This window comes from Nicotiana tomentosiformis, chromosome 5 (genome assembly GCF_000390325.3).
Source record: "Nicotiana tomentosiformis chromosome 5, ASM39032v3, whole genome shotgun sequence".
NCBI classification, from domain to species: domain Eukaryota; kingdom Viridiplantae; phylum Streptophyta; class Magnoliopsida; order Solanales; family Solanaceae; genus Nicotiana; species Nicotiana tomentosiformis.
This window is the reverse complement of record NC_090816.1, coordinates 2,802,275-2,873,729: the sequence shown is the minus strand read 5'-3', so window position 1 is coordinate 2,873,729 and position 71,455 is coordinate 2,802,275. Positions and strand designations below refer to the sequence as shown.

General features: G+C 36.2%; 6 protein-coding genes and 1 pseudogene across 10 annotated transcripts; all 7 read left to right on the top strand.

Annotated features, from left to right (window-relative positions):
* Positions 1–2,461, top strand: part of LOC138891725 (uncharacterized) — a 5,679-nt pseudogene extending 3,218 nt beyond the window's left edge.
* Positions 2,462–12,961: 10,500 nt separating this feature from the next.
* On the top strand, positions 12,962–14,365 carry LOC104092680 (protein GRAVITROPIC IN THE LIGHT 1). Its single transcript, XM_033655229.2, has one exon. It carries the CDS (start codon positions 12,962–12,964, stop codon positions 14,363–14,365), a length of 1,404 nt encoding a protein of 467 aa, XP_033511120.2.
* A 6,314-nt stretch (positions 14,366–20,679) lies between these two features.
* Positions 20,680–27,008, top strand: LOC104092679 (probable tRNA N6-adenosine threonylcarbamoyltransferase, mitochondrial). 2 transcript variants are annotated; one of them, XM_009598335.4, is made up of 13 exons: positions 20,680–21,012; positions 21,451–21,495; positions 22,531–22,605; positions 23,013–23,109; positions 23,433–23,523; positions 23,878–23,927; positions 24,453–24,643; positions 24,762–24,847; positions 25,475–25,550; positions 25,677–25,760; positions 25,888–26,002; positions 26,111–26,199; positions 26,487–27,008. In XM_009598335.4, exons 1-13 carry the CDS (start codon positions 20,731–20,733, stop codon positions 26,631–26,633), a joined length of 1,428 nt encoding a protein of 475 aa, XP_009596630.1. In that variant the 5' UTR covers positions 20,680–20,730; the 3' UTR covers positions 26,634–27,008. The 2 variants fall into 2 exon arrangements, with proteins under 2 accessions (XP_009596630.1, XP_033511119.1); XM_033655228.2 differs by having other exon boundaries at positions 20,925–21,012; positions 22,535–22,605.
* A 1,134-nt stretch (positions 27,009–28,142) lies between these two features.
* On the top strand, positions 28,143–31,359 carry LOC104092678 (DNA repair protein RAD51 homolog 3). 4 transcript variants are annotated; one of them, XM_033655231.2, is made up of 9 exons: positions 28,143–28,351; positions 29,349–29,447; positions 29,659–29,814; positions 29,954–29,987; positions 30,070–30,140; positions 30,242–30,468; positions 30,555–30,680; positions 30,782–30,848; positions 31,039–31,359. In XM_033655231.2, exons 1-9 carry the CDS (start codon positions 28,240–28,242, stop codon positions 31,212–31,214), a joined length of 1,068 nt encoding a protein of 355 aa, XP_033511122.1. In that variant the 5' UTR covers positions 28,143–28,239; the 3' UTR covers positions 31,215–31,359. The 4 variants fall into 4 exon arrangements, with proteins under 4 accessions (XP_033511122.1, XP_033511121.1, XP_009596627.1 ...); XM_033655230.2 differs by having other exon boundaries at positions 28,151–28,351; positions 30,549–30,680; XM_009598332.4 differs by having other exon boundaries at positions 28,161–28,351; positions 29,692–29,814; positions 30,549–30,680.
* Positions 31,360–34,687: 3,328 nt separating this feature from the next.
* On the top strand, positions 34,688–39,491 carry LOC104092676 (transketolase, chloroplastic). Its single transcript, XM_009598331.3, has 7 exons — positions 34,688–35,294; positions 36,496–36,586; positions 36,722–36,827; positions 36,941–37,223; positions 37,471–37,619; positions 37,708–37,861; positions 38,200–39,491. Exons 1-7 carry the CDS (start codon positions 34,806–34,808, stop codon positions 39,157–39,159), a joined length of 2,232 nt encoding a protein of 743 aa, XP_009596626.1. The 5' UTR covers positions 34,688–34,805; the 3' UTR covers positions 39,160–39,491.
* Positions 39,492–45,203: 5,712 nt separating this feature from the next.
* On the top strand, positions 45,204–50,680 carry LOC104092675 (3-phosphoshikimate 1-carboxyvinyltransferase 2). The gene is made up of 8 exons (XM_009598330.4): positions 45,204–45,699; positions 46,843–47,087; positions 47,233–47,386; positions 48,418–48,632; positions 48,714–48,831; positions 49,306–49,516; positions 49,952–50,013; positions 50,131–50,680. The coding sequence occupies exons 1-8, from the start codon at positions 45,385–45,387 to the stop codon at positions 50,347–50,349; spliced, it is 1,539 nt and encodes a 512-aa protein (XP_009596625.1). The 5' UTR covers positions 45,204–45,384; the 3' UTR covers positions 50,350–50,680.
* Positions 50,681–54,419: 3,739 nt separating this feature from the next.
* LOC104092674 (UDP-glucuronate 4-epimerase 3) lies at positions 54,420–56,910 on the top strand. The gene has a single exon (XM_009598329.4). It carries the CDS (start codon positions 55,221–55,223, stop codon positions 56,526–56,528), a length of 1,308 nt encoding a protein of 435 aa, XP_009596624.1. The 5' UTR covers positions 54,420–55,220; the 3' UTR covers positions 56,529–56,910.
* Positions 56,911–71,455: the final 14,545 nt, after the last annotated feature.

Genomic DNA, 71,455 nt, shown 5'->3' with positions numbered 1-71,455 from the left:
CCGGAGGGGTATTGAGTTGGATCCGACAAAGATAAAGTCTATTCGGGATTTGCCACCTCCGAGAACTAAGAAAGAGGTCATGAGTCTGCTAGGGAGATTGAATTACATCAGCAGGTTCATTGCTTAGCTTACTACCACGTGTGAACCCATATTTAAGTTGCTGAAGAAAGATGCAGTGATCAAATGGACAGATGAATGTCAAGAGGCTTTTGATAAGATCAAAGAATATCTGTCAAATCCGCCAGTGTTGGTTCCACCCGAGCCAGGAAGACCTTTGTTCTTGTATCTGACAATCTTGGAAAATTCCTTTGGTTGTGTCCTGGGGCAACATGATGTGACCGGGAAGAGAGAGAAGGCCATATACTACTTGAGCAAGAAGTTTACCATTTATGAAGCCAAGTATACTTTGTTGGAAAGAACTTGTTGCGCCCTAACTTGGGTCGCCCAGAAGCTCAGACATTATCTTTTGGCCTACATCACATATCTCATAACTAGAATGGATCCTCTAAAGTACATATTCCAGAAACCAATGCCCACGGGAAGGTTAGCAAAATGGCAAATCCTGCTCACTGAGTTCGACATTGTCTATGTAACCCGTACAGCGATGAAAGCTCAAGCCTTGGCGGATCATCTAGCTGAGAACCCGGTTGATGATGAATACCAACCCCTAAGTACTTACTTTCCGTACAAGGAAGTAAATTCAGTTGAAGTAATTCCAGAAGACACCTATTCTTGGAAAATGTTCTTTGATGGAGCTGTAAATGCAAAAGGTGTCGGGATTGGGGCAATTTTGGTTTCACCTACCGGTCAGCACTACCCGGCCACAACCCGGCTTCGGTTCTTCTGTACCAACAACACCGCTGAGTATGAAGCCTGCATTATGGGCATGAATATGGTAGTTGATCTGGATGTGGAAGAATTGTTAATCATGGGAGATTCAGATTTGATCATTCGGCAAGCCCAAGGTGAATGGGAAACTCGAGATATCAAGCTTATCCCATATAGGCAACATGTGGAAGATCTTAGCAAATGATTCAAGTCCGTCAAGTTCAGGTATATTCCTCGATTCCACAACGAGTTAGCTGATGCATTAGCTACTTTGGCCTCAATGCTGCCGTATCCGGGCAATGTCCATATTGACCCGCTGGAAATCCAAATTCGAGAGAGGCATAGTTATTGTAATACAATTGAAATAGAACCAGATGTTCAGCCATGGTATCATGATATCAAAAGGTTTATGAAAATAAAGAAATATCCCGAACAGGCTAGTGGAGACCAAAAGAGAACCATTAGAAGGCTTGCCAGCGGTTTCTTCTTGAGCGGAGAAATCTTGTACAAAAGAACTCCAGATCTGAATCTCTTGAGGTGTGTAGATACCCTAGAAGCTGAAAAGATCATGAAAGAAGTGCATTCGGGAGTATGTGGACCTCACATGAAAGGATATGTCCTTGCAAAGAAAATCCTTCGGGCAAGTTATTACTGGATGACCATGGAAAATGATTGCTTCAGTTTTGTCCGGAAGTGTCATCAGTGTCAGATACACGGTGACCGGATTCATGCACCGCCTTCAGAGTTACATCCTATGTCAGCACCTTGGCCGTTCGTTGCTTGGGGTATGGATGTCATTGGGCCAATCGAGCCGAAAGCTTCAAATGGGCACATATTCATCTTGGTTGCCATTGATTATTTCACAAAGTGGGTTGAAGCAGTCACTTTCAAAGCCGTCACCAAGAAAGCGGTGGTGGACTTCGTCCATTCCAACATTATTTGTCGTTTTGGTATTCCTAAAACTATCATTACAGACAATGCTACAAATCTGAACAGCCACTTGATGAGGGAGGTATGCGAACAATTTAAGATTACGCATCGTAATTCTACCCCTTATCGGCCCAAAGCTAATGGCGCTGTTGAAGCTGCAAACAAGAATATCAAGAAGATCCTCAAGAAAATGATTCAAAGTTCTAGACATTGGCATGAAAAGCTGCCTTTCGCATTATTGGGATATCGCACAACCGTGCACACATCAGTTGGGACTACGCCTTACTTATTGGTTTATGGCACTGAAGCCGTAATACCTGCAGATGTTGAAATTCCTTCTCTTCGAATCATTGTTGAAGCCGAGATCGAGGATGATGAATGGATCAAGGCCCGATTGGAAAAATTAACTATGATTGATGAAAAGCGAATGGCCGCAGTTTGCCACGGGCAGTTGTACCAACAAAGAATGGCCCGTGCCTACAACAAGAAAGTGCGACCCAGGAAATTCGAATTGGGGCAACTCGTTCTGAGACGTATTCTCCCGCATCATGAGGAAGCAAAAGGAAAATTTGCTCCAAATTGGAAAGGTCCGTACATTATAAGAAAACTGTTGTCGAAAGGAGCGTTGTACTTGGGAGACATTGAAGGAAATGACCCCGAAACAGCTGTCAATGCAGATGCGGTCAAGAGGTATTATGTTTGACCCTTTTTTTGTTTCTTTGATCACCCTCTTTGGAACCTGGAAGTTACTACGAAAAAAAAACAAAAAAAGAAAAATATAAAAAAAAAAAGGTTCCTGAACTACGTTTGACTTGATTCCGAAAGGATACGTAGGCAGCCTCTCTCTGGGGTTCAGTCACACCAAAACAAAAACCCAAATTCCCTCAAAAGTGAAACCGGGGCAGATGTTATAATGGTTTGGCGATGGTTTTTGTCTGAAAGGTTCCAAAGTTATAATTCAATCCAAATCCTTTTCAAGTCCTTCCGATCAATCGGCAAAGATATTCAAAATGGGAGGATACAGTTACTCGGATCAGATACAACAAAATAAGAGAAATAAAATGAGAGAGTCTTATTGGTGAAAACCTCACAGGCATCATAAGGCGATGGTAAGCAGAGAAATTCGAAAATGAGAGAGTCTTGTTAGTGAAAACTCACAAAGAGCACTATAAGGCGATGGTGAGAAGAGAAATGAGAGAGGCCAGCTGGTGAAAACCCGCAAAGGGCGCCACTGATCGAAAAGAGAATCCTCACAGTCACTGGCATCGACACAGTCCTGGGCAAAGTTTCTCAGTCTCAAAGCAAGAGTTGTGATGAATTTCTGAGAGTTGGATGGTTTACACAGATCGGGCATCTAGTACAAGAGGCATGTCATGTTCATTGAAGTCTGTATACACTCTAGATAAGTCCTTCTTTCTTTTCCCCGAAAAGGATACCTCTTGTCTAAATTCATTTGTCTATTCCATTGTTTGCTTTTCTTTGAATCCTTTTCGGTTTAACTCTGTTCTGAAACTAAGATAAAGAAGGAAAGGCAGGACTAATTTACAGGGTTCTCACTTGATACAAGCCAATATGCAAAAGAAAAGGCACCCAATCTCAGCAAGGGCATCAAGTTGACTCCAACTGGCCATGTTGGCCGATGTTTCGAAATCAAAAACTGTTGAAAGAGAAAATTCAAAGTCAAATGCCCACAAGGGCAAAATAAAAGTTGAAAAGGTTAAGTCCCACGTGACTAACCATCATGGCAAAATCCGGAAAAGCCAGAGGTTCTCCGAGGTTAGAAATGCAATCCATATTCAGGAAACAACCAGTTGCAACTGAAAAGACCGAGACCAAGTGACTGAAACAATCAAGGCCACAAAACCAACCACCATTTCAAACTGACAAATTGTTCTTTGTTTGAAAAAAAAATAGGGAAACAGGTGCAATCCAAAAGCAACCTTGCAAGAAGCAGGTGCAACCAAAACGAAATTACGCAAAGGCTAGAAATAGTTTTGCAACAACTACTACAAAAGGGAAGTCTTCTCCAAACTCTTTCCCGCATTTTACTCATTATCTTAAAAATATATATGAAATTAAAAAGAAAGAAAGAAAAAATCATAGTAGTATAGGGTCTCCAATCCCTAGCTGTGTTTTCCAACATAGGGTCTCCACTTCCTAATTGATAATTTTTAGACATAGGGTCTCCACTCCCTAGTCTCTTTTCCAACATAGGGTCCTCACTCCCTAGTTGATGTTTTTAGACATAGGGTCTCCATTCCCTAGTCTGCTTTTCCAACATAGGGTATCCACTCCCTAGTTGATGTTTTTAGATATAGGGTCTCCACTCCCTAGTCGTTTTTCCAACATAGGGTCTCCACTCCCTAGTTGATGATTTTTAGATATAGGGTCTCCACTCCCTAGTCGCTTTTCCAACATAGGGTCTCCACTCCCTAGTTGATTTTATTTTAGACAGGGTCTCCACTCCCTACTCGCCTTTTCCAACATAGGGTCTCCACTTCCTAGTTGATTTTATTTTAGACATAGGGTCTCCACTCCCTAGTCTCTTTTCCAACATAGGGTCTCCACTCCCTAGTTGATGTTTTTAGACATAGGGTCTCCATTCCCTAGTTTGCTTTTCCAACATAGGCTCTCCACTCCCTAGTTGATGTTTTTAGATATAGGGTCTCCACTCCCTAGTCTGCTTTTCCAACATAGGGTCTCCACTCCCTAGTTGATGTTTTTAGACATAGGGTCTTCACTCCCTAGTCGCTTTTCCAATATAGGCTCTCCACTCCCTAGTTGAAGTTATTTTGGACATAGGGTCTCCACTCCCTAGTCGTTTTTCCAACATAGGGTCTTCACTCCCTAGTTGATGATTTTTAGATATAGGGTCTCCACTCCCTAGTCGTTTTTCCAACATAGGGTCTCCACTCCTTAGTTGATAATTTTTAGGCATAGGGTCTCCACTCCCTAGTCGCTTTTCCAACATAGGGTCTCCACTCCCTAGTTGATTTTATTTTTAGACATAGGGTCTCCACTCCCTAGTCGCCTTTTCCAACATAGGGTCTCCACTCCCTAGTTGATTTTATTTTAGACATAGGGTCTCCACTCCCTAGTCGCTTTTCCAACATAGGGTATCCACTCCCTAGTTGATTGATATTTTAGACATAGGGTCTCAACTCCCTAGTCTCTTTTCCAACATAGGGTCTCCACTTCCTAGTTGATGATTTTCCAACATAGGGTATCCACTCCCTAGTTGATTGATATTTTAGACATAGGGTCTCCACTCCCTAGTTTATGATTTTTCAACATAGGGTATTCACTACCTAGTTGATGATATTTTAGACATATGGTCTCCACTCCCTAGTCTTTTTTCAAACATAGGGTCTCCATTCCCTAGTTGATGATTTTCCAACATAGGGTCCCCACTCCCTAGTTGATGATTTTTAGACATAGGGTCTCCACTCCCTAGTTTATTTTCCAACATAGGGTCTCCACTCCCTAGTTGATGTTTTTAGACATAGGGTCTCCACTCCTTAGTTGATGTTATGGTAGACATAGGGGCTCTACTCCCTAGTCGTCTTTTCCAACATAGGGTTTCCACTCCCTAGTTAATTTTATTTTCTACATAGGGTCTCCACTACCTAGTCGCTTTTTTCCAACATAGGGTCTCCACTCCCTAGTTGATTTGATCTTAAATGCAGGGTACACCATTCCCCGATATCTTTGCCAATATAGGGTATCCCATTCCCTGGCTACATTTTTTCAACATAAGGTACATCAATCCTTAGTTGAGACATCCTTTTGACAATAAAAGAACACAATCCAAAAAAAAAAACATGACATTTTCAGGGTACACCACTCCCGACCTTTTATTGCTTTCAATAAAGAAGTAGTTTAGAATTTTGTTACAATAACTCACGAAATTTTCCTAGTGCAAACTGGGGCAGAAAAATTTTGTTCGATTATTTGTTTTGGTGTCTGAGTAGGTTTTACCCCGAGGCACAGGGTTCGAGATGACCAAAAGAAGAAGTCTCAATTCAGAATAAAAGAAAAGAAAAAAAAATAAGTGAATCCAAAATGCAAAAGCAATTGAAAAGATGTGGAATGCTAAGACATGACTGAAGCCACGAGCATTGGAGTTCCGGTTTGATTAGAAGAAGCTATAGAACAATGAACTAGAACCTACAGCTAGTGAGCATTAAGGTTTAGATCAGAGTCTGCATGAAGAACCAGTCAAGACTCAAGATCAAGTTTATGAAGACTCATAGATAGGAATCTTGTAACTCATAATTGGTAGGCTTGTTTAGTTTCTTTTTTTTTATTTTGATATAATAGCAGGACCGCGGACCGGAGCCTCGATGGAACCTCACTCGACTCCTCAACTCATCATTCCACCATTCTCCTTGAACTACACGCGACCTGATTCCCCTATAACCCGGGATATGTAGGCTGTCCAAAATCAAGACTCGGTTGCACCCTATCTTTTATTTCTTTTCCTTCTGAATAATGGTTTGGTCAAAAATTAGTCACGTGGCTCACCTAGTCTTTGCCTGAAAACTCTTCATGTTTCCAAGCAAAGAGGGCCAGCTGTGAGCACCTAATTTTTTACTATATTTGAATTTTTATCACCTTCTACTATGTAAATATTTTTAGAATTTAATATATATATTTTTAGCTTTGTTATACTTATATATATAGAAAAAATTATTAATAATTTAAAAGATAAATTATTACTATTAGTATTATTTTTATTATTTTTTTATATTTTTATTTATTTTTTTAAAATAAAATGAATTAAAAACCGAAAATAAATAAAAATTAATTAATTATTTTTTTATTTTTTAAAACAAATTTCGGATGGGAAGTAAAAAATAGAAAAAGTAGAAATATAAAATTAAAAAGTAAAAGTAAAAGTACGTAGAAATTGTTTAATAAAAAAAGTAAAAGAAAGTGAAAAATTAAAAAAAAATAAAAGTAAAAGAATGTGGAAATTTAAAAAATAAAAAATAAAATAAAGTTGGAATTAAAAAATAAAAGTAAAGGTATCTGATTTTTATTTTTTTAAAAAAGTAAAAGTAAGTGGAAAATAAAAAAAGAAAAGTAAAATAAGTGGGAAATAAAAAAAAAGTAAAAAGTGGGATTTTAAATATATTAAAAGTTAAAAAAGTGAGAAATTAAAAAATAAAATTAAAGGAAAGTGGGGAATTATTTTTTTAAAAAAAATAAGAAAAATGGGAAGTGAAAATTCTTTTTAATTAAAAATAAAAAAATAAAAAATTGAAAATTTCGAAAATTTTTTCCTATAAATAGAAGAGAAATGTGATGAAAAAAAGGAGAGAGAGAAAGGAAAAATAGGGAGAAAGGAATTGAGAAAATTTTATTTTTCTTCTTCTAGGATAAAGAAATTTCTACTCGTTTCATTCTTTCTTCGGCTTTCTTTCAAAAAATCAAGCAGCTTCACCACCCCAAAACCACCAGCCCTTGACCACTTTTGAGCCATCATTAACCCCTCTCCCCTCCTTCCCCCCCCCCCCCCCCAAAAAAAAAAAAAAAAAAAGCTCCTAAAATAGCCACTAAATCGTCAGTTTTGCAAGGTCGATTGAGGTTGCAAGTTGAGATTTACCGCTCGAGTTTTTCGTGGTCCGAAGGGTCCAGTTGAGAGCTATCCGATCATTGAGTGGTTGTAATTTAAATCCACAATCATCAATACAAAGGTTCACTTCTCTTTCTATTTTGTTTTTCTCATTAATGTTTTGGGTCACTCTGTTTTAATTTAACTTTGAGTATGATATGATCGAGTTCGCATCTGAGTGTATTAAGATTAATTTGTTCTCATGTTGAGTATTTGTTACGATTAATTTATTTTCCTTTTTAGTAGTTCATAAGTTTAATTTTATTGATGAATATGTATTAATTTGTTACTTTTCTTGTTTATTCAATGAAGTAATGACTTTCCATTTTTAGCATGCTTTAGTTTCATTTTGATCTCCTATCTTAGTGACTAAATTGGTCCTGCCTGTATCTATCTATTCCAGCCATAAATTTAGTCTAGTTTCAAATATTGGTTAGCAGTAAAATTATAAGAGATTAGGTTGGGCCATGATTGGTGTAAGACTTTAATTAGACTTCCCTAACGTATTTATGGACTAATTGTTGCACATGACCAAAAACAAATAAACATTCACAAGTTAGCCAATTTTTTTTTCGTAATTAATTTACTTCATTTCCTCCATAACAATATACATACCTCATGACCTTACAATAATGTCAAAAAAAATAATAATTAGTAATTGAACAATATTCGAACATCGTAGCTTGATTTAGGAGCGATTAATAATAAATTATCGTGACTATGGGTACGGTTCTCGTGGCATAGTCATGATACGTAAACCCCAATTCAAGTGTGCGTTTCACGCGACTTGACTTCAACTTCGAATAATAATAAAAATAAACATGTTGTAAATCGCGGGTGCATTTCACGTGACGCGATTCGCAATATGTACAAAAATAAAATGAGTGTGCGACATCGCGACTTGTTCAAATAAGTTCCATAAATAATTAAAAGCGGTTAAAAGTTAAAAATACACAATAGGTTTTAAGCATGTATTAAATCAGATAATTAGGCCAATCATTAATAGTTGAGCGACCATGCTAAAATCACGGAACTCGGGAGTGCCTCACACCTTCTCCCGGCTTAACAGAATTTCTTACCCGGTCTTCTGTATTCGCGGACCATAAATAGAGTCAATTTCCTTGATTTGGGATTTTAAAATAAATCGGTGACTTGGGACACCATAACTTATTCCAAGTGGCGACTCTGAATTAAATAAATAATCTCATTTCGAATAATGTCACTTAAATTGGAAAAACTCTCATATCCCTTATCCCCTCGGGAAAAAAGAGGTGTGACAACACATTGTGTTTCGGATGGCCTTCTTTGTTAGTTATAAAGAATGCCGATTATTTGAGAAATTTTAACTATTGTCAATTTCTATTTTAGTGAATAAGGAATGGAATGGGAGAATAGGTATCCATTCTAAATCTACCAATCTAAAAACCATGGTAAATTTTTAAACAATGAGTACAGATAAATTTTTTAAACTAGCTCTGTTTTAAAATACTACTTATTGATTGAGAAAAGAGTTGTTAGCACTTTTTTAAAATTTACATTTCTGAAAATCAGGCCCACAGCTTTAGAAGTTGACTTGAATTAGAACATATATAACTAACCTCTCCCAATGATGCCATCCAATAACCAATTATAAGTTTTGGAGTTTGACTTAATTGGGACAATTTTAACTAAACTCTCCTAATTATGTTATCCCTGTGGTTTGCAGTTTCACTTAAATTAAAATATCTCTAACTAATCTCCCCCAATAATGCCAAATTTGCGTGAAAAAGCATTGAATATTCATCTATACGTGATGTTTAGATCAACCAATGCAAAGCATACATTTTTCATATATACCTTTCTTACTTAATTATGTTTAAATGATATGTATTACTATTAATTTATTATGTAATTGTTAAGATTACATTTATTGGTTTGGTGTAAATATAAGAGAGTAAACATATATAAAAAATGAGTAAAAAGAGTCTGACTCTCTTTTGAAGTAGATCACTTACTCGTATCGAATATTTTTACCAAACTAAGGAATTTAGTTTAAGTAGTCGTGGAAGCATCTATTAATGCTTACATTCGGGTAGTTTATCTATATTACATCCTTTGGGTGCGACTTTTCTTACCCTGAATGAGCGCGGAATATGTTATACACGAACTGTCTATTTTAGTTTAAAAAAAATTGATGTGAAAATACATATCACTTAACTATAGTCAAAACCATGACTGTGTGTATGCAAAACACATATCTCTCTTCAAGCTGGGGCAGATTCAATGTTCCACCGACGGGTTCAATTAAATAACTTTTGATGCGGAATAAAAATTTATTAAAATTATAAAAATAGTAGATATGAACCCATAACTTTAAAAATATAATAGGTTCAATACTAAAAATCTTAAAAGTTGAACTCATAAAGTTTAGATTCTGAATCCACGTCCGTCCTCGAGAGATATTGGGATATCGCATTCAACTGGTCCAACTCCCTACCTTCCAACTTTACCAAACACCAGGATTTGCTTACACCTACCAAATCCAAAATTATCGAGTTATTTTACTACAAATGAAAATTTCACTTTTTCAGTAAGATTTACTCATTGATTGAAAAATATAACTAAAACCAATTGCTCGTTATATCCCATTTTACGTGATACTATTATCGTTCGAATAAAAAAAAATATTGGCTACGATATCTTTTAAATATTTTATCCAAATATGATAAATTGTGTTTCTAGTAATTTATGCACTGTCGCTAAATATGTAACTCATTACATATAATAGAAACGGAGAATAAACTTTAGAACGCAGGAAATGATTAAATTATGTTGAGTCTGTATACCAAATCGAATCGATACAGTAGAGAAGTACTTTATATTTTTTACCAACAAAAAAAAGATAGAAGTGTTTCCGTGGTATCAACTTTTCAATAATAATTTAATATTACCGAATATCTCAAACATATAATATAATTAAATTAAAGCAAGGGAAGAAGTTGAAACTTGTAGAAATTTGCATGATATAAGGCGATTGTTTGGGAAAAGAGAAGAAACATAGATAGTGAAGAATTGACAAAGAAACATCATTAATAAAGTTGCATAATTGTTTTAAGCAGTACTGATGTGAAGCCCACTACTACTCCCATTTTCTGTAGAGGAAGAAAAGACCCTTTCAAAAGTGGGCATTAAACCCTTCCAACTTTACCTGAAACAACAAAAATAACAACAACAACAACAATAATAATAATAATAATAATAATAATAATAATAATATGCTCTTTGCGTGTCTTTGTACACATGGACGGATGTAGGATTTCTCATACATGAGTGCACCGCTAATAAAAGGAGAAAAGAATAGTATTAAGAGAGAATTGATCTCTATCTCCTCTAGGTGAATAACTCAACATTTAACCAAGTGCATCATTCAATCTCTTTGACAGCTGCGGAACTAGGATTTTCATCAAGAGAATCCAAAATATAAAGAAACGAACATTCAGAGAAGCTAATGAGATTCAACCTCTAAAATATATACGCAAAAAGTATTTTTGACTTTGTATATATAGTGTATTTTCCGGATCAGGGGGTTCGAATAAACCCTCATTCGCCACCCTATAGTTCCGCCCATGCTCTTTGGAGTAGCTAGGTTAGACTGTCTACATCACCTCGTTGCATTGTGGCCCTTTCCCGAACCCTACGTGATTGCGGAATATCCGTGCACGGGGTTGGCCAAAAAAAAGATTCCTTTTTTCGAAATTTTTTCCCCTTTTTTTTCGAAATCAGTGTTTGGCCATGAAATTTTCGATTTTCACTTGAAAATGAATTTTAAAATTTTTCGAAAATTTGAAAAACTTTAAAAAGCTGTTTTTAAAATATTTCACTTCAGATCGCTCACAAAAATTCAAAAATAACTCAAAGTTATATTCATATCCAAACACGAGTCTGATTTTCAAATACTATTTTTATTTCAATATTATTTTTTTTACTTTTTTGAAATTTTACAATTGTTATGTCCAAACGGCCCCTTAGTGTTGTATGCGAAGTTCAGCAAAAGTAACTATTTTAGAAGTTTCGAAAAAACTATGCATTAAACACTAGATGATGATTAGAAAACGAATTTCACTCAAACATGCATGTTATATTTAAACCGATTTTTAATATCGTACAAAACCAGATTATGTGCACAATCAAAACAATGTTCAGTTGTCAGATAAAGAAGGGGAAAAAAAGTAGAAAAATAATAATTTAGGAAAAATAACAATATGGAATCCTAATGATTAATTTTCAGTCAATTTCTTATTAGAAATATTTTTAAGTGGTCATTCGGTCGGCCACTGAGCAGTGAGCTTTCCAAGTATGAAAGACCATAACCTCCTTGTCACTCTAGCCATCCCTCTTTATTACCGTTAATCATACTCCCTCCTCGGGACCCAAAAGTCCACTTGCTACTTCCACAAAGACACAAAAGAAAACAATTTACTACTATAATGTTTGTTCAAACACTAATATCTAGACAAATACTTTTGAATTTTGTCAAAGGTTAAACTCATTTTGCATATTGATTTTGAAGTAGAAGGAGGACTCTTTTTACCATTATAATGTTGAAGGTTATTGTTTTGTCGAGCAAAAGATTAAAAAAGACGAACGATATAATTTTTGAAATATTATATATGTATCATACGATGATACATTAAATATATGCAAGGATGAATAGTTAAATAGGTCTTTGTAATTTTAGCTTGAGCTATTAGAAAAGATAATTTGGTGAGTATTAATCTAATTCAATTGGAAATCATTGTTTTTTCTTTTGGATTTTAACCTTATGATATTTGGAACTAATCTAACTAATTTTAAATTAGCATGGCGTAGAACTTGTTTAGGAAGAAACACTTCAGAAAAAAAATTCATTTTCAAAGTTCAAACCCAAAATATTTAAGGACAGTTTGGTACACTAAACTCTAGTTATGCGCGGGATTCGCGGAAGGGTTAGACCACGAGAATCTATTGTATGCAGTCTTACCCTACATTTCTGCGAGAGTCTGTTGTCATGGTTCGAACCCGTGACCTTCTGGTCACATGGCAACACCATTACCGATTACGCCAATGCTCCCCTTCAAACCTAAAATATTTGATTAAAGAAAAAAAAAATCACGCATTCCACCACATTTCTTGGTGATCAGTTGAGAAAAGCATAATTTGATCAATATATATCTTGCTCCAAATTAGGAAAAAAGAAAAATATGAATAACTTATGTGAGGTAAAAATACTATTTCTAATAAAAATACTATTTATACCAACTCACATGTACTCTTATAAATCATACACTAGTTAATTAAACTATATTTTTATCCATTAAAGTAATTTAAATATGACAAATTAATATGATTTGCCATAAACGCCATAGCACACCATCACAAACATAGAAGAGAAAGAAGGTTTCACACACATACCTTCCTTCTAAGTCTTCCCAAAGCAAAGCATCCTCTCTCTATTCACACTCACCCCATCTCTCTCTTCTTCAATTTTCTCCTCTCAATTCACAAGCCAAGTATTTGATTCTGTGTAACAACACTCTATGTTTTCATAGGAGGAGAATGCCAGTAGAAATGGAAGGAACAACAAAACCTCCACAAATTTCTGATATGTTTCACAAATTCGCCCATGTTGTCCGTACCAAAACCTTCGAACTCTTCGCCGATGAAACCGGCGAGGAAAACACCTCCAACTCCACTGATGTCTTCACTCTGTTCAACTCCGCTGAGGAATTCATCCCTAATCAAAAAGTCGTCGTTATAAAACCCGATTTCTGCAAATTCCCAGAAAATGAAAATACCCATTTTACTAAATCCCTAATTTCTTCACTTTTTGCTACAATTTCGTCCTTTGAAGCTTCTTATCTTCAGTTGCAAACAGCTCACGTGCCGTTCGACGAAAAAGCGATCGAATCAGCTGATAAAGTTTTGGTATCAGTTCTTCAGAAATTAACTGAAATGAAGAATTTGTATAAGGATTTTAGGAAAAACCCAAGTTGTAATTTTGATGAATTTGTAGGGTCGGAATTGGAATTTCAGGTTCAAGAAAATCAGAGCAAGCTCAGAGTTTTGGAGACTATGGTAAATCAGTTAATGTCTTTTATGGATTCTAAGGATGATGAAGTTTTGATTTTGAGGAAAAAAATGGAAAAATTGGAACTTTTTAATTTCAATTTGTCAAAAAAATTAGGGGTCAAAAATGAAAATTTGGAGAATACCGGTACGAAGGTATTGTGTACAGTTACTGTTTTTGAATCTATGTTGCGCGATTCGATTAAGTTAGTGAATAAATTTTGTAAGTTGTTAATGGAGTTGATGAAAAGAGCAGGTTGGGATTTGGAGAAAGCAGCAAATTCTGTGTATTCTGATGTTAATTATGCTGAAAAAGGACAGTTTAAGTATGCGTTTATTTCGTATATTTGTTTGGGCATGTTTAAGGGCTTTGATCTTGAAGATTTTGGTTTGTGTGATGAAGAAATGCTGTGTAATAGTGATGGTTTAATGTCTGGTGAAAATGATTATTTGAAACAATTACTTGAGCATGTTTCATGTAATCCGATGGAGGTTTTAAGTAAGAATCCTAATTGTGCGTTTTCAAGATTTTGCGAGAAGAAGTATGAGCAGATAATTCATCCTACAATAGAGTCGTCGATTTTTAGAAATTTGGATGGGAAAGAAGTCATAGTGGATTCTTGGAAGTCGTTAAGTGTGTTTTACGAGTTGTTTGTAAGGATAGCAAGTGCGATATGGTTGCTTCATAAGTTGGCCTATTCCTTTAATCCTGTAGTCGAGATATTCCAAGTCGAGAGAGGGGTTGACTTTTCGATGGTGTACATGGAAGATGTTTCGAGGAAAAGTCAATTCCCTTTGAGCAAGACGAGGCCAAAGGTGGGATTTACCGTCGTACCTGGATTTAAAATTGGGAGGACGATCATTCAGACACAGGTTTATCTTACTGGCTTAAAATGCACGGAATAGTGTGAACAAAGAGATCTGTACAGTGGTTTGCAAGTTTCTTTGCTTTGTTGTGCTTTAGTTCATCTAACTTACACCAAAAGATTCAGATTGCTCCATTTGACAGCTAACTCCCTTTGGTAATGACTTCAAAGAATTCTTGTCAAAGTGATAGATGCTGCTGTTGCCAAGGGATAAGCCATCTTGTCTCGCAGCAGAAGTTGGTGGCCTTGCTGGCCAGGGCTGGTATGGATGCTCTTTGTTATTATCGCTAGTAAGTAGTCACTGCCTCACTGGTTAGTCTAATTTGTGTATTTGCTTGCTTAGAATTCCTGTTTCTAGGGGGTTCTGTTAGTCCTATGAAATGTATGTAAAGCACTGATTTTATGGTTTTCTTTTTGTTGTTTTTCTTTGTATTCTGGTTCTTTTTAAATTAGGAAGGTGAGATGAGGTAGTGGGAGTACAGCATATTACACAATCAAAATGTAACTCTTTTAATGTCAATATGACAGTAATTTCAATAGTTAATGAATTCTTTCATTAGTTAGTGTAGTTACTAGTTTTAAAAGTATTGATTTGCTTTAAAGAATTGTTCCTTGTTCTCTAGCCACGTCAATGTATTCCCAACCTTGGTCGTTGATAGTTTGTGGGCTTGATCAACTATTTCTGCACTGCTTTATTTCTACGTGTAGATTACTTATTTAAAAAAAAGTTTATTTTTCCTTCATGTAGATTGGAGATTCTTATCTTGTATGATTATATGTTTTCAGATTCACGAATTGCCTGTAGTTATTACATTGCTATTACTATCTTTCTTGAAAGAAAAGTGTAGTGTTTGTCTCCACTTTTCTGCATGTGTATGAAGGAGGATTAGCTGAAATAGGATGGTCTTTCTTTTTCCATCAGTAATTCATTCTTAATAAGCATGAGCTTTACTTTGAATGTCAATTTATGTAAAGGAAGATAAGCAGAACTAAAACTATCGTGTGTTGCTAAATTTGAGTGAAGGAAATTACCATACAGTTAAGTACTCGCATTTTTGCTTCTCTGATAATTTTAAATGCTACCCAAGAGAAAGGATATTAACTCTCTGATTAAATTCATTTCAAGTGATGAATTGTGTGCATATAATGCCAGAGCAAAAGCATGCATTATGTGCAATTCTATGTCATCCACTGTGAGGGCTCACTTATCAGCAAAAAAATTAATTTTTAGGACTGACTAATTTCATAATACTGTTGTACTTTTGAGTGTCTTCCCATAAGTATGCAATTTTATCATTTGCTGCACATGTCTAAGGGCTTTGATCCGGATGGCATTGGTTTGTATGTAATGGTAATGGTTCAATATCTGGCGAAAATGGTTGTTTGAAACAATTAATTGAGCATGCTTATGTAATTCAATGGAGCCTTTGAGTAGGAAATCTAGCTTTGTGCTATTCCAAGTATTATGAGGATCCATCATGAGTTTTATGCTGGTTACCATCCTACCGCAACCCTCCAAGCCCCGGCAATGTGAGCAAGCGCACACTAGCGGAGTTTGTGTGCTATTCCAGGTACGAGTGAATATTCATCTTACATCAGAATCTTCTAATTTCACCCCCATCTGGATGAGAAAAAAGTCAAACTAGATTCATGGAAGTCGCTCAGTGTGTTCTACGAGTTGTTTCTAAGGATGGCATATTGGCATGTACAATTGGTTGCCTCATAAGTTGGCATGTTCGTTTAATCCTGTAGTTGAGATTTCAAGTTGAGAAAAAGTTGGACTTTTGGATTGTTTACATGGAAGATGTTACAAGGAAAAGTCAATTCCTTCTGAGCAAGATGAGGCCAAAGGTGGAAATTAATATTATACCTGTGTTTTTGTAGTTGGGAGGAGGATCATTCAGCCTCAGGTTTATATAACTGGCTTTATAGTGCTGTAAACTAAGAGAGTACAGTGGTGTGCAAGATCTTTGCTTGATTCCTCCAACTTAAACGGAGAAATTCAGTGCGCTCCATTTGTCAACAACTCCTTTTGGTACCATAGGACGGTGAAGTGATTTGGCAAGCCGAATATGATCCTTGATAGGAGGGTGTGGAGGTCGAGGATTAGGGTAGTTGGTTATTAAGTAATCAGAGTGTATTTCGCTTTTATGGGTGTATTGCTTTTCCACACATGTACTAGTGTAGTCTAGTATTTTTTATTCTTAGAAAATTATTACAACTTGTTGTTTCTTTTGTATCGGTTATCTTGTTTTCTGGTTGTGATTAATGCTTCTCTTTCCCATGGCTTCTTCACCGTATTTCTTTTCCAAAACTGTTGTGTTCATGCTTTCGAGGTTCTATCGGAAATAGCTTCTCTACCTTTACAAGGTAGGGTAAGGTTTGTATACACACTACCCTCTCCATATCCTGCTTGTGGGATTATACTGGGTATGTTGTTGTTTTACCCTTTGGTACTGGTACTATAATTCAAAGAGTTCATGTCAAAGTGATACCTTTTGTTGTACCCTCTCGTTACTTTTTCTTTTTGTTCATTTTTTGGTTCTTTAGCTACGAAATCCCACTTTTCTTAGGAACAGTTTTTTTGTTCAAGTGTATTCTTCTTATCCCTTTTGGAGAGTATCATGATGTAATTATAAAATTACCACTTCAAAGTAAGGTTTTCTTTCTGGTTTATGTGCAAATTAGATTAGTCTTCACATCAACATGTTACTAGTTTAATCAAATTATAATAGTGTTTAAAAGAATTTTTTATATCAAGATTAATCTCAACTCTACGACAAGGTTTCATTTTTAAAAAAAAAATTGAATTGTGGAAGAGACATAACTCAACGTCCTATGTTCCCCTCTCATTGCTTGAAATGTTATTTGCCTGATCATCTTTAACTTGCTTCTTTGGCCAAACCTATATATATATAAACTAGGGCTGTCAAATTTGGCACAAGCTCAAATGATCCGTCCAACCTGCCCAAAGTTAGGTTGGTTATTGACCCACACATTTATTGAACTCATTTAATCTTGACCCAACTCATCTCAACCTATTTAAAGTTGGGCTGATATTTAGCCCAAATTGATCCATGAGTAACTTTGCTAAAATATATTAGAAATAATTTTTTGTGTATAAGATGTCATATATGACCATAACAAAAAAAAGTCTAATTTAGTAATTATACTATTCATAAGAAAATAACACATATTAATTAAAGGAGAAATTTTCATAGTTACTTAAGGATTTGTAAAATATTCAATAATCTACGACTTGGTTTTGAATTACAAATTGTACAATATATATATATATATATATATATATATATATATATATATATATATATATATACACTCTAAAAATATGGTAAATTTCCTATTTAAGGGGAATGAAAATCTGAAACGTATAGTTATTCCCTAAAAATACTCCAATTTGTTAATCATTGATTATCACTATAAACATATTAGGTTACCACTACAACACTACCTCATAACCAACGCTCCATATTCCCTAAAAATAGGTACTACACAGCAGTAGTTCGTATGAAAAGTATCGATTCTTCCATTGTCTCTTTCTGATTCTCCATCTTGGTATACTTAAAGTAAGATCTCTAAGAAACAATGGTGAATATACCAACTCTGATTCAATACAATAGAGTATGGCAAGACGATCGCAGATATGTTAAATTTGATGCCGAAGGAATTTTGATCAATTCTGATGATGGATCATTCTTGTATTTATTTGTAGCTATTTATGCATCGATCAAAGGGTGGGAGTATTGCAAACCAATCGTCGTTGTTGATGACAGTTATCTAAAATCTACACGTAGAGGAACAATAGTCACTGCTTCCAAAGTAGGAGAAATATTCTTCAAATGAAACTACCCAAAAAAAGAATTTTATATATATATATATATCATAATTAACACATAGCATGTAACATTTAATATAAAAAACTCAACGTGAAATAACGTAATATTATGCAATAAAGGTGACGTATTATATATTATATACCAATTTCATAAAAGTTTATATTATATAATATATTGTATACTATATTTATTAGTAGTATACATCAGATAAACTAAAGTAATATTATAAGATGAAGGCATGTTGTATTGTATACTATACCAATATTATATGAGTTTATTATATATAATATATTGTATACGATATTTATTAGTAGTATATATCATATTTTTTTTCAATGTATATATTAGATTTTTTTTCTCTCAATGTATACATCAGATAACTAAAAGTGATATTATACAATAAAGGTATGTTATATTGTATACTTATATACCAAATTCATATTAGTTTGTACTATATAATATATTGTGTACTATCCATACATCATATACATATTAATAATAGGAGAAGAGGCTTGGGATATACGAATCCTTTTAATGGAGAAACTGAAGAATGATTAATACGGATAGATACATTTTAGATGATAGAGAATCTCAAAAGAGAGATATAAGGATATTTTTAGGTGAGAGAATCTCAAGAGAGATATAATAGGGATATTAAAAGTTGTATAATTTAAATAAGTTGTACCTTATGTAATTTTCTAAAAGAAATTATAACATACTTAAATAAGTATTAAATGAGTTGTATTCTATATAATTTATCCACCTTGTTAGGAGATTGATGGAGCAGTATAAGGAGAGAAAGAAGAACTTGCATATGGTGTTCATCAACTTAGAAAAGACATACGATAAAGTTCCGGGGAGATTTTGTGGAGATGTTTGGAGGCTAGAGGTGTATCAGTTGCCTACATTAGGTTGATTAAGGATATGTATGATGGAGTAAAGACCCGAGTGAGGATGGTGGGTGGGGACTCAGATCATTTTTCGATTATGATGGGGTTGCATCAGGGGTCGACACTCAGCCCTTTTTTGTTTGCTCTGGTGATGGACGTACTGACGTGCCACATCCAAGGGGAGGTGCTGAGGTGCATGCTATTTGCAGATGATATTGTATTGATTGACGAGAAGCGAGATGGGGTGAACGCAATTAGAGGTATGGAGGTAGATCCTAGAATCTAATGGTTTCAAGTTGAGCAGGACCAAGACAAAAAACTTGGAGTGTAAGTTTAGTGGAAAGACTCAAGGAGGGGAAAGGGAGGTGAGGCTGGACTCGCAGGTCATCCCTAAGAGAGGGAGTTTTAAGTACCTTAGGTCTATTATTCAGGGGATGGGGAGATTGATGAAGATGTCACCCATCGTATTGGGGAGGGATGGATGAAATAAAGACTCGCTTCCGGTATTTTGTGTGCCAAAAAAGTGTCACCGAAACTTAAGGGTAAGTTCTATAGAATGGTGGTCAGACCAACGATACTGTATGGGGCTGAGTGTTGGCCAGTCTAGATCGCTCAAGTCCAAAAGATGAAGGTAGAAGAGGTGAGGATGTTGAGATGAATGTGCAGTCACACCAGGTTAGATAGGATCATAAATGAGGTTATTCGCGACAATGCGGGCGTGGCCCTTATTGAGGACAAGATGCAGGAAGTGCGACTTATGTGGTTTGGTCATATGAGTAGGAGGAGCACAGACGCCCCGGTGAGGAGGTGTGAGAGGTTGACATTGGAGGGCCTACGGAGAGGTAGAGGTAGGCCAAAGAAGAAGTGGGGAGAGGTGATTAGGCAAGACATGGCACAACTTCAGCTGACCGAGGACATGACCCTTGATAGGAAGGTATGAAGGTCGAGGATTAGGGTAGTAGAGTAGGTAGTCTAGAGTGTTCATAGCGGTAATATTAGCACGCAGTCTCGCTTTCTGTTGGTAGTAGATTTTTATGACTAACCGTTGTTTTCTTTCATTGTTGATCACCTTACTATCTTGTTGTCTTTATTCTGCTTTTATATGGCTTTATGGTACTGTCCCTACTTGTCTATATTTTCATTGATGAGGTGCTTATACTTTCATGAGTCGGGAGTCTATTGGAACAACCTCTCTATCCTAACAAGGTAGGGGTAAGGTCTGCGTACACACTACCCTCCCCAGACCCCACAGTGTGGGATAATATTGAGCATGTTGTTGTTGTTGTTGTATTCTATGTAAATTCCTCCGACTAAAGCTTAGTAAGAGTTGAGCGGGTTGGGCTATGACCCACATTTTAGTCTATCTTGACCCAACACATCTTAGCCCAAATAAAAATAACCCGACCACTTATTAATTCAATCCATTTTGATCCGCCGAAAATCGGTCCAACCCGCCTATTTAACACCCCTAATATAAACCAATTTGATAGCTTAAGACTAAATTTTAGCCTTTTGTTTGTATATATGGCTCTATCGTGGCAAATATCAAACTTTAGGGGTTAATTTAAACTTTTGCAAAGTTGAAATGATATTGGAAAGGATTAACTAACCCTTCATCCATCTTCCGTTTTCTACTCTCTTTTTTTCATCCATCAAAAATGGCGTCTTTATTACCAAGCTTGTCATCCCCAATTTCCCGTCTAAGCTTTCTACTATATCGACCCTCATTTCAGCTTACAATCAAAGTTACAAATAAATTACAATTTCACAACAAATCAGTAAAAGAACCCCAGTTGTTCAAAAAATTTCCAGCTCATTGTTTTTCTACTTCAGCTTCTAATTTACAAATGGTCCAAAACCAGAAACAAAAAGTGGTTGAAAATGAGAATTTAGTTATTCTGGGCATTGAAACTAGCTGTGATGATACTGCTGCTGCTGTGGTAAGTTCTTGGTCATGTCTCGGTAATTAGCACTTTTTAATCCCACAAATATCGACAAAATCTGATTTTGGTATTTGTGATTTCTGGTTAAACACATCTAACCTTCAATTAATCTGTATGTGCACTTTTGATCCCTCCATTTGTGAATAATATTAAAGCACTCATATTAATTTTGTGTTATTACTCCATATTTAAAGGTAATATAATTCTAAAAATAGTCTAAACATCACATATTTCCTATTTAAAGGTACCAAAAATACACATTTTAGTTAATTGAAGGTTAGATGTGCTTAACCAGAAATCACAAGGATCAAAACTAGTATTTACAAATTACTGAGGGACCAAAAGTGCAATTATCCCCTTTTTTGGGGGGTGGGTGGGGGTGAAGCAGCTGTGAAGTTTGTTATGTTTGTTTCAGCTTTGTATCTCTTGTTGTAGGTAAATAGCAATGGTGAAATTCTCAGCCAAGTTATCTCATCTCAGGTACTCTATGTATTTATATAAATACAGAAAGTCTGGAAATTTACCATTTACTTTATGGTGTTATCTTGTTCTGTTAAATTAATGGCTATTCCATGGTAATTTATTGGACACTTATTCTCTTATTTGTATTATACATTGTTTTAGTCCATGTTCCACATTGGTTGCTGGTGTGCAACGTTTCTCTTCGCTGTCCTATTTATATCTATACATATAACAAAGGGCTTAAAGAATTCTCTATAAGTATCTGGTGTAGTGTGGGAAAATCTTGCAGCGCATTATACATAAAAGGCAAATCAATAGAAAGAAGTTCTCCGTATATTGAAGATTAAAATATTTAAGCAAGGGAATGTGCCAAAATGCCAATGTTACATCTAGTTGAAAAGTTAGGGGGTGAGGGGCGGGGAGGACCGCATAAAGTAAATAAAAGATATTCCAATATGTTTTGGTTGATAATATAGCTGAAAGGTCAATAATTCGGCCAATGTGCCAAATGCCAATGCTATCTAGGATCACGTGTTTAGTGGAACTGCCATGATATCACATAAGACGTCACAGACACATTGTAGTATCAGCTAATTCTTTGAAGTCAAATTTTTGGAATCCGAAAGGGTGATTAATATTTAAGCAAGAATGTTCTGCAGGTAGTTGGTGTTTCTTGGCGATGCAGCCAGGCTAACCCTGGGCTTCACACATTACTACTGTAATACAAGCATAGTTTGATCTGCACACTTCCTTTTGGTTGGAGGGTGATCTACAAATCAACACATAAAATATTAGTTGGAGAGTGCTAGAGGTTAATGCCTTCCTATGCATTGCAGAGTAGTCAAGATAATATCTGGAGTGACACCATGTAGCTTCCTTTATATTCTTATACCGTATAATTTAATATCTGTTCACACCACTGTTCTTTCTTCATGTCAATTGCTCAGTGCTCTAAAGAATTTTAACTACGAGAAGTTATCCAAATATTATTGTCTTGTGTTTGCCACAGTACATGATCTTTTTTCTAATCTTGTGGTTCTGTATTTCGTCAAGGCAGAACTGCTTGCTCGATATGGAGGAGTTGCTCCTAAAATGGCAGAGGAAGCTCATGCACTGGTGATTGATCAGGTATATGCTTTCAACCCTGAAGTACTTTGTTTCCAGAACTTGTAAACAGTTGATTAGAACGAATCCAACTGATTGATGGTCTACATCTTTTAGGCTATAGTTAATGGATACTCTTAAATCATAATTCTGATTCTATAGACTATGATTCCATGCTAGAAAAAAATTCAAATTTCGTTTCGGTGTTGGAGTTCTGAGGCATGCCAATGATTGTCGTGTTAGGAGCACGGTGGATGTTGTTCCGAAGGACCCACCGTCCCACCCCAAAATTCCCTTCTTTTTACAATTCTGACTTATATTATTTACCACAGCTCTCGCACTTCTAAGTTTGATAGCTTCTTAATCTGAATTGACACATCATATTTCTGGCACATGTTTCCTGCAAACAATGTGATACGTAACTCCTTCAGGTGGTACAAGAAGCACTAGATAAAGCTAATCTGACTGAAAAGGATCTAACTGCGGTTGCTGTCACCATTGGTCCTGGTTTAAGCCTTTGTCTGCGAGGTAAGTGTTTATTCAATCTTTTTCTTTAGTAGCCTTTCTTTCTTTCTCTCTTTTTTTAATTTTTTTTGGGGAGGATTGATCATTGCTTTTTATTTTTATTTTTTTCCTTTTCCTTCCTTCCCACAACAATTAATGTGCCTATTTTGTTTAGCATAAAGTATTGTTCTTAATTCTTTATTGTTTGTCAAAATTAACTTCCACTACTTATGAGTCTGAAAATTAAACATTGGGGGATATTCATATGGAGATACATAGATGCATTTTGTGACGACTAGTGAACATTGCATAAGTCCTTGTATCTTATTTGTGCAATTTCTGTGTAGTTGGTGTGCAGAAAGCAAGAAAGGTTGCTGGTTCTCATAATTTACCTCTTGTCGGGGTCCATCACATGGAAGCTCATACTCTTGTTGCCAGGTAACAATATGGAACAAAGGTTAAGTTATTCATGCTAGTAGCAAGCAGTAGAGTAGGATCAGTTCGTATGGCTAAATTTGTTGGGAATTTGTCCAATTCCAGGGTTGGTTACTGGACTGTGAATATCCTAGCTTTCGATTTACTTTGTCCGCAATATTGCTAAAAAATAATAACAATAAAATTAAGAAAAAAACTTTGGCTGGAATACTCTTGTAAGATGAATTTTGTTCTCTGTGGTAATGTTTTTCCTTCTTACTTATGCTTGATTGTCTTGGAAGGCTGCCTGTTTTATGCTTCAAGACATTTGCATGTAAACCACCTGGAAAGCTGGAACTCATGTTTTCTCTGTTTTAGACTAGTGGAGAAAGAGCTGCAGTTTCCTTTCATGGCCCTACTTGTCTCAGGTTAGATAACCTTCTACAATTTTATAGGTCTGTTTTATTTACTCTAAGTGATAATATACTGGGTTAATTTTTCCCTGTATTTAGAGATATATGATCAAGTTAAATACAGTATCACCCTAGTTCTAGTTGCACGGCCATCATATGGGGTTATCTATAATCAGTTCTTCCCTTGGAACATCATATGCTTGTCCTGATTCTCATGATATTTAGTGTTATGTTTATGAGCCCTTCGATTGTATCCTGTAAGATGAAAATCTCTCATAATCATATAAATGTCTTGTCAATGATTTAATTTTAACATATTATTCATAATCTTCGTGTGTGCTTCTCCTTTCATGTTTTTCCCTAGGGAACCCAACTTATCTTAAGTTTAAGAAAAATGTTATGCTAAATATTGGATACATTTCTCTATCAACAGCATAGAAATGTAGTTTTCCTAGTGGAAAAACAATTTGACCAGTTGTATTTTTCTGTGAATTAGATATCAATAACTAATGAATTTTCTTTTGTTCATATGCTCTTTAGGAGGGCATAACCTTCTAATCCTTGCACGTGATCTTGGCCATTATATACAACTTGGGACAACAATTGATGATGCAATTGGCGAGGCATATGACAAGACAGCAAAATGGCTTGGTCTTGATTTGAGGAGGAGTGGGGGCCCCGCTGTGGAGGAGCTAGCTCGAGAAGGAGATGCCAGATCTGTCAAATTTAAAGTAAGTTACTTTAGGGAGATTTGCACTTATATGCATTATGTCTCCAGAATTACTCTGTAAAAGAGGTTTAGTAGTGATATTGTTTGCTCAACTAACTAAAAGTTTGAATAAATTTTAGGTCCCTATGAAACAACACAAGGATTGCAACTTCTCGTATGCTGGTCTGAAGACGCAAGTGAGGTTGGCAATTGAAGCAAAAAGAATGTATGTGATTCATTAGGGAAATAAGTTATTGATCAGCTTCCAGAAGTATTTTTCCTTTTCATTTCATCTTAAAAACTTTAGCACCATTGGCACTGCATTTGTTTGCTCTTTTCCTATTATAGAATTTGATTTTTCCGTTTTCAATGAGGTAAACAATGAATTGTCCAATATATGGATAAACTATCTGCCTCAGAGCAGAAAATGGTTTTGATAACCGAGAAATCCCCGAGGGCCAATGGCACACCATTTGAAACTCGGTGACTAATGAGCCCGCACCTTTACCCTTCTCCACTTAAATATTAAGCTTTTGTCTGCAACATGGTTCAGACCCTTGACGTGTGCCTAACCCAAACATCACTTGCCGCGCTCTTACCACTAGACCAAACCCCGGGGCCAATCAAAGCAGAAATTCTTGAAAAGATTAAAGAAACTTCCCTTGTTTCTTCCTCTTTCTACAATATCTCCTTAGTTTAGTCTTCATGTAAATCATTGTCTAGAAAGTACAGTAGCTTTTAGCTCTGTCTTGTGATTTTAAGGTATAATGAGTCACTCAGATAACAATGTACATCAGTTGGTTGTCATTGTGCTTGTCTTCCTAGCTATTCACATTTTATAGGTTGTATGCAGTAATGCTGAAGTCTCTCTTGCTTCAGCTTCTAATGAAGATAGACAGGCTCGGGCCGATATTGCTGCCTCCTTCCAGGTATATAGCTTTTACATCTGTCGTGATTTCATTGTAATTAAGAATTGTTGGCTAACAAATCAATCTGTCTCCTATACCTCCTTTAAATTCTGAATCTCATTGCATTTGCAATGTCGTTTCACGCAGCGAGTTGCGGTATTACATTTGGAGGAAAAGTGTGAACGGGCAATTGATTGGGCTTTGAACATTGAGCCTTCAATAAATCATTTGGTCAGTGTTCTCTGTTTACTGCAATTTCTTATGACTAATTTCTTCCTCTCGTTACTCTAATGTATTAATTCCATGCTCCTGTAAGATTAATGTCAACTATGCTAATCGTTCAGTTTACCTTTCACAGGTAGTGTCTGGAGGTGTTGCTTCTAATAAGTATGTCAGAGCTCGTCTTGATGAGGTTGTGAAACGGAAAGGGCTGAAACTTGTATGCCCCCCTCCTAGCCTTTGTACTGACAATGGTTAGACAATTCTCTTTTTAAAATTGCCTCATTTTCATAGAGGAAAGGTTTTGTCTCTCGTGGTTAGACAATGGTATTGCACTCTAATTCGTTTGCCTGTTCTAATAGGTGTAATGGTTGCATGGACTGGCATTGAACATTTCCGTCTTGGCAGATTTGATCCTCCGCCTCCTGCAAATGAACCAGAAGATGTTGTGGTTTGTCTTTTTCTTGCCTTGCCTTTTCCCCTTACCTCTGCTCAAACTGGCCATATTGTCCTATAGTTTAAGTTGATCTGCGTATTCAGCCAATAAATTTGCACCTTGGAAGTTACGCTTGTCAAATATCATCCAGAATATTCAGTCAAAATTTGAAACTCCTCAGATCTGCTTTATGGAGTTTCTATTGTTCTAATTCCTGTTCCCTGAACCCCCCCCCCCCCCACAACAAACACACACCCTTCTCCTTACAATGTTTAATTTTGACCAATGCCTCCTTTGATCAGCTTGATTTGCGCCCAAGGTGGCCACTTGGCGAGGAATATGCTGAAGGAAAAAGTGAAGCTCGTTCGCTGAGAACAGCACGGATTCATCCATCACTTACCTCTCTCATTAAGGCATCTGTTAAGCAAGAGTCACAATCTACAATTTAAAATTACTCGAGACTTCTCTGCAACGGGTATCCAAAAACATGGAGATATTCTCTCTGAGGATCTTGAGACCTCTATAAAGTTAGCTCACATTGGATCGGGATTTGAATACGTAATCATCACAAGCTGTTGAGATGGCTCAGTTCTGAGGAAATTTTTTGTATTATGGGAGATTAATAAGTCTCACCTCAGTGTCATTTGGTGGTAGATGTGGTTGTTAGTATTTTGCACTTGTGTTAGAAGAATGGCATGAGATTTATTGTATAAACTTTTGCTATGCTATATAGTTATGGTTTAGGATATATTATGTTGTGAATTATTCCTAATGAGACAAAAATTAATTTCTTCTGATTAATATAGAAAGTGTATTATGTTTTACTGCACCTGTATTTAGCGATAGTGTTCTAACTTGTACTTAGGAATCACAAGTCAGCAAAGTTTAGAAATTCTAATACTGAGAAGTGTAGATGAGATAGTTTACAATTCTCTCTTCTTGATTATATTTATTTTCTTATCTTTAAAAACAGAATATAATTGTCAACAAGAAATAAAAAGGAGTAATATTGGTAAATCAAACATAAGTATACATTTCTATTAGCCTTTGGGTTAGTTGACTCAAAGTAGTTGATAAGCATAAAACGCTAAATTTGATAATAAACTTTTTGACATGCTATAGAAAAGTGTTTATGTTAAATTGATTTAAATGTCTTTAAATTTTTTTAAAAAAGTGCATTAAAATTATCTTTATACGGAGAAAGCGATTAATAAAAATTGTACTAAGTGGAAGTTTGAGTTTTTTTTTATGCATATTTTTTTTAAACTATAAGAGTATAAACCTTGGTCAAATCAAAAGTACTTATAAAGTTTTGGCTTATAAATACACCTTGTATAACAAAAAATTTAACAATAAAAAATGTAACAAAACAATCAAAGTAACAACAACAGTAACAACAAATCCAGTTTAATCTCACAAGTGAGATATGAGAAAGGATAGTATGTATGTATATTTTACCCCTACCTTATGCAGGTAGAGAGGTAATAAAATAATTAAAAGAAAAAAGAAAAAAAAGAAGAAGGATGATATACACTAACCCTCCTTTTTTTTTTTGTTTGTGAAATGAGGATACTAGTGTCATTAAGAAGAAAAGACAAAAAAAATCGAAAAATTTATATTTTTAGCCGCTCTAAAAAATAATAGTCTATAAAAATATATTATTATTATTATATTTATGTGTATTTTTAGCTAGCAAATATAATTAGTATCCATCAACCGAGGAGCGTATCTATAGCCTATAATACGGGGCACGTGAACCCATGGTCCCTCCGCCAAATTAGATATTTTATGTACATATTTTTTAGAATTTGTCCAGTATTATGTATTAGACACCCATACTCTGTAAATATTGAATGATACACTTTGTTCAATACTTAATTATTTTTTCTCCTTTTTAGTGGTGCACCCATTTCTCGAAATCCTAAATCGCCAATGCAACCAACCATTTGTAATTTGCCAAAATAAATTCATTTAGAAGAAGAGTGGAGGATATATAAATAGCAATTGGCATGTACTAATTTTGAGCGCGAAAACCCTTAGAGGTAAAGGGAAGAAATGGAAGTTTCAAGTCTTCCGATATCGGCATCGCAGAGAGCAAAGCTGATCTCCGCCGGCTACTCTTCTCTTTCTTCTCTCTTTTCCGTCTCCTACTCCGACCTTGCTCGCGGTATCTTTTATTTATGCAAATTAATTGAAAAGCTAAATCCTTTACTTGTTTAGTTTGTCATTTCTGAAGTTCTAAATTTCTCATTGAATTTATTATTAGCAATCAGTTAAAAATGGCTAGTTTGTTTTATGTGCCCATATTTATGGAACAACACATCTGCTTTTATGTGTAGTGAAAGAGAGGCTCCTTGAATTGGATTTTTTTTACAAGTGGAATTGGGAGAAATTAGTTTTCATTTATGGGAATCCTTTTCCCCAAGTTGAATTAAGTTATAACAACAACGACAACGACAACAACACAGTGAATTCCCACAAGTTGGGTCTTGAGAGGGTATTGTGTACGCAGACCTTATCCCTATCATGGGAGGAGGGCAAGGGCAGAGAGGCAAGTTGAATTAAGTTATAATTTACATAATTGCTGGTTTCAAGGCGCCAAATTCTGATTTTGAGCTCAAAGTTGTATGATGCTTGAATGACTTAAAGGAGAAATATTTTGTTGGAAATATGCAATTCTATTTCAGTGGGAGAGGTTAACTCAGATTGAACTTTGTGGGTTCGGGTTTAGGAATTCTACTACAGTGCATTTGATTTACTGATTTCAAAATCTATTATTTGTACTAAATGTTATTTGTAATTATTTAGTGTTAATTTTAACTCATATATAGGGTTTGAACAGAAGTTGATGGGGTTCAGAAGAACGCATAACGTTAACACTACATACGCCCCTGGGTTAACTGAACGATGGACGTAAGGGAAACTAATATTTTGAAGATTTAGAATCTGCGGAGTTTTGGGAAAAGAATAAACTTGGTGCTATAAATAAAATGCTTAATTTTGTGTGGCTTCCCATTTTGTCTCAGTTCTAGTTTATGATCAAGTTTGATGATGAGTTGTAACAGTTTTAAGTTTTATTTAACAAGTGACACTAATGTTATTCCTACATAATGTTCTTTTGCATATGCAAAAATTTCATATCTTTTAACTTTTTTGTGTTATAGATCTAAATATTTCAGAAAATGAGGCGATTGGAATTTTGAGAGTTGCATCACAAAGGAGGGGATCTGAAAGATCTAATGGAACTAGCTCCATTGTCAATGGTATATTATTATTAACACTATTCTATGAAAAGTGAAAACTTGATGGTTTGTCTGTCAGCAGTCATGTAGATTATATTTTGAGTATTTTTTACAAAGATTATGGAGTCATTATTTCAAATGATTAAGTTTGTTTTAGCGTGATAGTTATTTAGTATTGGCTTGTTAACAGTAGCGTGCATTTCATTGTTCTGCTTTGGTTATTTTTGCAAAGAGGAAGGAAGTTATTCATGGAATTTTTCATTAGGAGCACAGACTGCATGGGATATGCTAAACGAGGAGAAATCACTTGGACGTATCACAACATCCTGTTCCGAGCTGGATGACGTTTTGGGTGGGGGAATAAGTTGCAAAGAGGTTACTGAAATTGGTTAGTGTTTTAACCTTTAGATATCTTGTCTATTACCAACAATATCATACAGGTGTTCCTCTTGCTTATCACCATTTCTAAAACGACATGTTTGCAGTTTTCATCAAGTTTAAGATAACATTTCCTTTGATTGTTTCAGGTGGGGTGCCAGGAATTGGTAAAACGCAACTTGGGTAATTGTTATCACATCTACCTCCTATGTATTAGGAATAGCTTCCTTTTTGTTTCTAGTGATTGAAACACTTGAAAATGCAGTATACAACTTGCAGTGAACGTCCAAATTCCTATGGATTATGGTGGTCTGCAAGGCAAGGCAATATATATAGGTAGATGCTGATAGAGTTGTTTGTTATTTGCGTGTTACATCAACTACTGCTATTCTCTTTCTAAAATCAGGCAAGCAGTTAGCAATATATGCATTTTTCAGATACAGAAGGCAGCTTTATGGTGGAGCGCGCTTTACAAATTGCTGAAGCTTGTCTAGAAGACATGCAAGAATATCATGGATTTTTAAAGAAGGATTTACAAGCTTGTCAACTTAACATGAAGCCAACGGATTTCCTTGAGAACATATTCTATTTTCGTGTTTGTAGTTACACAGAGCAAATTGCTGTTGTAAATTACTTGGATAAGTTCATCTCAGAGCATAAAGATGTATGTAGAGGAATTCTTTCTTTTTAAATATCCTTCTTCACAACTAAAACATATAATTTCTGAAACTTATTTTTTGTTAGGTTAAGGTTGTAATTATTGATAGCATTACATTCCATTTCCGACAAGATTTTGATGACATGGCCCTTAGAACCCGACTACTTGGTGGAATGGCCTTAAAGTTGATGAAGCTCACAAAGAAATTTACTTTGGCAGTAAGGATAACTTCCTTTCTCAATTGATTATCTTTCTGCTCGCAATCTGTTAGATTTATTTGCGATTGTATCAAGTCATTAACGTTGATTTCTTTGTGTAGGTTGTCCTCTTGAATCAAGTAACCACCAAGTATATCGAAGGGTCATATCAGTTAACTCTTGCATTAGGTAAATACCAAGCTTTCGTAAGATATATCTTGGTACCAAACATGTCGCCTCCTGCTAATTTTCGCCCCCGTCCCACCAAATTCCCAGAGAACAATTGTTCTCTTTTTCAAAAGTTTGGGAAAACAAAGATGGTGAACTTATTGTATTGATCATTGTCTGTTTTTGCTTCTTAATATGTTTTGCCAAACAGGAGATAGCTGGTCACACGCTTGCACTAACCGGGTGATTTTATACTGGAATGGTAATGAAAGGTATGCATACATTGACAAGTCGCCTTCTGTTCGATCAGCATCTGCTCAATATTCCGTGACGGGCAGAGGGATTCGGAGCTCTGTTTCAAACTGTAAACGAGTCAAGATGATGTAAGTTTTCAGTTAACATTTGAAAGAGCAATGACGGAACTCTTATTTTTCTTCCGCTTGGATGAGAGTGAGTTTTGCTTGACGTGCTATGGACTTGTAAATTCTATGCCTAGCCGTGAATCTTTACAAATTCTCCTTAAACATTTGAACATACATAGCTTCGACTGGATACGGAACTTAAACACCCTAAAGTAGGTTAAAATTTTCCTTTGGTTTGCACATAACTGTTTAAGATAACTGCAAAATAATCAACTTTTAACACTTGCTTTATATGCATTAAAGATGGTGAAACAGTCATTAAATTTTAGAGATACTATAGGATTGTTAATACGAAGAAGAGCTTGAAGCAACGGTAAAGTTGTTTCCGTGTGACTTATAGATCACGGGTTTTAGATGTATGTCTATATCACACTCTCAGATGCAACCTTTCCTCGGACCCGCATAAACTTGGGATGCATTGTGTACCTAGTTGCCATTTTCTTTTAGGATTGTTTATAAGTTCATCATTTTAGTTGTGAGAAACTCTCATAGAGAAACTCACCAACCCACCATAAATAAAAATATTATTAATAGTACTTTCCTTTCATGTTATAAGTAATTTTTTTTTTTATTTCAACAAATAAGTATTTTATTTTCATGACATAATTTTTTTTTTTTTCATTTTAACAAAAAAAATATTTTCTTTTCACGATGTAAAAGAAGTATTTTATTTTCATGTAGAAAAAATATTTTTTTCATTTCAACAAAATGAGTATTTTCTTTTCATGATGTAGAAAATATATTTTTCATTTCAACAAAATGAGTCTTTTTATTTATGATGTAGAAAATGTATTTTCTTTTATTTCAATAAAATGATTACTTTATTTTCATGTCGTAGAAAGAATACTTTTTTTTTTTGTTATAGTTATGGAGTATTTGTGTTAATTTTTAGAAGAATAATTAAATTGTTGAAGAAAATAGAGTCCTTAAAACGTTGATTATTTGGGAAGGGGGTGGGAGGCAAGGAAACATGGGAACTTGGGAAGGGGGTGAGGAGAATAGAATAAAAAAATATTTTCTTAAAGTAAATAAGTAATAAAATAAGTTTTTCACTAACCAATCAAACAAGATAAAATAAGTAATAAAATCACTTATTTTTCATGAAAATATTTTCCTTCTTACCAAACACACCCAACCCAATAATTAATAAGGGGGATTAACACGGCCATAATACCAATTTTAACTTTTAAGTGCCAAATGGGCGTTTCACCTTGTAATTGCCGCCTCGTATCATCCTCTCTGTTGCGCCTATGACGACACCTCCAAAGCTTCAACAAATATTTTTTTTCTTTCTTTCGGTGTTCGATATTTGTTTTTGGTTCAACAAATTTGAATTCACATTGCGTAGCGTTTATTAAAGCGAAAATATTTTTCTACCAAAAAATTTTCCTTTTAAAACTTGAACCGAGACCTTTTTTTTTTTTTTTTTTTTCGAGACTTTGGGTTAAGTGAAAGAATCATATCCATTTTACTACAACTTTCGTTGATAACTAGGGGTGTACAAACCGAACTGGAAAATCGTACTAATCCGAAAAGTCAAATCAAACCGATTAAAAAACCCGATTTGATTTGGTATTGAGTAAAAAAATCCGAACCAAACCGACATATAAATATATATAATTTTTATGTATACTTTTAAAACCTTTTATAGAATTTTCTTTAAATCATATCTAAAAATATTTGCAATTCTCTTATGGGATGTAATATGTAGTTAAATATGAAATGTTCCATATTTAGTAACTTTAAATAATGGATTGTATGATCACTTTCTTATCAAGTGTTAGTGAAATTCGTCAATCTCTTTATTTTTCTATATTCATATGTCAAGATTTATTAAATTCTTATATCTTTTTCGAATTTGAAATGGTATTTCGATAATTTAAAATTAAATAGAACATATCATTATATAAGTTCATATTTATTTTTATGTTTAATTATTAAATTCGGTTAATTTGAAAGTGTATATCAACGTAAAATTATTGCCAGACAACTAAAAAATAAGTATCATGTGTTACTAAGAAAATTCTTCGATAATAATATTTTAATAGATCATATAATTATCACATTTTTTAATTTTTACTAAACATATATTTACTTATAAAAAGTTTAACAAAGTAAGATTGAAATAATATTCATATAACAAAAAATTCGAAAAACCCGACAAAACTGAACTAATCCAAACCGATATAGTTGATTTGATTTTGATAAAAACCGAACCAACTCGGTTCATGTACACCCCTAGTGATAACAACTACCCTTATTCCAACTCTTTTTACTGATGAACTTTTAGAAAGAAAAAATAATGTAAACGTTTAGCATATTTTTTAGAATTTTATGAACTAAAAGTACTTAAATGTAAAATATATGAATCCTTTAATAGATAGATAAGGTATTAAATCCTTTGTCTTTTTCAATTTAAAGCAGGATTTATTTTCTATCAGAACTAAAGTTGATAACTGTATGACATTATACAGAATCTGTTTCTTAAGCCTGACGTAAAATTCCACATCAAAATCTAGCAGTTGTATTTTAAATTATTTATTGGTTTTTGAAAGAAACGCTATATGGTTAGGTGAGATGAATTTTTTGACCAAAAAGTACCTCAACCAACCAAACAAAAAAATTACCATTTTTTATTTTTTTGTTGAGGGGCATCGAAAAGATAACAACCTAATTTGGTTGTTGGTTCTTGAATTCAATCCCTTACCTAATATTTCTCCAAGTTCTGTATTTTGCATTTTTTTCCTTTTCTTTTTCGTTTCCACTTTGGCATTCATAATTAGATTCGTTCCTCAATTTTTCGTTGAGAGAATATGCTATTCTATATTAACCTTAATATGAAAAGAAAAAAAAGAAAAAAAAACAGCTGCACAAAAATTCAAGGTAGATTTAGCTCGACATTGATTTAGAAGTATCTGCTAAAGATCATCGTCCACAAATTTCATATATTAGATTAATTTAAAGATCCAAAAGAGAATAAAAAGTTGCCCTTCATCAAACAATCACAAGCAAGTTGACCATACAAGTTATAGTAATTTATAGATCCAAAAGTACATAAATGAGTCATTTTTATATTGTTATTAAAAATATTCTCAATTTATATTATATATTAAATAAGTCGCCCTTTGGGTTTTGATTTAGTACTAGTAGCGCAGCAACACATAATATATGGACTAGATGTAAGTCACAGACTTTAAATACCATACAAAAGGGTTAATATTCAAGTGAAAAATGATAGAAAAATGGATCCATTATTTACCGAGTTTTGAACCATGAACCATATATTTTCCTTTTCTTTTATTGCCTCAAATTTTTTGACAAAATTTATTTTCTTTCTATAATTTATAAGATAGCATTTTTAAATTAAAAAGTAGTAAATGTTAATATATGACACCTACCCACATATCTCTTAGAGCCACAAGGAGCCAATCCCTAAATAAATCCTCAAAAGTCATTTTAAGGCCACTCTTTCCTCATTTTCTCCTCCCATATATCACCTCCTCTTCGCTCTCTTTTCTCTTTGAGACAAAACATCAAACACCTTACTGGTAAAGCCATGGCGTCTTCTTCTTCTCTCACTCTATCTCAAGCTATCCTCTCTCGTTCTGTCCCTCGCCATGGCTCTGCCTCTTCTTCTCAACTTTCCCCTTCTTCTCTCACTTTTTCCGGCCTTAAATCCAATCCCAATATCACCACCTCCCGCCGCCGTACTCCTCCCTCCTCCGCCGCCGCCGTCGTAAGGTCACCGGCGATTCGTGCCTCAGCTGCAACCGAAACTATAGAGAAAACTGAGACTGCCCTTGTTGACAAATCTGTAAACACGATTCGATTTTTGGCTATTGATGCTGTCGAAAAGGCGAATTCGGGTCATCCGGGTTTGCCCATGGGTTGTGCTCCGATGGGTCATATATTGTACGATGAGGTTATGAGGTATAACCCGAAAAACCCGTATTGGTTTAATCGGGATCGGTTTGTTCTATCAGCTGGACATGGTTGTATGCTTCAGTATGCTTTGCTTCATCTAGCTGGCTATGATGCTGTCAGGGTAAAAAAAACTTACCTTTTTGTCTTTTAACTTTTTTTATTAGTCTTTTTTGCTAATTGGTGCATGCATAAGTAGATCTATGCATTTTGTTTATGTTATGTGGCAGTGTTTGACTGGTCACAAATATAATGGGGAGCCACATATAGTGAAGGGAAAATTATATGGTGTATATAGGTTAAACATTACTTTTTATATGTATATTTTAAATCTTGAGATATTTTTGGCTTCGCCACTAGGCACGAAGTTAAAAAAAATACTTTTTTACAACTTTTGGTCTAAAATAAGTTTGTAGACATTTGTATGTCTATAAAGCATTCATCAAGGATAAAATTAGAAGTTATGTTTCTAAATATGAAATGTAACATTCTTTTTCGACAGAATGAAAGAGGGGGAAATGACTTGTGGACTTGTGGGTGATCAAGTCATTTTTCTTTACAATTTTAGCTCTTACTCCATATCACTTGTTATAACCAACACTTACACATTGTTATCAGTTTTTAAAACTACAAAAATTTCGTCAAAGCACCTCTAATTTGCTGATGTAGAAAAAAAAAATTGGAAAATATTTTTCATTCACCTACCTAATACAGAAAATAAGTGAGAAAACCACTGATTATCCAAGATCTTTCATACCAAACATACATAAACATGTATGTCATGCCATTCTGGTATAGAATTTCATGTGTTTGGTGGGGAGGGATGTGTTTTTATGAAATATTTTTCTCGGGAAATCATTTTCTTGATCGTGTTCCAGTGTTTGGTTTGTATATAAGTTGAAACTTGCGAAGTGTAGGATAAGATATTAGGAAAGTGTTTGACGAAATCTTGAGTATGATGTTGATTGAAGTAAGTGATATGGAAGAGCAGTTGGTATGATTATCAAGGAAAATGTAATTTCCCACGTTTGGTGCAAAATATTTTCCTCAGAGAAACGTATTTAACAATTTTAGGTATCCAAACTCTGGAACTGTTTTCCAAGAAAAATTTTCCTCCATACCGAACAGTCAAAATTGAAACATGACTTTTTGGTACACTTTGCACAGTTACTGATGATTTTATCTGTCTTTTAGCTTAATGAGCTTTTTTTTTTTTTAAATGTGTTTTATGAGTGAGAATTTACTTGCATTACATTTGGAATTTTTTTCACCACTATGCTTTTTTTACCTGTTTTGCTGATTATTTTAGTATTATATTTGACTAGGAAGAGGACTTGAAGAGCTTCCGTCAGTGGGGAAGCAAAACCCCTGGACACCCTGAAAACTTTGAGACACCTGGTGTTGAAGTCACCACCGGTTAGTGCACTTTTTTTTATGTCCCATGTACACTTATAAGTAGCATTTGTATATCTGGGGGTGGATTATATATTTTGACTACATGGCTTTTCGTTGCGAGCTGTATAACTAATTTCTTTATTTTCTTGCGGTTAGGGCCTCTGGGACAAGGTATTGCCAACGCCGTTGGCTTGGCTCTTGTGGAGAAACACTTGGCTGCTCGTTTCAATAAGCCTGACGCTGAGATTGTAGACCACTACACGTGAGAGTCTTCTCACTCTCTCCTTTTTGTTTCCCTTTAGTGCCATAACAATAGAACGATTTAATGCAACCTGTCTTTTGCTTAACTAATTGCATCGATGATTGGTCATGCAGATATGTTATTCTCGGTGATGGTTGCCAGATGGAGGGTATTTCACAAGAAGCTTGTTCCCTTGCTGGACACTGGGGACTTGGAAAGCTGATTGCTTTCTATGATGACAACCACATCTCAATTGATGGTGACACAGAAATCGCTTTCACTGAGGATGTTGGTGCCCGTTTTGAGGCTCTTGGGTGGCACGTAATCTGGGTGAAGAACGGTAACACTGGTTATGATGAGATTCGTGCTGCTATTAAGGAAGCAAAAACTGTCACAGACAAACCCACTATGATCAAGGTACTTTATCTTCTGCATCTTTATGTTGGGTACTACGAGGTGATCCTGAAAAGTAGTATATGATTGAATTACTATATAGACTTTGCTTCATTGATAATTTTACATTTCATTTTTGAATATCCCATTTCCTTTTTTTTTCGCAGTCGGGGTGCAGGATTAATTCATTATTCGTAGTGCTGCTAGGGTTCCTTGATAGATTCATTTCGTATCGTTCATCATTAAGTTTACTGAACTTTCCTCCTTTCAGGTGACTACAACCATTGGTTTTGGCTCGCCCAACAAGGCAAACAGTTACAGTGTACATGGAAGTGCACTTGGAGCTAAGGAAGTAGAGGCCACCAGGAGTAACTTGGGATGGCCTTATGAGCCTTTCCACGTGCCTGAAGATGTCAAGAGGTATTAATCCATTCCCTTTCTCCTCTTATTCATTTGAACATTACTGGTTACTTACAAGCTATTGGTGTTCACTTGCTACTTATTGCAGCCATTGGAGTCGTCATGTTCCCGAGGGTGCTGCTCTTGAAGCTGGATGGAATACCAAGTTTGCTGAATATGAGAAGAAGTACCCAGAGGAAGCTGCAGTACTCAAATCCATTACCACTGGTGAACTACCTGCTGGCTGGGAGAAAGCTCTGCCTGTAAGTAGTCATTTTCAGCTCTCTCTTATTTCAAGCTGAGTTCAACTGCTTTTGGTTTGGGCTATCCTTATATTAAGTTCTTAGCTTGTGGGAGTGAGGTTGTTGAATTTTTGCCTGGTATAATAGACGAGAGAGTTTGTTTCATTTGTACTCCTGTACTTTCTATTTTCCCTGATCGGCGGGACCAATATTTAATAAGTCAAATCAACTATTTTGCATCACAATTCCTCAATCATCCTTTTCTATCTAAACAGTCTTGCTCAAAAATGATACTCGTCTAGTTTTGAAACATGTAAATCTTTCCTAATCCAGTTATTTGCTTGCTTTCTCAATCTCAGACCTACACACCTGAAAGTCCAGCGGATGCCACCAGAAACCTGTCCCAACAAAACCTGAATGCTCTTGCCAAGGTTCTTCCTGGTTTCCTTGGTGGTAGTGCTGATCTTGCCTCATCAAACATGACCCTCATGAAAATGTTTGGTGACTTCCAAAAGAACACCCCAGAGGAGCGTAATCTAAGGTTTGGTGTTCGTGAACATGGTATGGGAGCCATATGTAATGGTATTGCTCTACACAGCCCTGGCTTGATTCCCTACTGTGCTACTTTCTTTGTGTTCACCGACTACATGAGAGGAGCTATGAGAATTTCAGCCTTGTCTGAGGCTGGAGTTATTTATGTTATGACCCACGATTCAATTGGTCTAGGAGAAGATGGGCCTACCCATCAACCCATTGAGCACTTGGCAAGTTTCCGTGCAATGCCCAACATTCTGATGTTCCGTCCAGCAGATGGCAACGAGACAGCGGGAGCTTACAAGGTGGCTGTCCTCAAGAGGAAGACACCATCAATCCTTGCCCTCTCTCGGCAAAAGTTGCCACAACTTGCTGGAAGTTCTATTGAAGGAGCAGCAAAGGGTGGCTACATTTTATCAGACAATTCTTCTGGCAACAAACCTGATGTCATTTTGATTGGTACTGGCTCAGAGTTAGAAATTGCTGTCAAGGCTGCTGATGAACTCAGGAAAGAAGGAAAAGCAGTGAGAGTTGTTTCCTTTGTTTGTTGGGAGCTTTTTGAAGAACAATCAGCCGACTACAAGGAAAGTGTCCTTCCATCATCTGTTACAGCTAGAGTTAGCATTGAGGCTGGATCCACATTTGGGTGGGAGAAATATGTCGGATCAAAGGGGAAGGCCATCGGAATTGACAGATGGGGTGCCAGTGCCCCTGCTGGAAAAATATACAAGGAGTACGGAATTACAGCAGAGGCTGTTGTAGCTGCAGCTAAACAAGTTTCTTAGGCTTTATTACTTACCCTTGGTTGCTGGTGTCTACCAAATTTGTTTTCATTTTGAAACTGAGGTTGGAGATAACGGTGGAAACCAATACCAAACGGACTCGGCAGTTCACTGTTGCCTGGTATTTTCAATAAAAACTATTTCTTCATCTGTCCTTTGTTTTCTTCAGTTTTAGTAGCGGAGCGGCCAAAATGAATCCAAGATGAGGATAGAAATAGGATTATGGATGCTCCTGACCATGTACACTTAAAACATATCTGTGAGTTTTGTAATTTTATTTGGTCGAGTGATACCAAGATCTCATTTTCAATTGGAAATTCATGTCTTTTGATAAAGGGGCTTTCTTTGTCTTTACTATAGTCATCAGTTTGTAGCTATCTGTTTCAAAGCAAATACAACAATAACAAATCCAGTCTAATTTCACATGTGGGGTCTGGGGAAGGTAGTGTGTACGCAGACCTTACCCCTACTTTGTGAAGGTAGAGATGTTTTCGATAGACCCTCAGCGAAAGTATAGTCCTGTTTCAAAGCAAATGGACTTACATAATGTTTTCGCAAGATTGATTACAAAGTCTGCAAGGTGTACTTAAGGAAGTACTATATTCTACCATTGAACTAGATTGTTTCTACACCTATTTCAAGCTAAATTTTAAATGGTTTAGGAGAAATTTTCACTAGTGATATTTTAACTGGTCATATCACTGATTCTTATCAGGAATTGGATGACTTTATTTCTCTTCATTACCCTTTGGATCTAAGCCATGGAAGAAAATATGGAAATCTAATCTTTAAAGCAAATGTGAGTCTTTCCAAGCAACAAAATGTAGCCATATTAAGGTGGTGCGGATCTCTATATTCTTAGTTAATGGATTCGAGTTTAAGCTCTAGGAATGTAGATACTCTTGCTCTAAATTAATCGGGATAATACTACGATTGCGCGATTCTGAATTAGTTGAAATGAGTTTAGATTAAACAAAAAAGAATGTGGCCCCATACCAAGGGTTGGAGGATGGGAGATTGTGTGTATCCAAATTTACGGTAAAAATAGCATGGGCTAGCCAATTTTCAGACTGATAATTGAAAAATAGCCAGCATTTGCAAAGTCATTGAAAAATAGTCACTATTTTTGCTGCAACGCGAACCGGTCCAGCATAATATACTGGAGACTGGTGCACTTGTGTATGAATTTCCAGCATATTATGCTGGAAGTCCAACACGCGGAAAGTTCCAGTATAATATACTGGAGATTGGAGCACCTGTGTATGAACTTTCAGCATATTATGCTGGACCGATATATTATACTGGAACTCCAGTATAGGGCTGTGCATAATTTGGTAAATACCTAATTACCGTACCGAAATCGAAAATTTTGGTATTTGGTATATTATTTGGTTTAAGTTTTTAAAAAAAATTGGTATTAGGTATGGTATTTGGTATTTTAAATTTTAAATACCGAAATACCGATACTGTACCGAAATATATATTATATTACACAATACACATTTTATTAATTATAACATAAATATAAGAAATCTAAAATTTTACTTTCCTTTATTCTCTAAGTTCATCAATTAACTCTAAGCAAGTAACAAGATATTTCTCTAAGTTTTCTCTCTCTAGGTTGGTATTTGCTGGTTTTGGACACAACTTTTGTCAACGAAGTTTTTACGTTTGTACTTTTGAGTACTTTAATTAAGAATATTATCGTGTATGACTTTATGCACTAGCTAGTATTCAAACCGAATCAACCGAAAATACCGAACCGAATAAACCGAAACCGAAAGGAGAAAAACTGAACCATACCGAATTTAATTAGGTACGGTATTGGTATAGCATTTTACGAAATCGAATACCGAGAATACCGAACCGAAATGTCTAAATATCGTACCGTACCGACCGACGAACACCCCTACTTTAGTATATTATGCTGGAATATTTTTCGGATTTTGAATAATATTTTCGTTCAGATTTATCTTTACATAAAAAGTGGCTAAATTTCGATTACTTTTGAAATTGTGATTTCAATTAACATTTGTAAACGTTGGTATTTTTTAATTTCTCCCAAATTTATGTGGTTGTTGAAACTTTTGGTTACTCTCCGGTTGTTGAAATTCTGGCTCTAAACCTTCCAATCCACATTATCTCCTTCCACCAGGTTGTCGAAGATGGTCCCACCAGATTAGAATAATATTTGGAGCTTTAGCATATTCTTTCTCTCTTATTCGATTAAAATAATGTTTGTTGACTGAAGTTGGTGTTTTTTCTTGTTATTTTCATCATTTAGTTTAATAATCCATATCTCACCTACTTTAAACTTCTTTAATGCTTTTTTTTAATCATGTTTAACGTGGAGTTTAAAAAAGAACGGAAAATTTTAGAAAGTGATGATCTTGAATATTATTTGTCTAGTTATAAGACGTTTAAAATTCGTGATCTTAAATATATTATAATATTTATGACTATAAAAACTTGTTAGTAAAGGTAATGGGTTTTTATTTCTAAAACAGACAAAAGAAAATAAGTTTGCATAAATTGAAACAAATAAAGTCGTATTTTTTAGTCTATTGTTCAACGATCCGTCTGATCTAATATCCTTTTAGAGGAAAGGAAATATATATATATATATATATATATATATATATATATATATATATATATATATATATATATATATATATATATATATATATACACACACTGCATTTATATAGTAATCTAAAGCATATCGATCGACAATATATAGCTAAATTGGCTAATTACGAATATTTACTTCATTGTAGACAATTTGAAGTAGTGAGATTGTGAAAAGTTGTTGGGAAAATTCATCACCGGTTGTTTAGATGTGTGCAATCTATTTGTCTTTCTTTTCTTTTTTCTTTTTTTTTTTGTGGTTGTGATTACGAATAAGAAATGTGAATTATATTGTAAGTCAAATAATTTTAGAGAAAATTGAGATTATTAGATAATGAGAATTTGAGAAAACATGTACAAAAAAAACTTCAAAATAAATTTGACCAATTTTAGATGATAGAAATTTTTTGACGTTTTACATCGTGGTAAAAATAATTACTAGATGATGAAAATTCTAAAAAATATTACGTTAAACTGGATTTTCTTTAAATATTACATAATTTTTTGTGAATGGTACAAATGTGTACAAGATGGCTCGAACATCATCGGTATAAACAAGTTCAAATAAAAATATATACAAATCTTATTAGTATAAATTCAAACAACTTATTAAAGTTTAGCTTTAAGCAACTAATTTTACCAAGCCACTACCTTCAATTTTCGCTAGTCTCTTAAATTATTATTTAATAATAATATAATTTATGTATGTTTTGTATGTAACCATATATTCGTTAAGTTTTAAGAACTATTTAGTGTACCGAATATCGAAATTTCTAAAAGTTTATATGATACTATAACAAATATATAAAAAAAATTTAGTCGACAATTCGATTTTTGCCAAATTGTGCACACCCTACAGTAAATAAATATCTGGAGGCCAATCTTGAATTAGGCCTTAGGCCTTAGAATGATTTGGTGTTCCGTAGTTGGTAGCTTCAGGTGCTCTTCTATCCTTTAATTTCTAGTATTTGAGAAGTTCATATGTGTATACTATCATCTCCATAACTATAAAATAATCAACTTTAACATTTTAAATTTTAGAGATACTATAGGATTGCTTAACTTTTGGAATTACTTAGATGCCCCCTTCTTTCGTCCCGTGGCCTTTCATCATACCATTAATCCATTAAAGTATATTGGATTAAGAAATTTTTATTTAACAAAACTCCTACAAATGGAATAATATTTTCCCTATATGTTTTTGGTATATTTGACTTCTAATGATTTTTCTGGTCTACCAGGGCTTAATTGAAATGATGTTACCATTTGCCTTATTGTATGCATTTTGAATGACTAATAATAGCCGATTAAATTATGTATTATTGTTTGTTGTGCATGTAATTTTTTCTTTTATATTTTATTCTTGTTTCTTAGCTTTCCCTATTTTTACCTTTTATGGTATGGTGGTGGTTGACGTTGCAAGAACCGAACTTGTAGCTGCCATTATTTCATCGCTTGTGTATTCTCCGTGGAGCCTCCGTACTAACGATTACAAATATACTAGCCATTCAAATTGCCACTGATGGCGTAGGTACCCAACTAATTAATATATATTTCTAAAGTTATGAGTCTCACTTTTTTTTATTGTCATATAGAGGATCCAAGGATGGTGAATGTGGTTACACAACATCAACCTAATTGCATGGATACTTCGTGGTATTGTTAGCTCGCAACTTGTTGATGTGGAGAGCGGTTTTGGATTTGGCCAGGGTATGATTTGGTGGTCATCAGCGCCGCAGCGGTAGTTGGTGCTACGAGGTGCTCTTCATCTCTATCTATGTTGCGTCACTGAAGCTACTCAACTTCCAAGTGATGAGCAATATTTATTTTGAGGCTTTGATATTCTCTTTTTGTGAATTAGTCTAACAAGACATTGTGGAAAATCAAATATCGTGGGTGCTATTTCTTATCGTTAGTGGTTTGAACAGCTAGTTTTATCAAAGGGTTCTTATGAGTCGTAAACCTCTGCAATTAAGCTTATTTCACGTAGCGTTTGAAGTCCTGCCATCTATTTAGAATAAAACTATTTACCTTACATTTGGCTGCACAAAGAGTGTGTGCCTAATTTCATGTGTTCTATCTATCTAAATGCCAAAGCTCTGTTTTGTACACCAATTTCCTTTAAATAGTAGTTTTCTCCGAGCACCCTCTTCCCCTCATCATGTGCTAAAATAACTGCGAGAATATGACTAACTATATTACCCAGCATGAACAAGTTTTGGAACTAATATTTATGGTGATTTCATGGTTTTACTCCATCTTGAACGTAAATATTTTGCAAGGTTTTACTTTATCTTCCAATACCATTATTATTGCACGTACTGATATTGTGTGATAATCATAGAATCAATTTCACGTCTTGACAACCTCTAGAAACTAGTAAGAAGATTACCAACATGTAAATTATAACTCGCATAAACCCGCTGTCCTGATTACTTGCCAGAACAACTAACACTTAGATATTATTATTAATTTTTAGTAGTCAAAAGTTATTCAAAGTTATTCTTTGATTGCTAATATTAATGTTATTTATCTTTAGTACTCCCTCCATTCCAATTTATGTGAACCTGTTTGATTGGGCACGGAGTTTAAGAAAAAATAAAGACTTTTGGAATTTGTGGTCCTAAACAAGTCAAAAAGGGGCTCAGAGTATTTGTGTGGTTATAAAAGCTTCTCATTAAGGGTAGAATTGTAAGTTTAAGCAAAATTGTTTCCAAATTTAGAAATGAATCATTCTTTTTGAAACAGACCAAAAAAAAATAGGTTCAGGAACGGAGGGAGTAATATCTTTTCATACTAAAAATTATTTTTGAGAAATAATATTTTCCAAGAGTAACATTTTTCGTATGGAAAATAACTTCCATCATATTAAACATATTAATTAATTTGAACCCTATCGCCTCGGCCTATTTAATACCCTAAAATTCCTATTGCAGAATTATCAGTGTGCAAATGGTGGACATGCGTTTCCTACTCACCCGAAACTTTTGATTAAACATAAATAATTACTTAACACTCCAACACAAATATTATTATAATGAGTAGTACTCAACTAGTAATCATGCTACAACCTTTTACCATTTGTCAATAAGAATTGTAACGGACTAATAAGTATTTTTTTTTCCTTAATCAAAGATTTTTTGGTTTGTAGTCGTCTTTATTAGGGAACACTTTACTTCTAATATTAATTTTTCGGCACGAATTAAAATTTAATTTGGGGTAATAGAAATACCAAATAGTCGCTAAAATAATAGCCAAAAATATATATATATAATACTCTGATAAATCAAATATACATATTTTATACTTTTGCTGTACAAATATAAATAATTTTGGTCAAGCGTTAAAAGTGATTGCACCTAACTCCGAGCTGATACAGATAAAATGGTTGGTGAAAGTAGTCAGCGGGTCAATCATACAAAAATCCATTACCTTTCAGTCTACCTACTCCTCCTCAACAACAAAATTCAGTAATTAAAAACAGAATACAACTGGAAATCTCCTTTTGCAAAGAGCCAAAGATTCAAACTTTTAACTCTCAACATACAAATAAACCACACCAAAATACAGACAGAGAGAGAGAGAAACTAAAGAAAGATGGCACAGATTAGCAAGATGACACAAGGGATACAAACCCTTTATCCCAATTCCAATATTCATAAACCCCAAATTCCCACATTTTCACCTTCTCTTTCCTTTGGATTGAAAAATTCAGCAAAATCTATGTGGGTCTTGAACAAAGATTCATTCTTGAAAAAAGATTCAATTTTTAGGATTTCAGCATCACTGGCTACAACACAGAAACCCAATGAGATTGTTCTGCAACCAATTACAGAGATATCTGGCACTGTTAAATTGCCTGGCTCTAAATCCTTATCCAATCGTATTCTCCTTCTTGCTGCCCTCTCTGAGGTAATTAAGTAGCTGCACACACACACACACACACACACACACACACACACACACACACACACACACACACACATATATATATATATATATATATATATATATATATATATATATATATATATATATATGTGTGTGTGTGTGTGTGTGTGTGTGTGTGTGTTGTGGGGGCGGGGTAAGCCAACTTTTAGGGATTGTTTGGTTCACATGTTAGTTATGCCGGAATTATAATGTAGGTATCAATTATGCAATGCTTTGGTTCACATGTTAGTTACGTCGGGATTATAATGCAAGGGTTATTTATGCAATGATTAATAATGAAGGGTTTGTAGATTATAATACATGGATTAATTACTCTAGAAAAGGGCATTTTTGTCTTTACATAGTTTAATCACTTCATTGTTAAAAAATGTGTTGTTATGCCACAATTTATCCTGCATAAAGACAATACATAATTCGCGCATGATTTAATACTGCCAACCAAACGCTGCATAACATTTGGTGCATAGTTATGCGGCGACTATTTTTTTTTCTTATGCGACCAACCAAACACTATATTATCTTATGCAGATTTTTTATAATTGGATTATTATCCCTATAACCAAACGATCCCATTTGTTGAATAGCGCAATTACAATATTAGAATGACTGTGTATGCGAACAACCTATACGGCCAATATGTGGTCGAAATGATATGCTTTGCCTGCTTACAATGAAAAGAGGAAAAAAAGAAAAGAAAAAAGAATATTTTGCACCCATGATTGAAGTTTGTCATTGTTTATCATTTAGCACTTAGCATGCAAATGTTCAAACTTTTGCATACACAATTTGCTTATGGGACAGAAATGTGTTCTTAGCAACACCTTAGTCGAAGTATAAGGTGCCCTTACCAACTATGGTTATCTCTTCCAAAGCTGAAGATGGCTTGAACTACGTATATTGCATAATAGCTCTGAACCATGATCAACTTTGTGAACTTCTCTAAGCTGTGAAAGTTCACATTTTTCATTCTTTTGCATAAGATATCATTTCATTGAGGTTTCATTTGCTCTTTAACTTGAAGCTATGTCTTTTGACTTTATTGTTTGCGCTATATATTTGAACTACTTTTGTGGCCGTTAAAAGTGACTGGCCTTTGAATTTCAGGGAACAACTGTTGTTGACAATTTACTTAGTAGTGATGATATTCATTACATGCTTGGTGCGTTGAAAACACTTGGACTGAATGTAGAAGAAGACAGCGCAAACCAACGAGCAACTGTTGAAGGTTCTGGTGGGCTATTCCCTGTTGGTAAAGAGTCCAAGGAAGAAATTCAACTTTTTCTTGGAAATGCAGGAACTGCAATGCGGCCACTAACAGCAGCCGTTGTTGTAGCTGGCGGAAATTCAAGGTCTAATAGCTTCTCTCTTCATACCAATTTATTCTTTTAGGTTTCAGTTAAAGCATTTCAATGAAATGGAGCCAAATAGAGCAGAATGATTAGAGCGGAATGGTTACCACATTACTAACTTAAATTTATCATTCTCATATTATAGGTATGTACTTGATGGAGTTCCTCGAATGAGAGAGAGACCAATTGGTGATTTGGTTGATGGTCTTAAGCAACTTGGTGCAGAGGTTGATTGTTTCCTTGGTACGAAATGTCCTCCTGTTCGAATTGTCAGCAAGGGAGGTCTTCCCGGAGGGAAGGTGAGGATTACAAATTCTACTATGCCGTATCCATAATGTTAAGAAATCTTATCTTAAGCTGAAGCAGAGAAGTCTTTGCTGATAAAGTTAAGTTACTCTATGTCTGGAAGAAATTGAACTCCAAAGCCAAACACTAAATTCCTTAACAGTAATAAGTTGAATGACTACAAAGTTGTATCAAGCTCAAACACATATAGCTAGCTGTTTTTATAAGAAACAGGACTCGGGAACTACATTTCCAAACAAATCAGGAATCACAGTTCTTGTCGATGAAGAAGCTATTTAAAAGGAAATAAAAGAGTTCTCCCTCATTGCGGAATTAGCTTTTCTAATTTCTATTTATAGTTATGAGAAAATTTTGCCCAATTTTTTAGAAGAGGAACTTATTCCCTTCACTCTTCTTACTTATTCTAATATTAAATAGTTGATATGGAGACTTCTTTATAATAAAGAAGATTCAAAGAGTTCAAAAGTTACCTGTATCTCGAACCCGGGCTTTGGTTTAGTGGTAAGAGCGCAACACGTGATGTGTGGAATAGGCGCACATCACGGGTTTGAACCCTACCGGAGACAAAGTCTGGTATTTAAGTTGAGAATGGTACCGGGGCGGGCATATCCACCGAGTTTCGACCCGTACCACTGGCCTTCAAGGATTTTTTAATTATCAAAAAAACAAAAGTTACCTCTATCTCCCTTATATATTGCTTTAATTTAAAAATTATAAAACTTCAACCTTTACGATTTAAGATATGTTCTAATAAAAGAAAACAGTTAAATTTAATGGATGGAGTATCAGGCTAGTCCTAAACCAATGAGGATACTAATAATAAAACTTACCTAAAACAAGAAACTAAGAACCCTAAGGATTACTATACGTAGGACTTATAACATTACTTAATGAACAGTAATGTTGCTATTACACTGTTCTGTAAACGGTCTCTTTTGCCTGCCTTTTCCTTGTTTCGAAGCATAGAATACCATTATCATTCAGAAATTCTTGCTTTAGTTATTCTTTCTTGACTATCTTTTAGGTGAAGCTCTCTGGATCCATTAGCAGCCAATACTTGACTGCTCTCCTTATGGCTGCTCCACTGGCTTTAGGAGATGTGGAGATTGAAATCATTGACAAACTAATTTCCGTACCTTATGTCGAAATGACATTGAAGTTGATGGAGCGATTTGGTATTTCTGTGGAGCACAGTAGTAGCTGGGACAGGTTTGTTGTCCGAGGAGGTCAGAAATACAAGTAAGTCTGTTTTCAAATCATTTTAATGGCTTGAGAAGTTTATTACCAAAACTATTGAAGTAAATATTGATGTAATATTAGGTCTCCTGGAAAAGCTTATGTAGAAGGCGATGCTTCAAGTGCTAGCTACTTCTTGGCTGGAGCGGCCGTCACAGGTGGAACTATCACTGTTGAAGGTTGTGGGACAAGCAGTTTACAGGTATTGCTCTGGCCGTTTGAGCCAGGGGAGGGGTTTGCATGTTGAACTTATCTGTTATCTTTCTGTGTTGACTTTGTGGAAGCATCCTAATATGTACCCACATTTGGCCCCTGAGTTTGGTTTAGTGGTAAGAGCGCAACCCCGTAGGTGAATTAGATGCACATCGCGGGTTCGAATGCTACCACAGACAAGTCTTGTATTTAAGTGGAGAAGGATAGAGGGGTGGGCCCATTATCCATAGAGTTTTGAACTATGCGCTACTAGCCCTCGGGGATTTCTCGATTATCAGATAAAGAAAAAAAGTACCCACGTCTAGCATATGTACACGTTTGGGTTTTGTTAGGTATTAAAGCATCGTGGATGATACATTCTTAATTCTTTACAGTAGCACCCAAGTTGATGAATGCATTGAGATGACTTTCAATGTCATGGTTAAAGTTTCTCATTTGTGTTTTTATGTTTGCCTTTGTGAAGGGGGATGTCAAATTTGCTGAGGTTCTTGAGAAAATGGGAGCAGAAGTTACATGGACAGAGAACAGCGTCACAGTCAAAGGACCGCAGAAGAATTCTTCTGGAATGAAGCATTTGCATGCCATTGATGTGAACATGAATAAAATGCCTGATGTTGCCATGACACTTGCTGTAGTTGCGCTTTTTGCTGATGGTCCCACTGCTATAAGAGACGGTTTGTTTTTTGGAGACCATTCAAAACTTTCTCTTTATCTATAGCATAATTAACTTGCCGAGTGGGACCAGATCCATTATGCTGCTATATCCAAAATCTTGAGAGGATTTCCCACATAATTGCATACAAAATATATGCTTTTAGTGACTACTAGTCCAATATACGCTTCTGGTTAGATACGATCTAAGAAACTGAAAGTTGATTTATAATTCTACGTGTTCAACAAGCTTTAACAAGTATACTAAAGTTAAAGACTTCTATGGGCTGACTATGAAGATCTTTATAGTGCAAATAGGTATGTGTTACTCGTTTCTAGCATAATACTCTTATTTGAGCAGAGTATTATGTTGAAAGGTTGTGTTCTTTCTCTTTTTTCCTGTTCTTTTGTTCTTTCTTTATTGTGCTAATTTAAAAATTCCTCTTTTCTGTTATCAGTTGCTAGCTGGAGAGTCAAGGAAACTGAGCGCATGATCGCCATATGCACAGAACTTAGGAAGGTAAAGTCGTTATTGGTTTTGGACACATTTGCATCTCCCAAGCCTTAGTGTAATGATGAAGAAGTTGTCCGTTGTTCTTTCTTTCCTTATTCTTTCCTTTTTGCATGAATACTACAGTTGGGAGCAACTGTTGAAGAAGGACCAGACTACTGCATAATCACCCCGCCTGAAAACTTAAATGTGACCGAAATTGATACATACGACGATCACAGAATGGCCATGGCTTTTTCTCTTGCTGCTTGTGCAGATGTTCCAGTCACCATCAACGACCCCGGGTGCACGAGGAAAACTTTCCCGAACTACTTTGATGTCCTACAGCAGTACTCCAAGCATTGAAACCGCTTCACTATGTTGTAGAGTGTAAGTAAGAACAGGTAAAAGAATTTAGTTCTTGTACAAGACATGCTATAACTGGTATCTGAACCACTCTGGTGTCGACTTTAGGAGGGCATCGATCCAAGGCTTCGAACTCTTTAATTATTTGTCAAGTGATGATGTTCAATATTTTTGTTGAATGTGAGCTTCTTGTTTTTGAAGGAATGTACACTAAATAGAGTTAAGGATAACTAGTATTGGAGCAGTGTAAGGAGTACTATTTTGAACATGGGTGATTCAGTTGCTCTTTGAGAGTTATTTTTCCATGTTACTAATCAATTCTATTGCATAATATTGGTATGAGAGTTTAAACGGAATAACATGGTCAATGATGATTTATATAGCCGACTTCACCTTGTTTGAAATTGATACGTAGTTGTTGTTGTTGTATTGATCAAATATATTAAGAAGCGCTTTACAGTAAATTCCTTCAATTCCAAGCTGCAGGAAAAGTGACTATGAAGTAAATTTTTCTCTACTTAATTTCTTTTAAACTATATATATATATATATATATTTATTTATTTTTTATTTATTTTTTTGTTAACTGGATAAGGGCAAGTCTATGCACTTCAATTGATACGCATCTGTTTGCGCACGTGTGCAGTGTAGATAATTTGTCATATAATTTAAAAAGTAAAAGAACCAGATCCTAAAAAGATTTCACAATATACTAACAAATCAATAATTATCATCACAACTAGAATCTATAATTCAGCTTCACGTTATGAATACATAAAAGTTCTTTTTGCCTTCAACATCACTCCTTTTAACTTTTTAGTTAGAATTTAGAAAGGGTGTGTAATTGAAGGAACATGCACTTTGTTGGCAATTTTTTTACATGTATTTAATTTGTAATTTTCTAATAGCTTTATTGGATATTAAGCTATTAGAGCTCTTTCTTGTTTCGGTTCAAAAGAGGTTGCGTACATGTTGCACTAATGGATTGAATAACTTTTTTTATTATCGAGAATCGAAACATAGCATTGAGGTTGCATTAATCGAGGATACACGACGGAATGAATTGTTCTATTCCAAACTTCACCTTTAAAAAGCGTAAATTTTTTTCAAAAACTTTCTTGAATCACATGCTTTTCTCCTCGTAAGACTAAAAGAAATGAATAAATATGAAATTTTAAAAAAAAATCAAATCGCACCATGAGCAATTTCTTGTTTCAGTTCAAAAGAGGATACATGCCATCGGTGGCACTAGTGGATTGAATAATTTTTTCTTTATTGCTAACAAAGTGCATGTGTTATATTCTAGGTTAAATAATACAAGTTTTTGAATCTAAAATCTTTATTGCCAATAAAGTGCATGTGTGCTAGGTCAACTTACTGGGTTCAAAAATAGTTATCTTATTATACGGTTTTTTTTCACTTTTAGTTCGCGCCAGAAACTATTTACATTCGATAACTGAAAAAAATGTATAAAATTTATATAATTTTTGTATGTATATATATATATACAAAAAATATACATTTTTCGGCTGTTATTTTGAGAGCGGGTATACAGTGTCATTTTTTCTTATTATATCTATATACATTTTAACTTTTTTTTATGTACATATACATATACATAATTTGAGTCGGAAGCAATATATTTAATTCATAAAACTCCAAATTTGCTCTTGAAAAGGAGGGTCATTTGCCTTGCTTTCAAGTTTGTTTGGCGTATTACCTCAAACTAATATGTGACTCTCACGTGACTCTGTCCCCGAATCGAAAACAAAGGCACGGCTGAGATATGGAGAGAAAACAAATGGATTTTTTTCATTCTTTTTTTAAAAAAATATTTTTTAGGTAAGTGATTTTCCACTTATTTTTAAGTGATTGGTTGGCTAATGAAAATTATTTTGGACAAATGATTTTTTTTTTTTTTTTTTTTTTGAGAATGATTTAGATACGTGATTTTCCACTTATTTTTAGGTGATGCTTAATGAAAATTATTTTGGACAAATTTTTTAATTTCTTTATTCTTTATGGTCTTTGGGGAGTGAACAAAAGCAATGTGGCAGGAGATGTAAATTTCAAATATTTGACAAATAATATTATCCTCACCAATGGGTACACCAAGCATTTTATAATGTAAAGCAAATTTTTTTGTCACTCGTTTATTCGTCTCTTTTCTTTTCAATAAATAAGATAGTGAAACGACTTTTTTTCTTTTTATTAAACAATTGATATCTCTTGTTTCTCCAATTTAAAGTTGCATAAGTAACTTCTATTCATGGTTATCAATTAAAAAGGCTAACTATTTCCTGTCAAAGAAGAAAAATAACGGTAGTTTATAAATTTTTAAGGGTGTTTTTATTCTGATTTTATCTTTACATGAAAAAATGACTAAATTTTAATTATTTTTGAAACTGTAGCTATTTTTTAATTACCAGTTGTAAATCTGTCTATTTCTGATTTTCCCCCTATTTTTACCTGTAAAACACACACTTCTAATTTATAATTAGCACGCGTTAATGATTCTTAAAAACTATTGTAAGGTTCTTCTTTTAAAAGATTATAGTTATGATTTGATGTACAAAGTATAAGAAATAAGCCATTCTTTGTATCCTCTCATAAATGGAAAGAGGAAAACCATAATGATAACGTATTTAGAGCATTATACCAACATGGCACTTATGTTTCCCAAAGTATTAGAGCCATATTAGACTACGGAATGAACTTAAATTAGATAAAGAAAGAAGAAAAAATCATCATTTGTACTTGTTTTATTTTTTTGGACTTTTAAAAGACATAATATATTAAATAAGAAATGGAATTATGTGAAAAAGAAAGCATTCTTAAGCTATATTTGCAAGAAGATCATGCGACGTTAACACTTACATTTTGCCTTATCTACTCATCTTTTTTCTTAAATGGTAATTAAGCTACTCTTTTTTCCATCATAATTAAGCTATTCTTCATTTCCTTTTTATACAATAAAGATAAGTACAGAGAAGTGAGATTTGCCGTAAACACCAAGTATGAATAAATTCGATGTTAATATCACTTTAATAAGTACATGATGTGTTCTTACATAGAGTACTATTACCTAACTCAAGTTAGTTATTTACATTTCTCACAATTTTTTTACGACTTACCATAATCGATCAATATATTTTGATATAAATACTAAATGTAAGTAACACACGAGGCGTAAGAAGGGTTAATTGGATTATGAAATTTGAACAAATAAAGGTGAAAAGATAAAACAAAATAGCATACCTTAAATATAGGATCATTGCATCACACTATCATCAAAGAATTTGAAATTAGAGAGGATATTTAAAATTATCAAATTCCTATAAATCTTTTCCACCAACCAATGAAAATGTAAATTAGTAGCCCTTCATAATTTGCCCCAAAATCTCGTCCACTCCATCTCCAACAAACAATCCACATTTTACTCACACTTCAAAAACACCAAAACCTCAGTTTCCTTACCCAATCAAGAATCTCCCCTCATATTTAAAGTAAACAAATTCTGAAAATAAAGGTCCCATTTTGAGGTTTTTTTTTCACCAATCAATGTAATAATCTCCCTCCTCCCATCTCCCAACTCTTTCTCCTCCAAGAAATTCCCCATCCCCAACCCCCCACCCAAAAAAAAAAAAAAAAACCCACCCCCTCAAATCAAGTTATTTGTAAAATCTAAAAAAATATACTCTTGACAACTTGTTTGGACTACTGTTATGTATCGTATCGTATAATATTGTATTGTATTATATTGTATTGTATTGTATTGTATCGTTTTGATATATACAATGTTTGGTTAGATTGTATTGGTTGTCGTCATTTCATGATATCATGCGCCAACAATATGAAGGGACGGGGTAATATTATTATATAAAAAGGTAGGGTAAAGGATAAAATATGATTATTTAATAATAAAAAGGGGCAAGATGAGAGAAAAAAATAACAAAACGACGCGACCACACCAAATCGGTCGTTTCATGAAGTGGCACTTTTCGTCATTACATAACAACGGGTTTAAACGATACGATACAATAAAATTTAAGGAACAATCACAACAAACATTGTGTTTGAAGTAAGAATACGATACGATACAACTAGTAACAACCATCCAAACAAGTTGTTAGGGTCATTTGGTTGGGAAACAAGTTATCTCAGAATTAATTATTTCAGGATTAATTATTCCAAAATTGTTATCCCGCCTTTCCATATGGGTAAATGTAAAATTATAATTTCGGGACTGCAATTTTATCCTAACCAAAAGCAGTATAAACTCACTTTAAATTTGTTTCCTGTATTAATTATCCTAGTACGAAACGAGCCTTAGCTTTCATTGATAAAACTCTCCGATCAAAAGCTTAATACAAAAGGTTAATCCATTTCATTAATTTACAGTTCTGTTTGACTTTGTTCCTGATTCCCCACCTCCACCCCCACCCCTATTAGTCCACTTCAAATCTTCATTATTGCCTTTTTAAATTCTTCAAACCTCATTCTTCTCCCTCCCTCAGATCTCTCTCTCTAATCATCATTTCTTAAACAAATCATCAATCTTTCTTCTTTACAAATCAAAACCAAAAAAAAAAAAAACACAAAAAAAAAAACACGATCTTTGAACCAAAACCAGATAGATTCTCATAAATAAAGCAGCTAAAAGTTCAATACTAGCCACCCCTTTTTCTTTTTCCTATCCCATTTACATTATCAAGAATCAATCATTCATTGGGGCAAAAAAGAAGGAAAATTTCTCAAACCTAACCCTAAGCTTTTCTCAAGAAAAAAATCAGAACTTTACTGATTTTCATTTGAAAATAAGAGATTCCTAATCTGGGTATTGCTCTAATCTCCAAGATTTTGCCTAAAATAATGTCCCAAATGAAGCACATTGATAATATTCCATCAACCCCAGGAAAATACAAGATTGAAAAATCCCCTTATAATAGGCTTAGGCTACAATTTTCTTTAACCAAGATTATTTTTTGGGCACTTGTTTTTGTGGGGTTAATCTTTGTATTCTTTTACAGATCACCAAATTCTGTATCAAATGTTTCTTCAGATCTCTCAAGGAGATCTCTTAGAACCAGCTCTTATGGTGGTCCAGTGTGGGAAAAAAAGATTAAATCTTCAGCAAAAATCAGGTCAAAAAATGGTATTTGTGTTTTGGTAACTGGTGCTGCTGGTTTTGTAGGAACACATGTTTCAGCTGCCTTAAAACGTCGTGGAGATGGCGTAGTAGGTTTGGATAATTTTAATGATTATTATGATCCCTCGCTCAAAAGAGCGAGGCAGGAGCTATTAGAACGCACCGGTGTGTACATTGTTGAGGGCGATATCAATGATGTCGCCCTCTTAAAGAAACTTTTTGACATTGTTGCATTTACTCATGTTATGCATTTAGCTGCACAAGCGGGCGTGAGGTACGCCATGGAAAATCCGGGATCATATGTGCATAGTAATATTGCTGGTCTTGTTAATGTTCTTGAGGTTTGCAAAAGTGTCAATCCTCAACCTGCCATTGTGTGGGCGTCGTCTAGTTCTGTATATGGATTGAATACTAAGGTACCCTTTTCAGAGAGGGATAGAACAGACCAACCTGCTAGTTTATATGCTGCTACTAAAAAAGCTGGTGAGGAAATTGCTCATACCTATAATCATATCTATGGGCTATCGATAACTGGATTGAGATTTTTCACGGTTTATGGACCGTGGGGACGGCCAGATATGGCTTACTTCTTTTTCACAAGGGATATATTGAAAGGAAAATCAATTCCAATCTTTGAGGCGGCTAATCATGGCACGGTCGCGAGAGATTTTACCTACATTGATGACATAGTGAAGGGTTGTTTGGGGGCATTAGACACTGCTAAAAAGAGCACGGGAAGTGGTGGGAAAAAGAAAGGTCCTGCTCAATTGAGGGTGTTCAATTTAGGCAATACTTCCCCTGTCCCGGTTTCTGATCTTGTTAGCATTTTGGAGAAGTTGTTGAAGGTAAAGGCTAAGAGATTGGTTATGAAGTTGCCAAGGAATGGTGATGTGCAATTTACTCATGCGAATATAAGCTCGGCTCACAAAGAGCTCGGTTATAAGCCTACCACAGATTTACAGACAGGATTGAAGAAATTTGTTCGATGGTACTTAAGTTACTATGGCAATGGAAAGAAAAGTGTGCAGTGATACAATTCGATTCAGTTGTGTGGTAGGACAATTAATTCTTGTTCACTTTGATTCTTATGATTATTTTGACTCATCTCCTGCTTGTTGTGCCCCCATTTTCTTGTTTTTTTTCATATCTTAATGATACTATATAAGGGGCACATCCTATCTCACGATGAAGAATTTGTGGTGGATGGACGGTGTTTGCTGCGCTAGTTGATATGTATCAAACACAACCTGAAACCAACTGTTTTTTATTTTACACCTTTTAAGTGTAATTGTATTAGTTTCATAATTGTAGAATTCATGATAGATAGATCTGCTGCTGATTGATGGACAGTGGACATGTATCATCTTTATATTAAATTCTAATAAAAGTAGCACACGATAGTTCCATATTTGAGTTCGTTGTGTTGTGTATATCTTTAAAACTGAATATTCTTGTTTATCAATATGATATCTTCTTCTACCTAGAAATTTTGGTTAATCCTGTTATGCATTTTTACCTATGTTGCTAATCCTTTCTGTTATTTGCTTCTCTGTGATCATTCCTCGTACATAATCTGCACCTCATGATTTACTATCAACACTCTACTATTAGGGTCATTGTGACAGATTGTTGCTTTCTTCCTTAATCTAAGTTGTGTGGAATTTTGAAAGAGAGGGCGGGGGACACAATGAATCATTTGAAGTTGCAACATAGTATAGTTTAACCTTTCTATAACACCATCGTTTATTCCAGATACTTTTTGGCTGCTATAGCCTATAGCGAACTGATGTTATTGAGAACATATAGGGGACGGCTCAAGATGATATCAAGACCTTGAATGACCAGGGGGTTTGTGGATTAAATGAAAACTGTGACTTTTAGATCATGGGCTTCTCTTGTTGGAGTTACCGCTTTTGCCCATGGCTGTTTAATATTACTTTGTGGAGACGTTAAACTCGATATCTTGATATTATAATTTTGCCTCTGAAACAGTGCAATTAAGTAGCTGAGAGAAGTATACTTACTCTTTTTTCAAAAAAAAAAAAGTAGCTGAGAGAAGCAAATAAGATTTGAAAAAAAGTGAAAGGTTACATGCTTACTGGTGATGATCCTGAAAACTGTCAAAAGGAAAGATTCAAATAAAGGCAGCTGGAGTTTTATGCATGTCCTTTAAGGGCAGTCTTGAGTTTTCTCAGCAAAAATAGTGAAGGAATTCCTCTGTATAGGTTGTTCATTGGAGTCTGTTGAATGGTTTTCCTCAGATTTCATTTTTTGTAGTGGTCTTTATGACATTTGGAAAATGCTCATAGGCATTTTGGAATTTGTGGATATGAAAATTGTTTGTGCAGATTACACCTTATGAATGCTCCAGTTAAAATCAGTACTCCACACTAGGTCTAAGTGTCCAACCATGTAACTTCAAGATATATCAACAACAACAACAAAAACCCAGTATAATCCCACTAGTGGGGTCTGGGGAGGGTAGTTTGTACGCAGACCTTACCCCTACCCTAGGGTAGAGACGTTGTTTCCGATAGACTCTAGGCTCCCTCCCTCGAAGAATTCCTCACCTTGCTCTTGGGGTGACTCGAACTCATAACCTCTTGGTTCGAAGTGGAGGGTGCTCACCACTAGAGCAACCCACTCTTGTCAACTTCAAGATATATCATATGTTGTAAATCCATCTTTGAGTTTGAGTTGGAGTAAGTTATTAACACATGGATGGTTGCTACATAGCCCAAAAAAAGATGATTATTTTGAGGTCTCTTGTTTAAATCCCAGCGGAGGCAAAAACACTAGATGATTTCTTCCCGTCCTAGCCTTGGTGGAGTTACTCGATACCTATGCTGGTGGAAGGCGATAGGTACCCGTGGAATTAGTCGAGATGCGCGCAAGCTATCCGGACATTCACGGTAATAAAACATCTGATTATTTTGGAGGCAGTGTGCAATAAGCCATGCCCTATAAAAAGTCCCTTTGCCATATGATCCCCCTGATCACTTGACAGTTAGGAGTTAAATAGTACAATTTCTCATCTTATCAGCCCTTCATAGAGTTGCTAAGTTAGCTACATGTGAATGATTGAGTTACTTTGGCTATATAATTAGCACAGTAACTGTCTATATACATAAAATATAATTGCTTATGGCAGTTCTCTTACAATTAAAAGTATTGTCTTGTTCTTCATTTTGTATCACTGTTTGTTTGTCGAGCATAGCAACATTCATCAAGTTATTTTAGAAGAGTTTGACTTCTATACGTTGATAGAACATTTTTCACTGTCAAATCACCTAAAAGACAAACACAGGTAACCATCCATTAAAAAGTAAGAGTAGTAACCTGAAAAATAGGTTAGCTAGCTGCTACAATATGTTTAAATAAACTAAGGGGTCGTTTGGTACGCGGACTAAATTATTTCGGAATTATAATCCTGGGATTAATCTCAGGACTAATTTATATCAAATGAGAGATGAGATAAAATAATCCCACATTTGATGGGATAAGATGTGATATCCTGGATTAAGTCTGGAATTAAATTTATACCGCTAACCAAACATAGTATAAATTTAATCCTACATCTTATCCCACCTTATACCTCATACCAAATGACCAGTAATAGTATAATTTTTTTACACCGTCAATGTGTTTAGTTAAATGATTTTCTCCTCTATTTCTGAATTTTGTCCTTCTTGATTTATTTCCACCATTATTGGTGTGCCTTCTTTTTCTTTCGGTTGATCATCCTTTTCTAGCGATGCATCATCTAATGTCTCATCTTTTTGTTGATTCAGTGATCTCTCATATGTCACCAATTCCCCTTGTAAATCTTCTGAAAGTGCTAAGATCTTTGGTAGCTTTAAAAATAACTTTTTTGTTGTTAAACTTTAAACTGAGAGACTGCAATATTTTTTCAACAATTTTAACATATTCCAATACTTCTCCATTGGTTCTTAAACCATTGACTATATCTTCAATTCTTATAAAAAAATCTTTGACCGACTCTGTTGGTCTCATATAAGCCAACTCAAATTTATTCCTAAACTCTTGCAGTCTCTCCTTTATGTCAGCAACTTTTCGATACGACTTCACCAAGATTGTCCAAGCCTCCTTTGATGACTTTGCATACAAATATTTTTGGTTGAATACATACGGAGACATTTAAAGTTAGCACGATTTTTTATTTAGACACCCGAACTTACGGGTGTTCCTAGTGAGCACGTACATTACATAACTTTGTTCCAATTAAGCACTTCTTGTTGAGTTGGCACATAGAGTGAGTTTCACCCAATATAGGCGCGTGAAAAGCCCAAAAAACAGATTTTTTCTTTTTTTTTTCCTTCTTCTTTCTCTCCACCACCATTGCCTCCTCCACTTTCACCATTGTTGTGCCTCCACCATTGATTTAGCTCGAAAGTTTGAACCAACAATCGTCCCTATTGATTAAAATTGAAATGAGTCCGAGTTCTTCATTTCAAATCGAAACACCATTAATGGGGTCTTTAAAAAGCTTGAAGGTTTAAAATGGGTTACTTGATTTGATGAAAGTTTGAGAAATTAATGTTGGGGTTGTCTTCGGGTCATCGTGGAGAATCTTTAGCTGAAATTATAACAAATTTGGATGAGTTTCTCTTAAAATTTTGAACTAAAATCGTAGTTGGAACAAGGACATACATGAAGATGGTGAAGAACACTGATTTCCAAAACACCAATATCTCATTTTTTTTTTAAAATGTGTTCTTTCCTGATTGGGTGTAAATTAAGTTTTTCTTTTCTTTTTGAGAATGTTATTTTTATTTTGTTTATTAAATAGATTTAACATAATTTTTCCTTTTTTTTAACTCAAAAAGATATATGCCCTCACTTTATTCGTCATTTGCCATGTCAGCATCGAGTGTATTGCGCACACTTTGTAAGTTTCGCTAATTGTCAAAAGAGTGTTTAATTGGAACAAAGTTCGTGTAATATACGTGCTCATTAGGAACACCCTTAAGTTCAGGTGTATAAATGAAAAATCATGTTAACTTTAAGTGTCTCCATATGTATTCAACCAATATTTTTTAAATAAATGCAATTCGACCTGAACGGCTAGGCATGGTATATTTGACTTGCAGTTAACCTCTTCTAATGCATGTAACTGACCAAGGCCATGTAGCAGATTAAACTGTGTATTATTCTGGCAAAACAAATGGCTTTATCTGCTTTATGTTTCACGGGCTTTACTAATAATTATTTTAATCCCAAATAGATCTGCACCGACCTATTTTTGGTTTTTTGGAGTTTCAGCCGACACCTCAATTACAAAAAGTACTTAAAGCACGTCTACTTTAATTTACTAATAAGTGATTGTAATCCATAAATAATAAAAAGTTTGAGTTTAATTTCAATTCTTTTCCCGTTTTATTTTTTTTATATATTTATTTAAATCTCCTTTTCAATTTCAAAGTAACGCTTATGACCTTATTAAATATTTATGAATAGTAGTTTTGAACTCATTAAATCAGATGGGTTGTTGTCCAATTTAAAACTTGAATCAATAATGTTCAAATTCTAGATCCACCTCTGTTCAGAGCTTTCTAAGTGCTTTAAACATTAAAGATTAAGTTAGAGACAAAATCTTAACCTTATGAAAGAGACACCTTAATTTGCAGTAAAGTCATTGGTCTTTCTGTATACGGTCGAAATAGATTTCGGTATTCCTATGTTCGATCGAGTTCGAATGATAAGCAACCGGAGTGGGATTTTGGGATGAGTTTCGAAGACAGTACAAACGAGCCTCGAGTTCCAAAGACTGATCGAGGAGTCGGCTCGATACTATTATTGAGCCCATGACCAAATCGATCAGCAAGGCAACGTGAGGGTGGTCAGAAATGCGTTATACCCACCCCGAAGGTCGAACTCAAGCCAAAACCGAGGGCTCGACCCAATAACGAGTTCGAACCAGTATCAAGCTCGCAGACAAGAGCCGTTACAACCGCACTAAGGGAGAGAATCTTGGCGGGAATCGAGGAAGGGACAGTTCATCATGGGATCTCCACTATATATTTTTTTTTATTATTGTAAATAAAGTAGGATCCCTCTACTATAAAAGGGGAATCCTTGTAAGCATAAGACACACTGTAACGGAAGAGGGCTTCTCATATTGAAAGATATCTCATTGTGCTTATTTTACTTTATCTTATTTGTTCTTCTTGCTCACTATTCTCATAGTCAAGAACATAGATATTACTATTTCTCTATACGGTTTGAATCAAATTATATCACATATCTTTAGAACCATATACAAATTTAACTATATCCAATTTTTCGGGTAAACAGTTTGGCGCCCACCGTGGGGCTAAGGATAATAGTGATTGTTTGATATAAATCTGCAATACACACCAGTTTACAACTTCGAATCAGCAATGGCTTTACCTATCGACCACGAAGCCGGCCTTCAAGATGAAACCAATAACTTGGTACCCGGGGGCGGAAGGCCACTTGACGATGGCACTGAAGCTTGAATCGAAGTACCTGAAATTCGAGCCAAAGTACCGCTAGATGTCAATTCGCAAGTGGCTCTCGAGGCGAACCAACATTCCGAACCGGAAAAAAGCATTCATGGCGGTACTCGATCCGTAGCTCGAGACACCCATAACGTGGGGGAAATCGGAGTCAGCTTACGTATGATCTTCGAGATGTTACAAGCCCAACAAGTAGTGATAGCTCAGTTGCAGAGCCAAACTCATATACAAAACATGCCAGATCCCAATCAGCTTCGAGAAATCACCCCCCAGAACGGAGTCCGCCATAGTGAAGTCAAACGAGCAAGAATCGGGGACCACTCCCGAAATTACTAAATTGCTCAAGGAACTCACAAAACGATTCGAAGCCAACGACAAGAGAGTGGAAATATATAATTCCAGGGTCGATCGGATCACGGGAGCTCCACCAATGATAAAAGGGCTGGATTCGAAAAAATTCATACAAAGACCTTTTCCCTCGAGTGCGGCCCCAAAACCAATCCCCAAAAAATCCGTATGCCCGAAATTCCCAAATATAATGGTACGACCGATCCTAACGAACACGTCACCTCTTACACATATGCCATCAAGGGTAACAATTTGGAGGACGATGAGATCGAATCCGTGTTGTTGAAAAGGTTCGGGGAGACCCTCTCGAAGGGAGCGATGATTTGGTATCACAATCTGCCGCCAAATTCCATCGATTCTTTTGCCATGTTAGCATATTCGTTCGTAAAGGCACATGTTGGTGCCATAAAGGTTGCAACAAGGAAATCAGACCTCTTCAAAGTAAAGCAAATGGGTAATGAAATGATGAGGGAATTCGTATCTCGATTTCAAATGGAACACATGGAATTGCCACCGGTCACAGACGATTGGGCCGTACAAACTTTTATCCAAGGGTTGAACGAGAAAAGTTCGATAGCATCACGTCGGCTGAAGCAAAATTTGATCGAGTATCCAGCAATAACTTGGGCAGATATACACAACCGATATCAGTTGAAAATTAGGGTCGAAGATGACTAGTTGGGAGCTCTGTCTCGATCCATGCATCAGAACAGGACAGCTACTAAAAACCAAAGGGAGATCGACAGAGAACAATGGTCGAACAGAGATCGATATCAACCGTACGTCACAGATCGGATGATCAACGATTCAACACGCAACACCGCTCGGAACAATCGAAGGAGTGATCGAGGGCAAAATTCTCGGGGACTTATGAGCAAGAGTGGCTTTGATAAATATGTCGATCCTATAGAAGAACCTCTGTTATCGGAATATAACTTCAGCGTTGATGCATCTGCCATCGTATCGGCTATCGGACGCATCAAAGACACTAAATGTCCTCGACCCATGCAGACTGATCCTGCCCAAAGGAATCCCAATCAAATGTGTGAATATCATGGCACCCATGGCCACAGAATGGAAGATTGCAGGCAACTAAGAGAGGAAGTAGCCCGGTTATTTAACAAAGGCCACCTTCGGGAATTTTTGAGCGATAGGGCGAGGAACCATTTTAAAAACAGGGATTTCGGCAAGCAAAATGAGCAGGAAGAACCACAGTACGTCATTCATATGATCATCGGCGGTGCCGATACCCCTCAGGGACCAGTGCGTAAACGCACTAAAACATCGATTGTGAGAGAAAAACGATCTCGAACTCAGGATTACACACCCATAGGAACTTTGTCCTTCAATGATGAAGATGCAGAAGGGGTCATACAACCTCATAACGATGCACTGGTAATATCCATACTCATGAATAAAACTAAAGTTAAGCGTGTGTTGATTGATCCAGATAGCTCGGCCAACATCATCAGATTAAAGGTCGTAGAATAGCTCGGCCTGCGAGACCAGATCGTACCCACAATCCTGGTTCTAAACGGATTCAATATGGCATGTGAAACCACCAAAGGCAAGATAATTCTACCAATAAACGTGGCTGGAACCATCCAGGAAACGAAGTTTCACGTGATCGAAGGCGACATGAGATACAACGCCCTTTTCGTAAGGCCATGGATCCACAACATAAGAGTTGTACCTTCGACCCTACACCAGGTCCTCAAATTCCCAACATCGAGAGGAGTCAAAACATTGTACGGAGAACAACCAACCGCAAAAGAAATGTTCGCCGTCGAGGAAGCGAAACCAATATCCCCGCCTTCGCCAATAAAGGGATCGGGCTCGGAAAGAGAACGAGACACCAAATAGCAATCACAAACATCGGCTTCGACCCAACCAGATAATCGAAGAAGATGATGATCAGAGGGTCCCTCAATCCTTCGTGATTCCCGATGACTCTGACGCCACCAAATCAACAATTGAGGAACTGGAGCAAGTCACACTAATGGAGCACTGGCCCGAACAAAAGGTATACCTGGGAACGGGGTTGATCCCTGAACTAAGGAAGAAACTTATTCAATTTCTTATCGATAACATTGATTGTTTTGCCTGGTCCCATTTAGATATAATATGGATTCCACCAGACATAACGACGCATCGGCTAAGCTTGGACCCTAAGTTCAGACTAGTGAAGCAAAAGAGAAGACCTCAGTCCGAGGTAAAACATGCATTCATAAAAGATGAGGTAACCAAACTTCTCAAGATAGGGTCCATTCGGGAGGTGAAATATCCCGAATGGTTAGCCAATATAGCTGTAGTGCCTAAAAAAGAAAACAAACTTAGAATGTGTGTGGACTATAAGGATTTAAACAAAGCATGCCCCAAAGATTCTTTTCTACTACCCAACATCGATCGCATGATCGATGCCATGGCCGGTCACGAGATCCTCACTTTTCTCGATAACTATTCCGGGTATAATCAAATCCAGAACCCGGAGGACCAGGAAAAGATTTCATTTGTCACCAAATATGGAACATATTGTTATAATGTGATGCCCTTCGGGTTAAAAAATACGGGGGCTACTTACCAACGCCTAGTAAATAAAATAGTAGAAGAACAAATAGGTAAATCAATGGAAGTTTATATTGATGACCTGCTAGTTAAGTCCCTGCACGCAGAGGACCATCTGACCCATTTGCAGGAAACGTTCGAGATTTTGAGGAAATACAACATGAAGCTCAACCCCGAAAAATGTGCTTTCGGGGTCAGTTCGGGCAAGTTCCTCGGCTTCATGGTGTCAAATCGGGGAATCAAGATTAACCCCGATAAAATCAAGGTCATCGAAGACATCACCATCGTGGACAGTGTAAAAGCCGTACAAAGGCTAATGAGACGAATTGCGGCCTTAGGCCAATTCATTTCGAGATCATCAGATCGAAGTCACAAATTTTTCTCCCTACTCAAAAAGAAGAACGATTTCGCTTGGACCCCGGAATGCCAACATGCATTGAAGGAACTAAAACAATATCTGTCGAGCCCACCACTACTTCACACTCCAAAAACAGACGAAAAACTTTGCTTATACTTGGCAGTATCAGAAATTGCAGTAAGCGGTGTCCTAGTTCGGGAAGAGCAAGGTACACAATTTTCCATTTATTATATAAGTCGAACCTTAGGAGAAGCAAAAGCTAGATATCCGCACCTAGAAAAATTGGCACTTGCACTGATAAGCGCCTCTAGAAAGTTACGACCGTACTTTCAATATCACCCCATATGTTTATTAACAACTTACCCACTTCGTAATATTTTGCACAAGCCCGAACTATCAGGCTGATTGGCCAAATGGGCAGTCGAACTCAGTGGGTACGATATCGAATATCAACCCCGTACGGCAATCAAGTCTCAAATTTTAGCAGACTTCGTGGCCTATTTCACGCCAACCCTCGTACCCGAAGTCGAAAAAGAATTCCTGCTGAAATCGAGTATGTCCTCGAGGGTATGGACCCTTTTTACGATGGGGCTTCGAACGTAAAGGCTAGGCATAGTTTTAAAGCCACCCACATGTAACACTATTAGGCAATCTATTAAAACTACCAGGTTGACTAACAACGAGGCCGAGTATGAGTCCATGATTGCAGGTCTCGAGCTAGCTAAAAACTTGGTAGCAGAAGTCATCGAAGCCAAATGTGACTCTTTGTTGGTGGTAAGTCAAGTAAACAAAACCTTCGAAGTTCGAGAGGATAGAATGCAAAGGTATTTGGACAAACTACACGTCACTTTGCACCATTTCAAACAATGGACTTTACAGCACGTTCCATGAGAGCAAAACAGTGAGGCTGATGCACTTGAAAATTTGGGATCATCGGTCGAGGAAGGTGACTTGAGCTCGGGACTGTCGTTCAACTCTCGAAGTCCCTGATCGAAGAAGGTGACACCGAGATAAATTCTACAAGCTTAACCTGGGATTGAAGAAATAAGTATATTAAATACTTAAAGAATGGAAAGCTCCCATCGGACCCTAAAGATTCAAGGGCCCTACGGACTAAAGTTGCTCGATTCACGGTGGCTTCAGATAGAACGCTATACCGAAGGACATTCAATGGACCATTGGCAGTATGCTTAGGTCTAGGAGATACTGATTACATCTTACGTGAGGTGCACGAGGGTACTTGTGGGAATCACTCTGGTGCCGATCCATTAGTCCGAAAAATAATCAGGGCAGGGTATTATTAGATCGATATGGGCAAAGATGCGAAGGAATTTGTTCGAAAATATGACAAATGCCAAAGATTTGCACCTATGATCCATCAACCCGAAGAGCAACTTCACTCGGTCCTATCCCCATGGCCATTCATGAAATGGGGAATGGATATCATCGGCCCTCTACCATCGACCCCAGGTAAAGCTAAATTCATTTTATTTATGACTGACTATTTCTCTAAATAGGTTGAAGCACAGGCGTTTGAGAAAGTAAGAGAGAGAGAGGTTATAGACTTTATCTGGGATCATATCATATGCCAATTTGGGATACTTACCGAAATAGTATGTGACAATGGGAAATAATTTGTGGGCAGCAAAGTGACGAAATTCTTCGAAGATCACAAAATAAGAAGGATATTATCAACACCGTATCACCCCAGTAGGAACGAACATGCTGAATCATCGAACAAAACCATCATTCAGAACCTAAAGAAGAGGCTGAACGACGCTAAAGGAAACTGGAGAGAAATCCTACCTGAAGTCCTTTGGGCATATCGAACGACGTCAAAATCCAGTACGGGGGCGACCCCGTTCTCCTTAGTATATGGGTCCGAAGCATTGATACCAGTCGAAGTTGGCGAACCCAGTACCAGATTTTGATACACGACGGAAGAATCAAATAACGAGGCTATGAACACTAGCCTCGAATTATCAGACGAAAGACGAGAAGCTGCTCTCGTCCAATTGGCCGCCAAAAGCAACGAATCAAAAGATATTATAATCGAAGAACCAAGCTCCGCCATTTCAAGCCCGAGGACTTAGTGCTAAGGAAAGTCACCATCAATACCCAAAATCCGAATGAAGGAAAGGGATCATACATGCTCGGTATTATAAATGGCAAACAATTATCAAGCAATTGGAATGTGTCATATCTAAAACAATAATACTGCTAAGGTACGGCCCTCCCATATTCATTTACATTTCAAAACTAACCCCTGCAGAAGTCCGATCAGGAGCTAAGATGGATCCCTCAATACGAAGCCTTAAGATCTGAAAGCACGCGTTGCACTCTTTTTTCCTTAGACCGGTTTTATCCCATATGGGTTTTTCGGCAAGGTTTTTAATGAGGCAACCAATGATCATGCTGTGCTTACAATAGTATCTGAGGCCTCCTTACAATCGACTTCGAATACTGGGGGGGCATTAGCCCTCGAATATATCAAATTCTGATGCAAGTTGTTTCGCAACAACGGGTTTCCAATAGGAAAAGTTGTAAGAGCCAAATGATCAAAATGAACCATGCTCATGTAGTTTGCCCGAACCCAGACACGAAACATAAACACATGTATAGTGACTTGCAAAGAAAGTTCTCCTCTTTGCCAACATCCTATATCCGAGAAAACTTCCTCTATTTGGAGATTTATTATGCAAACAGAATTAAGAAAAACTCAACTACTAAGCCTACTGGCTACTTTTATTTCGAGTTCGAGCAAGCACTCACTCGACCATTACGCCTACGGGCCACATTACTTCGAGTTCGAATCACTCACTCGACCATTACGCCTACGGGATACATTACTTCGAGTTCAAATCGTTCACTCGACTACTAAGCCTACGGGCTACTTTTATTTTGAGTTCGAGCAAGCACTCACTCGACCATTATGCCTACGGGCTACATTACTTTGAGTTCAAATCATTCACTCGACTACTAAGCTTACGGGCTACTTTTATTTAGAGTTCGAGCAAGCACTCACTCGACCATTACGCCTACGGGCCATATTACTTCGAGTTCGAATCACTCACTCGTCTACTAAGCCTACGGGCTACTATTATTTCGAGTTCGAGCAAGCACGCACTCGACCATTACGCCTATGGGCCACATTACTTCGAGTTCGAATCACTCACTCGACTACTAAGCCTACGGGCTACTATTATTTCGAGTTCGAGTAAGCACTCACTCGACCATTAAGCCTATGAGCTATATTACTTCGAGTGTGAATCATTTACTTGACTACTAAGCCTACGGGCTACTTTTATTTCGAGTTCGAGCAAGCACTCACTCGACCATTACGCCTACGGGCCATATTACTTCGAGTTCGAATCACTCACTCGACTACTAAGCCTACGGGCTACTATTATTTCGAGTTCGAGCAAGCACTCACTCGACCATTATGCCTACGGGCTACATTACTTCGAGTTTGAATCATTCACTCGACTACTAAGCCTACGGGCTACTTTTATTCAAATTTGAATAAGCACTCGCTCGATTATAGAGGCTACGAAGTCCAAAATTTGATTAAGTTGTTTAAATCCTTATGAAAACATTCATAAGGTATGTATAAAGTCTTCACAAAATAGAAGCAAGTTGGCAAAATTGTCTATATACAAAATTGTCTACATAATTGATTACAGCGTAAAAATTAAGGACTAAGCTTCTTGGTCATCCTCAGGAGCGGTCTCTTCTCTTTCGGGTTCCCCCCCGGTTCTCGGATCCGCTCTTACATCCATCATCATCATCATTGTCATCATCATCGTCATCGGAAACCAGGGCTTCAGCATCGACTTCGAGTTCTTTGGCCCTTTTTATCTCTTCGGCAAAGTCGAAACCTCGAGCATGGATCTCCTCGAGGTTCTTCCTCTGAGACTGACACTTAGCAAATTCGGCAACCCAATGTGCTTGAGTATCGGCATTATCCGCTGCCTCTCTTGCCTCCATTTGAGTCACCTCGGCATCATCCCGATACACGGCAATGGACTTGTCCGCCATGACTTTCGACGACTCAACCTCCGCCTTGGCCTCAGCAAGCAGTGTTTCAAGCTCCTCGATCATTTTGGCCTGGGCCGAACCCTTTTGCTTGACGCTTCAAAGCTAAACTTCGGCCGATAATAATTTCGCCAAGATGGTTTCTTTTTCTGCAGCCAGGCGTTCGATATTCTCCTTCCACCGGTTACATTCGTCCTTGATTTGATCGACTTCTTCCCGAAGCAACCCGATCTTTTCAATCTTTTGCTGCAGCTGAGACAATGAAGGGTTAGCTTCCACAGTTGGGTCAAACCCTTACTCTAACAGAACAAGGCTCACCTGCTTATCTAGTTCGGCCTCTTCTTCTCGAGCCTTGGCCAAATCTGCTTGGAGGTCCTTTATAACCTCATCCTTTTGGCCACAGAGAAGCCTCAGAGCATCTTTCTCCCCCGAGACTTTCTGAAGCTCGACCTTACACTGGCTGAGGTCATCTTGAAACTTGCTAATGGCCTACACAGAAGAAAATAACGAGTCAGGTTTAGAAAAAAACGAAGAAACCAAGCTCAGAAAAGCACGAAGAAACCAAGCTCAGTAAGGTCATTACCCGAGAAATGAAATGTTGTGCCTCTTCTAGGAAAAGAGAAACGTCACCGATATCAGAGGCATCATCGACTCCAGCGAAGCAATCCCGAAAAGGATCCCCTGCACTAGATCCTCCCCCCCATATCGGGGGTCTTCAATTCTCGAGCTTCTTTTAACGCCTCCTCAGAGAAGGTCGGAAGAGAAGGCGAACGACCCACTATCATGGTACCGAGCGAATCATTCGGGGCACTCTGATCGAGACTCGGGGTGTTGGAATCGGCCCCGACCGGTGTGGCTATCATCGGATCAGAAGGGCTGGCAATCTCGATAGCTTTTGCAGATCGAACCACCAAATCCGAAGCATCTTCTTCTTCTCTCAGTTGTTGGACCGAATCCATCAAAAGAGCGATTACTTTCCTCTTCACTCTTCGAGTTTTGGGCTTGGGATCCTCTAGCCGAGAGACAACCTTTCGCTTTTTATTTTTCCCCAGTTTTCGGACCGGGAACTTGTTTCCTTCCTCACCACTCGGAGGCCTCAAAATGGCATAATTGGTCACGCCTGCAAGAAAGGAAGTCAGTAACGAATGGAGCATAAAAGGCATTTCGAAAAGCATAAGAAGAGACCTTTACCGTGATTCTTGGCCTCCCACCTGCCTTTCGCCATATCACGCCAAGCGCGTTCGACATAAAAGGAAGTCGAGGCTAACTTCCGAACCCAATCCTCGAGGTCGGGCACCGCTTGTGGCATCCAAGGGGCAGCTGTATATCGGAGAAAAATATCAGGAAAAATCAAAGAAATATACAAAAGCAACACCTTATGAAATCACTTACGGTCGAAATTTCACTCCTCGGGGAACGGCAGCTTCTCTTCCGGGATAAGGTCGCGGGTCGTCACCCGAATATAACGGCCCATCCAACCCCGATCCTTGTCTTCGTCGATGCTCGACATTAAAGCTTTTGATGCCCGACGGTGGAGCCTGATTAGACCTCGAAAGATTTGAGGCTGATACAATCGTATAAGGTGATTTAAGGTAAAATCTAGCCCCCCGGCCTTGTTGGAGAAGAAGCGAAGTAAGATTACTATGCGCCATAGAGAAGGATGAATTTGACCGATGGTGACCTGATATCTTTTGCAAAAATCGATGATCACCGGGTCGACGGAACCTAACGTGAAGGGGTAAGTATAAACACTTAAAAACCCCTCCACATGAGTGGTGATGCTCTCTTCGGAAGAGGGAATTTGCAACGCAACCTCGGGACCCCAGTTGCAATCTCTCCTCACTGCCTCGAGTTGGCCCTTTGATATCGAGCACGTATACATCGACACATGCTCGCATCGACCCGACACCGACGAAGGATTTTCGACCCTAAAGTCGATCTTTAGGGTACACGGGCCAGGAACATACTCGTGGGCTGCTTCACCGGTGCCTTATCACCGGACGGCCGCGATGAGGAAGTTTTCTCCTTCTGAGGTACAGTTTTCGAAGTTTTGGCCATTGATATAAGAGAAAGAAAGCCAAAGGATGACGAAAGGTTGGTGATGCCAAACGCTGGTGTAGATATCTCTACAAGCGGCGAAATAGAGAGAGAA

Bases quoted from the DNA above. Each gene is read 5' to 3' on its own strand.
- LOC104092680 (XM_033655229.2), top strand. From the start codon at position 12,962: ATGGAAGGAACAACAAAACCTCCACAAATTTCTGATATGTTTCACAAA.
- LOC104092679 (XM_009598335.4), top strand. From the start codon at position 20,731: ATGGCGTCTTTATTACCAAGCTTGTCATCCCCAATTTCCCGTCTAAGC. The intron at 21,013-21,450 runs GTAAGTTCTTGG...CTCTTGTTGTAG, and splicing joins ATGATACTGCTGCTGCTGTG to GTAAATAGCAATGGTGAAAT. The intron at 23,928-24,452 runs GTTAGATAACCT...TATGCTCTTTAG, and splicing joins CATGGCCCTACTTGTCTCAG to GAGGGCATAACCTTCTAATC.
- LOC104092678 (XM_033655230.2), top strand. From the start codon at position 28,240: ATGGAAGTTTCAAGTCTTCCGATATCGGCATCGCAGAGAGCAAAGCTG. The intron at 29,815-29,953 runs GTTAGTGTTTTA...TGATTGTTTCAG, and splicing joins CAAAGAGGTTACTGAAATTG to GTGGGGTGCCAGGAATTGGT. The intron at 30,681-30,781 runs GTAAGGATAACT...TTCTTTGTGTAG, and splicing joins CAAAGAAATTTACTTTGGCA to GTTGTCCTCTTGAATCAAGT.
- LOC104092676 (XM_009598331.3), top strand. From the start codon at position 34,806: ATGGCGTCTTCTTCTTCTCTCACTCTATCTCAAGCTATCCTCTCTCGT. The intron at 36,828-36,940 runs GTGAGAGTCTTC...TTGGTCATGCAG, and splicing joins GAGATTGTAGACCACTACAC to ATATGTTATTCTCGGTGATG. The intron at 37,862-38,199 runs GTAAGTAGTCAT...TCTCAATCTCAG, and splicing joins GCTGGGAGAAAGCTCTGCCT to ACCTACACACCTGAAAGTCC.
- LOC104092675 (XM_009598330.4), top strand. From the start codon at position 45,385: ATGGCACAGATTAGCAAGATGACACAAGGGATACAAACCCTTTATCCC. The intron at 45,700-46,842 runs GTAATTAAGTAG...TTTGAATTTCAG, and splicing joins TTCTTGCTGCCCTCTCTGAG to GGAACAACTGTTGTTGACAA. The intron at 47,088-47,232 runs GTCTAATAGCTT...CTCATATTATAG, and splicing joins GTAGCTGGCGGAAATTCAAG to GTATGTACTTGATGGAGTTC.
- LOC104092674 (XM_009598329.4), top strand. From the start codon at position 55,221: ATGTCCCAAATGAAGCACATTGATAATATTCCATCAACCCCAGGAAAA.